This window comes from Spinacia oleracea, chromosome 1 (genome assembly GCF_020520425.1).
Source record: "Spinacia oleracea cultivar Varoflay chromosome 1, BTI_SOV_V1, whole genome shotgun sequence".
Lineage (NCBI taxonomy): Eukaryota > Viridiplantae > Streptophyta > Magnoliopsida > Caryophyllales > Amaranthaceae > Spinacia > Spinacia oleracea.
In genome coordinates, this window is record NC_079487.1 from 18,320,024 (window position 1) to 18,392,112 (window position 72,089).

Sequence of the window (72,089 nt, forward strand, 5' to 3'; positions counted from 1 at the left end):
GATTTTCATAATTAATTGTAATTTAATTAGAAACCTATGATTAAAAACCACCATAAAAAAATTGTAAATTTACGATAAATTTTAAATTTTTATGACCTAGACTTGAATCCATATCAATCGGAAATCAATTGGATAATAAATTTTCGATTTTTCGCCCTAAAATTATGAAATTAATATTATTTATTAATTTGTCATTAATTTTAAATATAAATTTTAAATTTTATGCGATTCGTTCAAATAACTTGCACGCACGAAGCAATGGACGCTTCGTGTTACCCTTAAGGGGTGTTGTATAATGCGGGCATGCGACGACGAGCAAGGGAGCTCGTCGCCCGTGCGGCACGAATGCAATGAGCAAGGGCGTAGTGCACGAGCACAAGGCAGCAGCCCTGCCTTGTGTCGTGTGCCACGAGCAATGAACGGATGGGCATGGGCGAGGGGCGAGCCAAGGCAGTCGCGTGTGGGCAGCAAGCGAGCTGCGCCACAGCGCGCGCTGCCTCGCACAACAGCGCGCAGCCTCGTGCGCAGCGAGCGCAAGCTCGCGTGCCACGAGCGCTGCGCCCAGCATCACTCGCGCGCACCAGCGAGCGATCTCGCGCGCCAGCGCGGGATCTCGCGCGCCAGCGAGCGATGCAGCGCCCCAGCGAGCGATGGCTCGCGCGCACCAGCGAGCGATCTCGCGCGCCAGCGCGCGATCTCGCGCGCCAGCGAGCGATGCAGCGCCCTAGCGAGCGATGGCTCGCGCGCACCAGCGAGCGCGGTAACGCGCGCGCGCTGCGAGCGATAGCTCGCGTGCGGTGGGCGCTGTGCGGAGGCTTGCGTATGGGACAGCAGCAGCTATGCAACGAGCGCATGGGCTGCGCGCACATGGCCAGCAATGGCTGTGTGCGTACAGCCCATGGGCGTGCAACGCGTAGGGTGTTTGCGTTACGATTAGATCGTTTTGAATGTTTAATTTGAAAATTTCAGTTCACGTAATTTTTAATTGATTTTAAAATTAATAATTTGAATTAATTTCTTGGATTTTAATTTTGAATATTATAATTATAATAAATGGCATTTATTCTAATTATTTTACTAAAATTAAAATCATAAATTAATTTAAATGTGACTGAAATTAAAATTAAATTTTTGGATTCAATTATAAATTTATATGAGCTTTAAATTTTAATTAAATTTGTATGTTTCCGGTTAGACTAGAAATACAATTTTATGTTTAAAATTAGTAAAGCATATGAATTTATTGGTTTGAGTGGGAGTGCTTTTAGTCATAAACTCTTGATTAGGTCTACAAATCCTTAAGGTTAAAACAACTCGATTAGAATTAATAAGGACTGAATAATTGGTAGATTATTGGTGCCCTTGATTAATTGCTGCAAATGTTTACGTGATGCATAATGTGTTTAACTAACCAGCTATGTGGGCCATTCATGATAATGAATGGGTGAATGGTATATATTGTATATGTACTGTTTTGCAGGTTATGAAGTGACTAGTATGGCCCAAATAGGATAGAAAATATGGTCTGCGTACCATTAATTTGAATGTAATTGGTCTAAAGTACCAAAGTTGTTTTTCAATTCAAATATGGTCTGCGTACCATCAAATAGTTGTAATTAGTTATAACTTATCCTATTTGAAGAAAATGGTGCCTCCCACGGAGATTTTCAAGACGGACTTTGAAGTCAAAGCTTCAAGATGAAGTCGGGCCATACTAGATCACAAATATCTTATGCATGTTTTAAGTTATTTATTGCTTTAAATATGTCTTAAAATGCATGAGATCAAAAGCTTGATTATGTTGCATGATTAAGGATTTTAGTTCACTTAAAATCTAACCAACATAGTAAGAGCCTTAAGTTCCAAACTTAAAAATTGAGTTAAAAGGTGCCATGCCAAAATATACACTTGCTTGGATATCCTTTACATCAATCTAGTAATAGTTTTCGCTCAGCGAGGTGTTACTTATTGGTCCTAAAGGGGCAAGGTACACAAATAATTGTGAGTACATGTTAGTTTTGGTGAAACTCAACGATATAAGTAAGGAGTCCTTTTATGTCGTGGCAAATTCGATAGGTTTACCTAATAAGTTCTTAGACGTACCTATCAACCAAGAATAGTTTCTAGACTATTAGCAAAAGGCTTTTGCTTACCTAAGATGTTCTAGGATTAAGTCGACAAACTGTGCTTAGTTCTTCAATGATTTTAGGATCTTGGAATCATTTTATTCACACCTGCCGGAACACATAACTTGAATAAAATGCTTAATAAACATTGAATTATGCATGTATGCTAGAATTTAAGTTTATTAAGAGAAACTGTGAATGGTTATTTATTTGTTTATTCTTTTCAATTGTAGTTTTAATATGGCAAACAACAATCAAAACATCATCATGGGTTCTGAGCTTATGGTCAAGCTGAACCTGACAAATTTTCTTGAATGGGAAGCTAAGCTAGTTGAAATAGTCAAACTCAATGGACTTGAGTATGTACTATCACATCCCATGCCAAGCTACTATGCCAGAGACATGACCCCTGAGAGATTTTACGCCTGGGATGCGGATCTCAAAAAGGTTATGAGTCTCATGCTGAACAATATCCCTGATGATTGGGCTAGAAGGTTTGTAGCCTATGAACCTTTTACGCTCATCAAGAATCTGAGGGATATCTGTCGTGGAAGTACGGAGGACAGGGACCTGAACGTCCATGAGTTGATTGAATCAATGTCTGGACTAAAGGTTAGTTCTCCCAACAGGTGTTATAGGATGGAGGTCCAAGAAACACATGTTCAGCTCCTTCGCACTAAACAGAGGGTAGGCGTCCCACTGAGGTTCCATGTGGATCTTATGTGTTCATATTTTGATCGCCTAAGTCTACTAGGAACACCAATAAGCGAAAGGATGGCAGTCTCTGTCTTGCTCAATTCACTACACAGTGGGTTTGGTCGCTTCAAGCAACAATACCTAAGTGAACCAAGAGAAGAAACAGTTGCAGAATTTATTCACCTTGTCAGAAAGGCTGAAATAGTACTGGACTGTGGAGCCAAGGATTTACTCAAGGCTAGAAAGAGACCATTCAAGAAAGGTGGAAAGTCCAAGGGCAATGCTAAATCAAAGCAGGACAAGTCCACATCAAGCTGTCTTTATTGTGATGGAATAGGCCATTACAAAAGAGAATGTCCAAAGCTAAAGGAAGATCAGAAGAACGGAACAGTCGTTCCATCTTCAGGTATTTTCGTTATAGACTGTATACTTGCTAATTCAACTTCTTGGGTATTAGATACAGGTTGTGGCTCACACTTATGTTCCAATCCACAGGGACTAAGAAGAAGTAGAAAGTTAAGCAAGGGTGAAGTCGACCTACGAGTGGGAAATGGAGCACGGATTGCTGCATTAGCTGTAGGAACATACTATTTGTCGTTGCCCTCCGGGCTAGTTTTGGAACTGGAAGAATGTTTCCATGTTCCAAGTCTTACTAAAAACATCATTTCAGTTTCTTGCTTAGATGCTAAGGGATTTTCCTTTATAATAAAAGACAATAGTTGTTCGTTTTATTTTAAAGAGATGTTTTATGGATCTGCTAGATTAGTCAATGGACTTTATTTATTAGATCACGACAAACAAGTATATAACATAAATACCAAAAAGGCCAAAAAGGATGATTCAGATCTCACCTATCTGTGGCATTGTCGATTAGGCCATATAAACTTGAAACGCTTAGAAAGACTTCAAAGGGAAGGAATTCTAGAATCATTTGACTTAGAGGATTATGGTAAATGCGAATCATGTTTACTTGGCAAAATGACAAAGCAACCTTTCTCTAAAGTTGGAGAAAGAGCAAATGAACTATTGGGTTTAATCCATACAGATGTATGTGGACCAATGAGTACAAATGCTAGAGGTGGTTTCAGCTACTTTATCACTTTCACTGATGACTTCAGTAGGTATGGTTATGTCTACCTAATGAAGCATAAGTCTGAATCCTTTGACAAATTCAAGGAATTTCAGAGTGAAGTAGAGAATCAATTAGGCAAGAAGATTAAGGCACTGCGGTCTGATAGAGGCGGTGAATATCTGAGCTATGAATTTGATGACCATCTGAAAGAATGTGGAATTCTATCAGAATTGACTCCTCCTGGAACACCACAATGGAACGGTGTGTCAGAACGGAGGAACAGAACCTTGCTAGACATGGTCAGGTCAATGATGGGTCAGGCCGAACTTCCATTAGAATTTTGGGGACATGCACTAAATACAGCTGCACTCACTATAAACAGAGCTCCGTCTAAAGCTGTCGAAAAGACTCCATACGAATTATGGTTTGGAAAGCCTCCAAATGTGTCTTTTCTTAAGATTTGGGGATGTGAAGTATACGTCAAACGATTAATTTCAGACAAACTTCATCCAAAATCTGACAAATGTATCCTTGTGGGCTATCCAAAGGAAACAAAGGGGTATTACTTCTACAATACATCTGAGAACAAAGTGTTTGTTGCTCGAGATGGTGTCTTTTTGGAGAAAGATCACATTTCCAAAATGACAAGTGGGAGAAAAGTAGACCTCGAAGAAATTCGAGTCGAACAACAAACTCTAGAGAATGCTCAAGATGACATTCAGGATGAAACTCAGAGATCTTTAGAAGAATCTGGTGAGAATCATGGTCAATCTAGAAATGTTACCCCGCGTAGATCGCAAAGATATAGATCTCAACCGGAAAGGTACTTAGGTATTTTGACGAACGAGAGCTATGACGTTCTATTACTTGAAAGTGATGAACCTGCGACTTACAAGCAAGCTATGACGAGCCCTAGCTCCAAGCAATGGCAAGAAGCCATGCAATCTGAATTAGACTCCATGTCTGAAAACCAAGTATGGGATTTGGTCGATTTGCCAGATGGCTACCAAGCCATTGGAAGCAAATGGGTTTTCAAACTGAAAAAGGACAAGGATGGGAAACTTGAAGTTTTCAAAGCTAGATTGGTTGCAAAAGGTTACAGGCAAGTCCACGGTGTGGATTACGATGAAACCTTTTCACCAGTTGCAATGCTGAAGTCTATTCGAATAATGTTAGCAATCGCTGCATATTACGATTACGAAATATGGCAGATGGATGTCAAAACTGCTTTCTTAAACGGCGTTTTAACAGAAACTGTGTTTATGACACAGCCTGAAGGTTTTGAGGATCCAAAGAATGCTAAAAAGGTATGCAAGCTAAAGAAGTCAATCTACGGATTGAAGCAGGCATCCAGGAGCTGGAATATACGTTTTGATGAAGCAGTCAGTGACTTTGGTTTCATCAAGAACGCGGACGAATCTTGTGTATACAAGAAGGTCAGTGGGAGCAAAATTGCTTTCCTAGTATTATATGTCGACGACATATTGCTTATCGGAAATGACATTCCTATGTTGAACTCTGTCAAGATTTGGCTTGGGAAATGTTTTTCGATGAAGGATCTAGGAGAAGCACAGTACATATTGGGCATCAAGATTTACAGAGATAGATCTAAAAAGATGATTGGACTTAGTCAAAGCACTTATATCAATAAGGTGCTTGATAGGTTCAAGATGGCGGACTCCAAGCGAGGCTACCTACCCATGTCTCATGGAATGACTCTAAGCAAGACTCAGTGCCCAAAAACACTTGATGAGCGTAGACGAATGAATGGGATTCCATATGCATCATTGATTGGTTCAATAATGTATGCTATGATATGTACACGCCCGGATGTTGCGTACGCACTCAGTGCTACGAGCAGATACCAGTCAGACCCAGGAGAGGCGCATTGGACTGCTGCCAAGAACATTCTGAAGTACCTGAAAAGGCACAAAGATGACTTCCTGGTCTATGGTGGAGATGATGAATTAATTGTTAAAGGCTATACGGACGCAAGTTTCCAAACCGACAAAGATGATTTCAGATCACAGTCTGGGTTTTGTCTTCTGCCTCAACGGAGGAGCAGTAAGCTGGAAAAGTGCTAAGCAAAGCACCATTGCGGATTCTACAACTGAAGCGGAGTACATTGCTGCACATGAAGCAGCAAAGGAAGCTATATGGCTAAGGAAGTTCATAGGAGAACTTGGTGTAGTCCCCTCCATTAAAGGACCAATAGCCCTGTATTGTGATAATAACGGAGCTATTGCACAGGCAAAAGAGCCTAGACACCACCAGAGAGTCAAGCATGTACTTCGTAGATTTCACCTTCTACGAGAGTTCGTTGAAAGAAAAGAAGTCGAGATAAGCAAAATTGGAACTGATGACAACATATCAGATCCATTAACTAAACCTCTGCCGCAAGCGAAGCACAACTCGCACACTGCAGCTATGGGAATCAAGCATATTGGAGAATGGCTTTGATGTCTCTGTTTAATGTTTTAAAGTTTTAGAGTTTAAATCTTTGTAAAACATTATTGGTTAATCATTCACAATAAATGAAAGAAATTCATTTTTCCATTTAATTTGTGGTTTATTAAATGATGAGTCCCTTCAACTTGACGATATATTCAAGATAGACTGTCAGGACCAGTCCTGTGACTAAGAAATGTCTATCAAGTGAACTTGAATGTCAAAGGTTGAAAATGGTCCCTAATTGGAGTTTTCTATAAAATTGGACGCATAGAAAACGTTAGACGATTAGAGTGCAAGATGACTAGTAGTTCTGTTTCTTGAACTATGTGGACATGGCAATGTCATAATCATTTGCATAGATACTTACTTTGGGAAGACTAGTATCGGACAAGACCTATGAAACTTTACTGTAAGAGATGAAAATCTGTCATAAGTAAATTTCATTAAATTATTAGACACTAAATCCTCAATACCTGAGTGATTTGAGATTACTTGTTTGAGAACTGGTTGCTTTGACGTTGACCAACCGTCGCACCGTAAAAGGAGGCTATAAAGGCAACGCTCAGGTAATCACCTATCAAACGAAGTCTAATCTCAAGATCGCAAGATTGGGATTGTCCTCCCATAAATCGGGATGAGATGCTTAAAAGTTGTACAAGGCCACTCGGAGAGCTAGAAACTGTGAAATGCATGGCCGTGCTCGGATGAATCATAGGCTATGATTATCTGTTTATTTGATCAGTTGAACTCTGAAACCGAGGAACACCTCTGGACATAATAAGGATGACAACTCTTACCTTATGTTCAAGAGCAAGCATCGAGCGACAAAGGAATTAGGAAATGCACACTTGTCCCTAAGGACAAGTGGGAGACTGAAGGAAATAATGCCCTTGGTCCAAGTATGCATTCTATGTTAAGTCTAATAAATGCGGTTCAGTATTAATTAACAAGTTAATAATTCAGTGAGATCAAGTGAGCTGAATGCCTAGCTAGAGGCCGCTTCAGTTCAAGTGGAATTAATGATATTAATCCACAACTTACTCTTGACTGAACCCGTAGGGTCACACAAATAGTACGTAAACGGATCAAGTATTTAATGGCATTAAATACTCCATCTATGAATATTCGGAACCGACGGATCTTGGTTTCAGTTGGAGCTAAGATCGTCACAGGCAAGAAATGAATACTCCGGAAACGATGATATTGCCGGAAACGGAAATATGGATCGTATCGGAAATATGAATATTATCCAAGTCGTAGATGTTGCCGGAAACGGAAACATGGTACGTATCGGAAAATATTGTTGGAAATGGAAATATTACCAGAATCGGAAATATTGCCGGAAACGGAAATATTGTCAGAATCGGAAATATTACCGGAATCGGAAAATAATTCCGGAAACGGAAATATTAAATATTTGTTCGAAACGGAAATTAATTCCGGAATCGGAAATATTGAATATTGTTCGTATCGGAAATAGATTCCGGAAATGGAATTTTAATCGGAAGCGTATCGTACGAATTAGCATCGGACGAGGCCTGCCGGACGAAGGCCCAGCACGAAGCCAGGCCATCGCCCAGCAAGCACGCACGCCACAGCCCAGCGCGCACAAGGCCACGCATGCGTGGGCCGCGCTGCGTGGGCTGCTGCTCGCATGCGTGGGCAGCCCTTGTGGCTGCCGTGTGTGTGTGAGTTTGAGCTCATGCGAGATTCCTGAATCTGCAAGAGTCAGTGTATGATTAAATGTCTATTCCTATTGGATAAATTGATTAAGTAGAATTCATGTAGAATTCTAATTCCAATTAATTCGCATCCTACTAGGATTACGATTCCTTTTCCATAACTCTATAAATAAAGGCCTAGGGGTCATAATTTATACACAAGTTTCAAAGTATTCAAAAGTGAGTTTTTTGAGAGAAAATTCAAACACCCATCTTGCCCCAAAAGTGCCGAATTTTCTGAGTACCTTAAGGGCGATTCTAGTTGGTCAATCTTAAGGCGGATCCGGACGTGCTGTGGACTTTCTACGGAGGGACGACACTTGGAGTCCTAAAAGACTTGTTCTTGTTCGGTTCGGGCGCAGCTAGGAAGGCACGCAACAAAGAGTATGCATCTAAACTATGCTAAATGATTATGTGTAAATAATATGTTTCCTGGGTTAATGGTTGTTTCCGCATGATCTATGTAATGTCATATGTATCATAACCTAACACGGGCATGCGACGACGAGCAAGGGAGCTCGTCGCCCGTGCGGCACGAATGCAATGAGCAGGGGCATGGTACACGAGCACAAGGCAGCAGCCCTGCCTTGTGTCGTGGGCCACGAGCTATGGATGAATGGGCATGGGCGAAGGCAAGGCATGGCATGGCAGTCGCGTGTGGGCAGCAAGCGAGCTGCGCCACAACGCGCACTGCCTCGCGCAAGCGCTCGCAGCCTCGCGCGCAGCGAGCGCAAGCTCGCGTGCCACGAGCGCTGTGCCCAGCGTTGATCGCGCGTAATTGCTTGCGCACAGCGAGCGATGGCTCGCGTGCATCAAGCGCTGGAGCGCGCGCAGCAAGCGCTGGCGAGCGCGCACAGCGAGCGATGGCTCGCGTGCGTCGAGCGCTGGCGCGCGCGCAGCGAGCACCACTTGTGCGATGGCTTGCGATGGAAGATGCAGCAGCTATGCGACGAGCGCATGGGCTGCGCGCACATGGCCAGCGATGGCTGTGTGCGTGTGGCCCATGGGCGTGCGATGCGTAGGGTGTTTGCGTTGCGATTAGATCGTTTTGAATGTTTAATTTGAAATTTTCAGTTCACGTAATTTTAATTAATTTTAAAAATTAATAATTTAAATTATTTTCTTGGATTTTAATTTTGAATATTGTAATTATAATAAATTTTATTTATTCTAATTATTTTACTAAAATTAAAATCATGAATTAATTTAAATACGACTGAAATTAAATTAAACTTTTTGGATTCAATTATAAATTCATATGAGCTTTAAATTTTAATTAAATTTGTATGTTTCCGGTTGGACTAGAAATACATTTTTATGTTTAAAATTAGTAAAGCATACGAATTTATTGGTTTAAGTGGGAGCCCTTTTAGTCATAAACTCTTGATTAGGTCTACAAATCCTTAAGGTTAAAACAACTTGATTAGAATTAATAAGGACTGAATAATTGGTAGATTATTGGTGCCCTTGATTAATTGCTGCAAATGTTTACGTGATGCATAATGTGTTTTACTAACCAGCTATGTGGGCCATTCATGATAATGAATGGGTGAATGGTATATATTGTATATGTACTGTTTTGCAGGTTATGAAGTGACTAGTATGGCCCAAATAGGATAGAAAATATGGTCTGCGCACCATTAATTTGAATGTAATTGGTCTAAAGTACCAAAGTTATTTTTCAATTCAAATATGGTCTGCGTACCATCAAATAGTTGTAATTAGTTATAGCTTATCCTATTTGAAGAAAATGGTGCCTCCCACGGAGATTTTCAAAACGGACTTTGAAGTCAAAGCTTCAAGATGAAGTCGGGCCATACTAGATCACATTTATCTTATGCATGCTTTAAGTTATTTATTGCTTTAAATATGTCTTAATTATGCATGAGATTGTGGCTTGATTATGTTGCATGATTAAGGATTTTAGTTCACTTAAAATCTAACCAACATAGTAAGAGCCTTAAGTTCCAAACTTAAAAATTGAGTTAAAAGGTGCCATGCCAAAGTATACACTTGCTTGGATATCCTTTACATCAATCTAGTAATAGTTTTCGCTCAGCGAGGTGTTACTTATTGGTCCTAAAGGGGCAAGGTACACAAATAATTGTGAGTACATGTTAGTTTTGGTGAAACTCAACGATATAAGTAAGGAGTCCTTTTATGTCGTGGCAAAATCGATAGGTTTACCTAATAAGTTCTTAGACGTACCTATCAACCAAGAATAGTTTCTAGACTATTAGCAAAAGGCTTTTGCTTACCTAAGATGTTTTAGGATTAAGTCGACAAACTGTGCTTAGTTCTTCAATGATTTTAGGATCTTGGAATCATTTTATTCACACCTGCCGGAACACATAACTTGAATAAAATGCTTAATAAACATTGAATTATGCATGTATGCTAGAAATTAAGTTTATTAAGAGAAACTGTGAATGGTTATTTATTTGTTTATTCTTTTCAATTGTAGTTTTTAATATGGCAAACAACAATCAAAACATCATCATGGGTTCTGAGCTTATGGTCAAGCTGAACCTGGCAAATTTTCTTGAATGGGAAGCTAAGCTAGTTGAAATAGTCAAACTCAATGGACTTGAGTATGTACTGTCACATCCCATGCCAAGCTACTATGCCAGAGACATGACCCCTGAGAGATTTTACGCCTGGGATGCGGATCTCAAAAAGGTTATGAGTCTCATGCTGAACAATATCCCTGATGATTGGGCTAAAAGGTTTGTAGCCTATGAACCTTTTACGCTCATCAAGAATCTGAGGGATATCTGTCGTGGAAGCACGGAGGACAGGGACCTGAACGTCCATGAGTTGATTGAATCAATGTCTGGTCTAAAGGTTAGTTCTCCCAACAGGTGTTATAGGATGGAGGTCCAAGAAACACATGTTCAGCTCCTTCGCACTAAACAGAGGGTAGGCGTCCCACTGAGGTTCCATGTGGATCTTATGCGTTCATACTTTGATCGCCTAAGTCTACTAGGAACACCAATAAGCGAAAGGATGGCAGTCTCTATCTTGATCAATTCACTACACAGTGGGTTTGGTCGCTTCAAGCAACTATACCTAAGTGAACCAAGAGAAGAAACAGTTGCAGAATTTGTTCACCTTGTCAGAAAGGCTGAAATAATACTGGACTATGAAGCCAAAGATTTACTCAAGGCTAGAAGAAGACCGTTCAAGAAAAGTGGAAAGTCCAAGGGCAATGCTAAATCAAAGCAGGACAAGTCCACATCAAGCTGTCTTTATTGTGATGGAATAGGCCATTACAAAAGAGAATGTCCAAAGCTAAAGGAAGATCAGAAGAACGGAACAGTCGTTCCATCTTCAGGTATTTTCGTTATAGACTGTATACTTGCTAATTCAACTTCTTGGGTATTAGATACAGGTTGTGGCTCACACTTATGTTCCAATCCACATGGACTAAGAAGAAGTAGAAAGTTAAGCAAGGGTGAAGTCGACCTACGAGTGGGAAATGGAGCACGGATTGCTGCATTAGCTGTAGGAACTTACTATTTGTCGTTGCCCTCCGGGCTAGTTTTGGAACTGGAAGAATGTTTCCATGTTCCAAGTCTTACTAAAAACATCATTTCAGTTTCTTGCTTAGATGCTAAGGGATTTTCCTTTTTAATAAAAGACAATAGTTGTTCGTTTTATTTTAAAGAGATGTTTTATGGATCTGCTAGATTAGTCAATGGACTTTATTTATTAGATCACGACAAACAAGTATATAACATAAATACCAAAAAGGCCAAAAAGGATGATTCAGATCTCACCTATCTTTGGCATTGTCGATTAGGCCATATAAACTTGAAACGCTTAGAAAGACTTCAAAAGGAAGGAATTCTAGAACCATTTGACTTAGAGGATTATGGTAAATGCGAATCATGTTTACTTGGCAAAATGACAAAGCAACCTTTCTCTAAAGTTGGAGAAAGAGCAAATGAACTATTGGGTTTAATCCATACAGATGTATGTGGACCAATGAGTACAAATGCTAGAGGTGGTTTCAGCTACTTTATCACTTTCACTGATGACTTCAGTAGGTATGGTTATGTCTACCTAATGAAGCATAAGTCTGAATCCTTTGACAAATTCAAGGAATTTCAGAGTGAAGTAGAGAATCAATTAGGCAAGAAGATTAAGGCACTGCGGTCTGATAGAGGCGGTGAATATCTGAGCTATGAATTTGATGACCATCTAAAAGAATGTGGAATTCTATCAGAATTGACTCTTCCAGGAACACCACAATGGAACGGTGTGTCGGAACGGAGGAACAGAACCTTGCTAGACATGGTCAGGTCAATAATGGGTCAGGCCGAACTTCCATTAGAATTTAGGGGACATGCACTAAATACAGCTGCACTCACTATAAATAGAGCTCCGTCTAAAGCTGTCGAAAAGACTCCATACGAATTATGGTTTGGAAAGCCTCCAAATGTGTCTTTTCTTAAGATTTGGGGATGTGAAGTATACGTCAAACGATTAATTTCAGACAAACTTCATCCAAAATCTGACAAATGTATCCTTGTGGGCTATCCAAAGGAAACAAAGGGGTATTACTTCTACAATACATCTGAGAACAAGGTGTTTGTTGCTCGAGATGGTGTCTTTTTGGAGAAAGATCACATTTCCAAAATGACAAGTGGGAAAAAAGTAGACCTCGAAGAAATTCGAGTCGAACAACAAACTCTAGAGAATGCTCAAGATGACATTCAGGATGAAACTCAGAGATCTTTAGAAGAATCTGGTGAGAATCATGGTCAATCTAGAAATGTTACCCCGCGTAGATCGCAAAGATATAGATCTCAACCGGAAAGGTACTTAGGTATTTTGACAAACGAGAGCTATGACGTTCTATTACTTGAAAGTGATGAACCTGCGACTTACAAACAAGCTATGACGAGCCCTAGCTCCAAGCAATGGCAAGAAGCCATGCAATCTGAATTAGACTCCATGTCTGAAAACCAAGTATGGGATTTGGTCGATTTGCCAGATGGCTACCAAGCCATTGGAAGCAAATGGGTTTTCAAACTGAAAAAGGACAAGGATGGGAAACTTGAAGTTTTCAAAGCTAGATTGGTTGCAAAAGTTTACAGGCAAGTCCACGGTGTGGATTACGATGAAACCTTTTCACCAGTTGCAATGCTAAAGTCTATTCGGATAATGTTAGCAATCGCTGCATATTACGATTACGAAATATGGCAGATGGATGTCAAAACTGCTTTCTTAAACGGCGTTTTAACAGAAACTGTGTTTATGACACAGCCTGAAGGTTTTGAGGATCCAAAGAATGCTAAAAAGGTATGCAAGGTAAAGAAGTCAATCTACGGATTGAAGCAGGCATCCAGGAGCTGGAATATACGTTTTGATGAAGCAGTCAGTGACTTTGGTTTCATCATGAACGCGGACGAATCTTGTGTATACAAGAAGGTCAGTGGGAGCAAAATTGCTTTCCTAGTATTATATGTCGACGACATATTACTTATCGGAAATGACATTCCTATGTTGAACTCTGTCAAGATTTGGCTTGGGAAATGTTTTTCGATGAAAGATCTAGGAGAAGCACAGTACATATTGGGCATCAAGATTTACAGAGATAGATCTAAAAAGATGATTGGACTTAGTCAAAGCACTTATATCAATAAGGTGCTTGATAGGTTCAAGATGGCAGACTCCAAGCGAGGCTACCTACCCATGTCTCATGGAATGACTCTAAGCAAGACTCAGTTCCCAAAAACACTTGATGAGCGTAGACGAATGAATGGGATTCCATATGCATCATTGGTTGGTTCAATAATGTATGCTATGATATGTACACGCCCGGATGTTGCGTACGCACTCAGTGCTACGAGCAGATACCAGTCAGACCCAGGAGAGGCACATTGGACTGCTGCCAAGAAAATTCTGAAGTACCTGAAAAGGCACAAAGATGACTTCCTGGTCTATGGTGGAGATGATGAATTAATTGTTAAAGGCTATACGGACGCAAGTTTCCAAACCGACAAAGATGATTTCAGATCACAGTCTGGGTTTGTCTTCTGCCTCAACGGAGGAGCAGTAAGCTGGAAAAGTGCTAAACAAAGCACCATTGCGGATTCTACAACTGAAACGGAGTACATTGCTGCACATGAAGCAGCAAAGGAAGCTATATGGCTAAGGAAGTTCATAGGTGAACTTGGTGTAGTCCCCTCCATTAAAGGACCAATAGCCCTGTATTGTGACAATAACGGAGCTATTGCACAGGCAAAGGAGCCTAGACACCACCAGAGAGTCAAGCATGTACTTCGTAGATTTCACCTTCTACGAGAGTTCGTTGAAAGAAAAGAAGTCGAGATAAGCAAAATTGGAACTGATGACAACATATCAGATCCATTGACTAAACCTCTGCCGCAAGCGAAGCACAACTCGCACACTGCAGCTATGGGAATCAAGCATATTGGAGAATGGCTTTGATGTCTCTGTTTAATGTTTTAAAGTTTTAGAGTTTAAATCTTTGTAAAACATTATTGGTTAATCATTCACAATAAATGAAAAGAATTCATTTTTCCATTTAATTTGTGGTTTATTAAATGATGAGTCCCTTCAATTTGACGATATATTCAAGATAGACTGTCAGGACCAGTCCTGTGACTAAGAAATGTCTATCAAGTGAACTTGAATGTCAAAGGTTGAAAATGGTCCCTGGTCGGAGTTTTCTATAAAATTCGACGCATAGAAAACGTTAGACGATTAGAATGCAAGATGACTAGTAGTTCTGTTTCTTGAACTATGTGGACATGGCAATGTCATAATCATTTGCATAGATACTTACTTTGGGAAGACTAGTATCAGACAAGACCTATGAAACTTTACTGTAAGAGATGAAAATCTGTCATAAGTAAATTTCATTAAAATTATTAGACACTAAATCCTCAATACCTGAGTGATTTGAGATTACTTGTTTGAGAACTGGTTGCTTTGACGTTGACCAACCGTCGCACCGTAAAAGGAGGCTATAAAGGCAACGCTCAGGTAATCACCTATCAAACGAAGTCTAATCTCAAGATCACAAGATTGGGATTGTCCTCCCATAAATCGGGATGAGATGCTTAAAAGTTGTACAAGGCCACTCGGAGAGCTAGAAACTGTGAAATGCATGGCCGTGCTCGGATGAATCATAGGCTATGATTATCTGTTTATTTGATCAGTTGAACTCTGAAACCGAGGAACACCTCTGGACATAATAAGGATGACAACTCTTACCTTATGTTCAAGAGCAAGCATCGAGCGACAAAGGAATTAGGAAATGCACACTTGTCCCTAAGGACAAGTGGGAGACTGAAGGAAATAATGCCCTTGGTCCAAGTATGCATTCAATGTTAAGTCTAATAAATGCGGTTCAGTATTAATTAACAAGTTAATAATTCAGTGAGATCAAGTGAGCTGAATGCCTAGCTAGAGGCCGCTTCAGTTCAAGTGGAATTAATGATATTAATCCACAGCTTACTCTTGACTGAACCCGTAGGGTCACACAAATAGTACGTAAACGGATCAAGTATTTAATGGCATTAAATACTCCATCTATGGATATTCGGAATCGACGGATCTTGGTTTCAGTGGGAGCTGAGATCGTCACAGGCAAGAAATGAATACTCCCGAAACGATGATATTGCCGGAAACGGAAATATGGATCGTATCGGAAATATAAATATTATCCAAGTCGTAGATGTTGCCGGAAACGGAAACATGGTACGTATCGGAAAATATTATCGGAAATGGAAATATTGCCGGAATCGGAAATATTGCCGGAAACGGAAATATTGTCAGAATCGGAAATATTATCGGAATCGGAAAATAATTCCGGAAATGGAAATATTAAATATTTGTTCGAAACGGAAATTGATTCCGGAATCGGAAATATTAAATATTGTTTGTATCGGAAATGAATTCCGGAATCGGGAATTTAATCGGAAGCGTATCGTACGAATTAGCATCGGACGAGGCCCGCTAGACGAAGGCCCAGCACGAAGCCAGGCCGTCGCCCAGCGAGCCAACGCACACCAGCGCACGCCAAGCCTCGACCAGGCCCAGCGCAAGGCCAGGCCCAACCAAGGCTTTGGGCGCGCGCGCGCGGAGCACATCAGTGGGCGAGCGCTGTGCGCCTAGCGTGGGCCGCAAGGCTTGCGCGGGTGTACGGTGCTCGTGCAATGCTTGTGCGGGAATCCTGAAGCAATCGGGATTCAAAGTGTGATTAAATCCTAAAACTATTAGATAATGATTATTTAATTAGAGTCCTAGTAGGGTTATAATTAAACAAATTAGTATCCTAATAGGATTCCAAAACCCTTTCCATAACTCTATAAATAGGTGCCTAGGGTCACATATTTTTATAGATTATTCAAGTATTCAAAGTGAGTTTTTGAGAGAAAATTCAGACACATTCCTTGACTATAAGTGCCGAAAATCTTTAGTACCTTAAGGGCGATTCTAGTTGGTCAATCTTAAGGCGGATCCGGACGTGCTGTGGACTATCTACGGAGGGACGACACTTGGAGTCCTTAGGACTTGTTCTTGTTCGGTTCGGGCGCAGCTAGGGAAGGCACGCAACAAAGAGTATGCATCTAAACTATGCTATATGATTATGTGTAAATAATATGTATTCCTGGCTAAATGGTTTTTCCGCATGATTTATGAATTGTCATATGTATCATAACCTAACAGTGGTATCATGAGCCTCTTATTATTTTCATAATCTAAATTGCATGAACATGGTTAAATATTACAAATTTGCAAGAATTAAAAGGGGTGATTAATTTTCGTAATTGTTAATTAATTGCAAATTGCGTTTATTTAATTATACGTACGCAGTTTTTCGGCAGTTTCTTCGTTACTCATCCAAATCGAGTGATTTTTGTGTCAATTCCGCATTTTCATATTCCATTTAATCTTGGTTTAGTATTAAATGATGAGTCCCTTCAATTTGACAAAATATTCAAGATAGACTGTCAGGACCAGTCCTGTGACTAAGAAATGTCTATCAAGTGAACTTGAATGTCAAAGGTTGAAAATGGTCCCTGGTCGGAGTTTTCTATAAAATTGGACGCATAGAAAACGTTAGACGACTGGAATGCAAGATGACTAGTAGTTCTGTTTCTTGAACTATGTGGACATGGCAATGTCATAATCATTTGCATGGATACTTACTTTGGGAAGACTAGTATCAGACAGACCTATGAAACTTTACTGTAAGAGATGAAAAATCTGTCATAAGTAAATTTCATTAAAATTATTAGACACTACATCCTCAATACCTGAGTGATTTGAGATTACTTGTTTGAGAACTGGTTGCTTTGACGTTGACCAACCGTCGCACCGTAAAAGGAGGCTATAAAGGCAACGCTCAGGTAATCACCTATCAAACGAAGTCTAATCTCAAGATCGCAAGATTGGAATTGTCCTCCCATAAATCGGGATGAGATGCTTAAAAGTTGTACAAGGCCACTCGGAGAGCTAGAAACTGTAAAATACATGACAGTGCTCGGATGAATCATAGGCTATGATTATCTGTTTATTTGATCAGTTGAACCTTGAAACCGAGAAACTCCTCTGGACATAATAAGGATGACAACTCTTACCTTATGTTCAAGAGCAAGCATCGAGCGACAAAGGAATTAGGAAATGCACACTTGTCCCTAAGGACAAGTGGGAGACTGAAGGAAATAATGCCCTTGGTCCAAGTATGCATTCAATGTTAAGTCTAATAAATGCGGTTCAGTATTAATTAACAAGTTAATAATTCAGTGAGATCAAGTGAGCTGAATGCCTAGCTAGAGGCCGCTTCAGTTCAAGTGGAATTAATGATATTAATCCACAGCTTACTCTTGACTGAACCCGTAGGGTCACACAAATAGTACGTAAACGGATCAAGTATTTAATGGCATTAAATACTCCATCTATGGATGTTCGGAATCGACGGATCTTGGTTTCAGTGGGAGCTGAGATCGTCACAAGCAAGAAATGAATACTCCGGAAACGATGATATTGCCGGAAACGGAAATATGGATCGTATCGGAAATATAAATATTATCCAAGTCGTACATGTTGCCGGAAATGGAAACATGGTACCTATCGGAAAATATTATCGGAAATGGAAATATTGCTGGAATCGGAAATATTGCCGGAAACGGAAATTTTGTCAGATTCGGAAATATTATCGGAATCGGAAAATAATTCCGGAAACGGAAATATTAAATATTTGTTCGAAACGGAAATTAATTCCGGAATCGGAAATATTAAATATTTTTCGTTTCGGAAATGAATTCCGGAACCGGATATTTAATCAGAAGCGCATCGTACGAATTATCATCGGACGAGGCTTGCTAGAAGAAGGCCCAACACGAAGCCAGGCCCGCGCCCAGCAAGCCGAGCGCCCAACATGGAGCTGCCACGCCTCGCCAGGCCCAGCGCAAGGCCAGGCCCAGCAAGGCCTTGGCGCGCGCACGCTAGGCGTGCTGTTGGGCTGCGAGCAACGGCTGCTCGTGTGGGCCGCAAGGCCTGCACGGGTGGTGCGATGCTCGTGGCCTTACGGTGCTCATGTTCGTTACAAATCCTAATCCTATCGGAATTCGTGTATTGATTAAATCCTAATCCTAATAAGATTATATTTATTATTTAGAGTTCAAGTTGGATTCTAATTAATAAATCCAAATCCTAGTAGGATTATAATTCCTTTTCCATACCTCTATAAATAGGAGCCTAGGGTCATAATTTATAGAGACAATTGAAGTATTCTAAAGGTAAGATTTTGAAGAATCAGCCATACACTTGCACCTAAATAGCCGAAATTCCTAAGCAACCTTAAGGGCGATTCTAGTTGGTCAAGCTTAAGGCGGATCCGGACGTGCTGTGGACTATCTACGGAGGGACGACACTTGGAGTCCTAAAGACTTGTTCTTGTTCGGTTCGGGCGCAGCTAGGGAGGGCACGCAACAAAGTGTATGCATCTGAATTATGTTAAATGATTATGTGTGAATAATATGTTTCCTGGATTTAGGGTTTTTCCGCATGATTTATGTTTTGTCATATGAATCATAACCTAACAGCAGATTCAACCTTGAATACTGCTCGTGGTTTAGTGGGCTTCTTGGAGGGAATTTGGTACTCTATTTAATTGTTTTTCGTATAGATTTGCAACTACTATGGTAGTAGTAGATGATTTTGGTTTTTAATTAAAGTAATAGGATTTTGTTTGTTTATGGATATTTACTTTACTGATTTCATCATCATATTAAATTAGTGGTATTGTCATACATATTGTTCTTCGTTTTCTTAATAACATGTTTCATATAATTTTCATTGTTATTAGTATTTCAACTCTTACTATGCTAGGCTAATTATTCTTAGGGTAGGGAGATAATTATGCATTGGATTATTAGGTTGTGAGAACAGATTTGTTATAATTATTGGGTATTATGTTTATGTTTTGATTGGATTGATAATTTGTTTTTTTGATATGAATTAGTCGAACTATATTTTAGACGGGCCATCTAGAGTATAGTTTCCTAGTTTAATAGCTAGAGTATTAACTTGTGATACGTAATTGTCCTTGTTAATTTTCTCTTGGTAGAAATTAGGTATGTGATTGGTGACTAAAACCTTTTATAATGCCTGAAATTATCAACTCTTTGAGTTGCACGAATCCGAGCTTGTGAGATTTGTGGCTTAAGTTAACTATTTCCTTGTTATTAATGCTGCTAATTAATCGAGTCTAGAGAACTTGTTCTAGGTTGTTAGTTAGTTAGACAATACTCTAAGAGCTTATTTGGCTTATTTGCAATTAAGGGAATTTTTGGATTCTTGTTTGTTTTTCAATGGTTAACGTTAAGATATAAACATGATTTATATAATTCGATGATCAATTTATACACCAATGCTATGATATGTCTCCCGATCCCTATTTCATTTTTCTTTATTTTATCATACCCTATTTTTATTAGTTTATTTTTCTACACTTAATTTGTTTCCCAGTTAGTAGTCTATTTTTAGATCATATTTTCTTTATTCAAAACAGGGGTTTTATAACTTGCACGAGTTATAATTTAATAATCCAATTCCCCGTGGGATCGACTCTAGCTTACCCTACTACATTTTAGGAGGTTTAGTTAGGTTTATTTTTGGTAGACACGCGACAGTCTTACCAGGCGTCATCAAGTTTGATTGACCAATCCTTGCGGTTCTTGGCAACCGACTTCTCCAAGATAGACTTGATCTCCCTATTGGTGACCTCCACTTGGCCGCTAGTTTGAGGGTGATAGCCCACACCAACTTTGTGACGAACACCATACTTCCGCAAGAGAGCCTTGAACTTACCATGGGAAAAATGGGACCCTCCATCACTAATCAAAGCCCTAGGAACCCCAAAACGCGGAAAGATGACCTTCTTGAAGAGGTTGACTACCACTTTATGATCATTAGTGGGAGATGCGATAACTTCCGCCCACTTGGAAACATAATCAACCGCTAAAAGAATGTAGAGGTTGCCATAAGAAGAAGGGAAGGGACCCATGAAGTCGATTTCCCACACATCGAACACCTCCAACTCTAGGATAGGATTTTGTGGCATTTCATGTCTCTTGGAAATATACCCGTTCTTTGACAACGATCACAAGACTTGACAAATGCCCAAGCATCCCTAAAAAGGGTAGGCCACCACAACATGCTTTGAAGAATCTTGGAAGCGGTTCTATCACCTCCCATATGCCCACCACAAGGGGAGGAGTGACACATACGAAGAACACTAGGGAACTCCTCATCCGGAACACACCTCCTTAAAAGGCCATCCGGGCACCGTCTCAACAATGTGGGCTCATCCCAAATATAGCGCCTAGAATCATACTTCAACTTGCGGCGCTCTTGAGTGGTGAGATCTTCCGGGATCGCCCCACAAGCCAAGTAATTCACTATGTCAACAAACCAAGGGAGTTAGGAACTCCCAACCATATACAAAGTATCATCTCTCAAAGCATCCTCGATTGGGACATCATCCGGAGCCACACTCCCAAGTTCTAGCCTAGATAGGTGGTCGGCCACCACATTCTCGGCTCCTTTCTTATCTCTAATCTCAATATCGAATTCTTGAAGGAGTAGAACCCAATGAATGAGTCTCGGTTTGGCCTCCTTTTTCGCCATAAGATAGCGAATAGCCGCATGATCCGTGTACACAATTATCTTTGACCCTACCAAATAGGTCCTAAACTTCTCAAATGCATGCACAATGGCGAGAAATTCTTTCTCAGTCGTGGTGTAGTTGGCTTGAGCTTGATTAAGAGTCTTTGACATATAATAGATCACATGGAGCTTTTTGTCCTTTCGTTGACCAAGAACTCCCCCAACTGAGAAATCACTTGCGTCGCACATCAATTCGAAAGGTAGAGAACAATCCAGAGCTTGAACTATGGGAGTAGAAATAAGGGCACTCTTGATTGTGTTAAAGGCCTTAAGACATGCAGAATCAAAGTGAAAGTCACACTCTTTTTGGAGGAGGTTAGTGAGAGGTCGAGCAATTGAGGAAAAGTCTTTAATGAATCGCCTATAGAATCCGGCATGCCCAAGAAAGGACCGGATCCCCTTAACATTCACCGGGGGAGGAAACTTCTCTATGACTTCGATTTTCGCTCTATCTACCTCGATCCCATGGTGAGAGACCTAGTACCCTAGAACAATCCCTTCCTCCACCATGAAGTGGCATTTTTCCCAATTGAGCACCAAGTTGACTTTCTCACACCTCGCAAGGCACTTCCCAAGATTGATGAGGCATTCATCATAGGTGGATCCTCCCACCGAAAAGTCATCCATGAACACCTCCATTTCTTCTTCGAGCATATCACCAAAAATTCTCATCATGCACCTTTGGAACGTCCCGGGGGCATTGCAAAGCCCAAATGGCATCCTCCTATAGGCAAAAGTCCCATAAGGGCAAGTAAATGTAGTTTTCTCTTGGTCTTCCGGGTTTATGGGGATTTGAAAGAACCCGGAATAACCATCAAGAAAGCTAAAATACTTGTGTTTGGTTAAACGTTCAAGCATTTGATCAATAAATGGTAGAGGAAAATGGTCCTTCTTAGTGGAAAGATTGAGTTGGCGATAGTCAATACACATGCGCCACCCGGTTACCGTCCGGGTGGAAATGAGCTCTCCATGTGAATTCTTGACTACCGTCATCCCACACTTTTTTGGAACCACATGGACCGGGGATACCCATCGACTATTAGAAATAGGATAGATAATCCCGGCCGCCAAAAGCTTCATTATTTCCTTCTTAACCACCTCTCCCATAGGTGGATTAAGTTTTCTTTGCCTCTCACAATGTGGAACGACATTGTCCTCAAGCTCTATATGATGCATGCAAAGGGTTGGGCTAACACCTTTCAAATCACCAATAGTGTAGCGCAAAGCCCTTTGATGACGTTTCAAGACATGAGTGAGCTTGAGCACTTGCTCGTCATCTAAAGAGGAATTGATAATCACGGGGTAAGAAGAGTTTGGTCCGAGAAATGCGTACCTCAAGCTCGAAGGTAGAGGTTTTAGCTCTACCTTGGGAGCGTCCTTACCAATTCGGGCTTCATCCAAAGCTTCTTTCCCATCAAACACAAGCATGCATTGCTCGGGTTGAGCGTAAGGTGGTGGTGCATCTAAGAGCTCCTCGTAGTTAGCCAGTTCGATCCGTAAAGTACCTAAACCATGTCTATTCAAAAGAACAAGCTCAAGTGGATCATTAGTGTTGAGCAAGTGCTCGTGCATGTCATTCACAGTGGGATCAAAAGTGTCAACCAAGAAACATTTCTCATTAGTGGAACTAGGATAACGCATGGCTTTATTCAAGTCAAAAAACAAACTATCATTCCCAACTTTCAAAGTAATGTTCCCTTGCTTGACATCAATAATCGCCCCCGCCGTAGCCAAGAATGGGCGGCCTAGAATAATAGGGACATGCACGTCCTCATCTATGTCTAGGACTACAAAATCGACGGGGATCACTAATCCACCAACCCTCAAGGGTACATCCTCAACCTTGCCAATAGGGTACTTGACCGAACGGTCGAAAAGTTGCAAGGTGATGTTAGTTGGGACAAGATCACCAACTTCAAGCTTGGCGAACACCGAATAAGGCATTAGACTAACGCTAGCACCCAAATCACACAAGGCATTGCTTATTTCAAGCTCCTTAATAGCACAAGGGATAGAAAAACTACCCGGGTCTTTGAGTTTGGGTGGCATTTGGTTGAGAATGATAGCACTACAATTCTTGATGAGGTTCACCGTCTCCTTTATGTCGCAATCTCGCTTCCCACTCAAGATTTCCTTGAGAAACCTTGAGTAGGTAGGCATTTATTTCAATGCTTCCGTAAAGGGGAGAGTGATGTGCAAATTTCGAAGAACGTCAAGGAATTTTGAGAATTGCACATCCAACTTGTGCCTTATGAATCTTTGGGGATAGGGAAGTTTAGGGGTGGGGAGAGGTAGGAGAGTTTCCTCCTTTGGTATAGGAGTTTCACCTTCATCATTGATGGGAGGCTCCTCTTCTACCACATCATTGTCACTAGACTCAATGACTCCCTCTTGATCCTTCCCATTGGGCTTAGAAACCTTACTAGCTCTAGGAACATCATCTAAAATCCTCCCACTCCTTGTCACTATGACATTCATTTGCCTTGGAGCATGACTTTGGGGTGGGAGACTAGCATGCGCATGATGTTCCCTAAATGTATTTGCAAGTTGAGCTAGTTGGGTCTCAATCATCTTCAAGTGAGTGTTGGATTGCTTGAATCCATCCTCAAACTCGACATTCTTCTTGGCTTACGCCCCCACAAACGACTCCATGAGAGCCTCAAGATTAGACTTAAGAGGCGGGAGTGGTGGAGGTGCAACGCCATAACCACTAAGGTTTGCTTGATGTTGGTTGCCAAAGGTCCTCGGTCCATTGAATCCGGGAGGTGGAAATTGAGATGCACCATAAGGACCTCCCGAGTTCAAAGGATAACCCCCACTTGAGGCACCCCTAAATTGCCCATAAGAGTAGTTATAACCCCCTCCACCTTGATGGTTGGGATTATAACTCCCTTGGTTGTATTGGCCTTGATTGCCAAAACCTTGAGATTGACCATAGGGCGCTTGGATTTGATAGCCTTGTGCTCTATAGCCACCTCGACTTTGGCTATCATACCCAGTTCCTTGGCCATAGCCTTCGTGGGGACCATACATGGAGGGCCCTCTAGGTTGCCTAGCAAAATTAGGATTGTTAGGGTTATCATTCCTAGACCTCTCATTTACGGTATTAGCATACTCTACATCAAACTCGCCTTCATACGAAGGGCCATAATCCACAAATGACAAGTTATGAACTAAGGGGCATGCATCGGGGGAATGACTATAGTCTTGGAAATTTTCGCAAAAGGAGGTGCCCAGAGGCATTGATCCATAAGAACTAACCTTGCTCTTCCCCTTAGAGAGAAGAGTGGCCGAGGGAGGAGGGATTGTAGATGGTGATGGCGGTTGGCTCGAAGCTCTCCCCGCGAATGGTGTGTTTTCAAGCTTCTCCAAGCGTGAGGTAAGCTTCTCTATCATCCGTGCTTGCTCTATGGCGTACACCGAACCCTTACCATCTTCACTCCTACATTTCCCATCATAATTCCTTGTGCCTACATGCCAAGATTGGTAGTTTTGAACTACATCCTCAATGATTTCCTCTATTTGATCCTCAGTTTTGTTCATGATGGGGCCTCCCGCGCCCGCATCAAGACTTGTCTTCGAACTTGGACTCAACCCCAAGTAGAATGTTTGAAGCAACAACCATTTAGGGATCCCATGGTGAGGGAATTCCCTTTGGTACTCCTTAAAACGATCCCAAGCTTTGAAGAGTGATTCATCTCGCTTTTGCTCAAAGGATTGAATCTTGTGGCGACACTCCGCCGTCTTCCCATGCGAATATAACTTGTTTAAGAATGCACTCGTCACCTCGGTCCAAGTGCAAATTTAGTTGGGCTTGACCTCCTTGTCAAGCCAATCACTTGCTCGCCCAAGTAGAGAGAACCGAAACAATGTCAACCTCACATAATCCGATGTGACACCATTGTGCTTGATTGTGTCACAATAGTGCTCGAATTGTTTGAGATGTTCGTGAGGTGATTCATTACTCTTCCCACAAAAGGGGTGGCTTTCGACCAAATTGATCAAGGCGGGGTTGATCTCAAAGTTGTTGGCACCCGTTGTTGAGGCTTGAATACCACATGTAGCTTCGAATGCCTCCGGTATTCCCAAGTTCTAAACCGGGAGCGCCATGTTCTCAAAAACTTGCTCACTCTCTTGTTGTTCCTCACCAACACTCAACGATGCGAATCTGTTATTGCTTAATGAGCTAGACCGTACACGCCTTTGTCTCCTAAGTGTCCTCTCCAATTCGAGGTCAAGAGGATGGAGGGTCCTTTGACGAGCACGCTGTAGGGGAATACAGTTAAACATAATAACATGTGCGGAACAATCCCCAAAGCCAGGAAACATGTATAAAGCACAGATTAAGCATACTTACATTCGAAGCGTGTTTTCCACAATAATCCGTCAACGAACACGAACAAAGAACTCCAATTGTCGTTCCTCTACTTGGTTCACCGACACGATCAGATCCGTCTTGATAATCGTAGCTTAGACAATTAATCAAGATACTTTGCCTTTTGGGAAGAACTCACTTTGGAGGCACAGAGAGAATTAGGGTTCTCTGTGTCTCTAGGGTTTTGAGTAATCTGAATTGTGATTGCAGTAAGTTAAAATTTTAGGTCATAAGGTTATTTACATAACCTTACTAACCGACCAAGCCCGGAGGCAAGGCCGGCCAGCAAGCCACGCGTGAGACAAGCACAGCGCCCTGGGCCATGGGCCTCGGTGCTGTGGCTGTGTCGCTGCACAGGCCCGCGCGCACACGCGCAGCTCTGCTCGGCCATGGGCCAGCGCTGCCATGTTGCCTTGGCCTTTTCTTGCTCGCCTAGCGCGCGCCCATGGTCCTCGAGTGCTTCGTGCACTCGGCTCGTGGGCCGCTCTCCGTATTCGCGTTTAATATATTTCCGATATGTTATTTATCGTTTCGTATACGACGAATCACCGTCGTACGATACGATTTATTCGTTTCGCCTAGCTTACGAATATTCGCGATACGATATACGATTCCGATGCAAGGTCGTATCGTATAATACGTTTCCAACTTAAATCCCGAAAAGCTATTAAATGAATTTCCGATTCATTTAATCCGGTGATCTGTTACGTGTCATTGGTGTGACCTTGTAGGTTCAGTCAAGAGTAAGTTGTGAGTTCAATATCCATTAGAACTCACTGATCGGAAGCATTGCTCCAGCTAGCTGTTCCGTGTTAGGTTATGATACATATGACAATTCATAAATCATGCGGAAAAACCATAAACCCAGGAAAACATATTATTTACACATAATCATTTAGCATAGATTAGATGCATACTCTTTGTTGCGTGCCTTCCCTAGCTGCGCCCGAACCGAACAAGAACAAGTCTTTAGGACTCCAAGTGTCGTCCCTCCGTAGATAGTCCACAGCACGTCCGGATCCGCCTTAAGATTGACCAACTAGAATCGCCCTTAAGGTACTATTATTTTCGGTACTTTATAGGCAAATGTGTGACTGAATTTTTCTCTCAAAAACTCACTTTGAATACTTTGAAACTTGTGTTATAAATTGTGAGCCCTAGCCTCATATTTATAGCGGTATGGAAAGGGAATCGAAATCCTATTCAGATACAAATTAATTAAACCTTGAATCCTACAAGAACTCTAATTTAATTAATTTATCAAATAGAATTAGGAATTTAATCATTAACCGAACTCTGCATGTTTTAGGAAACGTGCACGAACACAAACACTTGCACACACACGCACGGCAGCCACGATGGGCCCCATGCGTGCGCGCGAGCAGCAGCCCACTCAGCGCCCGCGCGCGCTGCGCGCTGCGCGTGCTGTGCGCGCTGCGCGCTGCGCGCAGCCTGCTGGGCCTGGCCTTGCGCTGGGCCTGGCGTGGCTGTTTGTGCGGCGCGCTTGGCTTGCTGGGCGATGGCCTGGCTTCGTGCTGGGCCTCGTCCGGCAGGCCTCGTCCGATGCTTATTCGTACGATGCGCTTCCGATTAAATTTTCCGATTCCGGAATTCATTTCCGATACGAACAATATTTAATATTTCCGATTCCGGAATTAATTTCCGTTTCGAACAAATATTTAATATTTCCGTTTCCGGAATTATTTTCCGATTCCGGTCATATTTCCGATTCTGACAATATTTCCGTTTCCGGCAATATTTCCGATTCTGGCAATATTTCCATTTCCGATAATATTTTCCGACACGTACCATGTTTCCGTTTCCGGCAACATCTACGACTTGGATAATATTTATATTTCCGATACGATCCATATTTCCGTTTCCGGCAATATCATCGTTTCCGGAGTATTCATTCCTTGCCTGTGACGATCTTAGCTCCCACTGAAACCAAGATCCGTCGGTTCCGAATATTCATAGATGGAGTATTTAATGCTATTAAATACTTGATCCGTTTACGTACTATTTGTGTGACCCTACGGGTTCAGTCAAGAGTAAGCTGTGGATTAATATCATTAATTCCACTTGAACTAATGCGGCCTCTAGCTAGGCATTCAGCTCACTTGATCTCACTGAATTATTAACTTGTTAATTAATACTGAACCGCATTTATTAGACTTAACATAGAATGCATACTTGGACCAAGGGCATTATTTCCTTCAGTCTCCCACTTGTCCTTAGGGACAAGTGTGCATTTCCTAATTCCTTTGTCGCTCGATGCTTGCTCTTGAACATAAGGTAAGAGTTGTCATCCTTATTATGTCCAGAGGTGTTCCTCGGTTTCAGAGTTCAACTGATCAAATAAACAGATAATCATAGCCTATGATTCATCCGAGCACGGCCATGCATTTCACAGTTTCTAGCTCTCCGAGTGGCCTTGTACAACTTTTAAGCATCTCATCCCGATTTATGGGAGGACAATCCCAATCTTGCGATCTTGAGATTAGACTTCGTTTGATAGGTGATTACCTGAGCGTTGCCTTTATAGCCTCCTTTTACGGTGCGACGGTTGGTCAACGTCAAAGCAACCAGTTCTCAAACAAGTAATCTCAAATCACTCAGGTATTGAGGATTTAGTGTCTAATAATTTAATGAAATTTACTTATGACAGATTTTCATCTCTTACAGTAAAGTTTCATAGGTCTTGTCCGATACTAGTCTTCCCAAAGTAAGTATCTATGCAAATGATTATGACATTGCCATGTCCACATAGTTCAAGAAACAGAACTACTAGTCATCTTGCATTCTAATCGTCTAACGTTTTCTATGCGTCCAATTTTATAGAAAACTCCGATTAGGGACCATTTTCAACCTTTGACATTCAAGTTCACTTGATAGACATTTCTTAGTCACAGGACTGGTCCTGACAGTCTATCTTGAATATATCGTCAAATTGAAGGGACTCATCATTTAATAACTCACAAATTAAATGGAAAAATGAATTCATTTCATTTATTGTGAATGATTAACCAATAATGTTTTACAAAGATTTAAACTCTAAAACTTTAAAACATTAAACAGAGACATCAAAGCCATTCTCCAATATGCTTGATTCCCATAGCTGCAGTGTGCGAGTTGTGCTTCGCCTGCGGCAGAGGTTTAGTTAATGGATCTGATATGTTGTCATCAGTTCCAATTTTGCTTATCTCGACTTCTTTTCTTTCAACGAACTGTCGTAGAAGGTGAAATCTACGAAGTACATGCTTGACTCTCTGGTGGTGTCTAGGCTCTTTTGCCTGTGCAATAGCTCCGTTATTATCACAATACAGGGCTATTGGTCCTTTAATGGAGGGGACTACACCAAGTTCTCCTATGAACTTCCTTAGCCATATAGCTTCCTTTGCTGCTTCATGTGCAGCAATGTACTCCGCTTCAGTTGTAGAATCCGCAATGGTGCTTTGCTTAGCACTTTTCCAGCTTACTGCTCCTCCGTTGAGGCAGAAGACAAACCCAGACTGTGATCTGAAATCATCTTTGTCGGTTTGGAAACTTGCGTCCGTATAGCCTTTAACAATTAATTCATCATCTCTACCATAGACCAGGAAGTCATCTTTGCGCCTTTTCAGGTACTTCAGAATATTCTTGGCAGCAGTCCAATGCGCCTCTCCTGGGTCTGACTGGTATCTGCTCGTAGCACTGAGTGCGTACGCAACATCCGGGCGTGTACATATCATAGCATACATTATTGAACCAATCAATGATGCATATGGAATCCCATTCATTCGTCTACGCTCATCAAGTGTTTTTGGGCACTGAGTCTTGCTTAGAGTCATTCCATGAGACATGGGTAGGTAGCCTCGCTTGGAGTCCGCCATCTTGAACCTATCAAGCACCTTATTGATATAAGTGCTTTGACTAAGTCCAATCATCTTTTTAGATCTATCTCTGTAAATCTTGATGCCCAATATGTACTGTGCTTCTCCTAGATCCTTCATCGAAAAACATTTCCCAAGCCAAATCTTGACAGAGTTCAACATAGGAATGTCATTTCCGATAAGCAATATGTCGTCGACATATAATACTAGGAAAGCAATTTTGCTCCCACTGAACTTCTTGTATACACAAGATTCGTCCGCGTTCTTGATGAAACCAAAGTCACTGACTGCTTCATCAAAACGTATATTCCAGCTCCTGGATGCCTGCTTCAATCCGTAGATTGACTTCTTTAGCTTGCATACCTTTTTAGCATTCTTTGGATCCTCAAAACCTTCAGGCTGTGTCATAAACACAGTTTCTGTTAAAACGCCGTTTAAGAAAGCAGTTTTGACATCCATCTGCCATATTTCGTAATCGTAATATGCAGCGATTGCTAACATTATTCGAATAGACTTTAGCATTGCAACTGGTGAAAAGGTTTCATCGTAATCCACACCGTGGACTTGCCTGTAACCTTTTGCAACCAATCTAGCTTTGAAAACTTCAAGTTTCCCATCCTTGTCCTTTTTCAGTTTGAAAACCCATTTGCTTCCAATGGCTTGGTAGCCATCTGGCAAATCGACCAAATCCCATACTTGGTTTTCAGACATGGAGTCTAATTCAGATTGCATGGCTTCTTGCCATTGCTTGGAGCTAGGGCTCGTCATAGCTTGCTTGTAAGTCGCAGGTTCATCACTTTCAAGTAATAGAACGTCATAGCTCTCGTTCGTCAAAATACCTAAGTACCTTTCCGGTTGAGATCTATATCTTTGCGATCTACGCGGGGTAACATTTCTAGATTGACCATGATTCTCACCAGATTCTTCTAAAGATCTCTGAGTTTCATCCTGAATGTCATCTTGAGCATTCTCTAGAGTTTGTTGTTCGACTCGAATTTCTTCGAGGTCTACTTTTCTCCCACTTGTCATTTTGGAAATGTGATCCTTCTCCAAAAAGACACCATCTCGAGCAACAAACACTTTGTTCTCAGATGTATTGTAGAAGTAATACCCCTTTGTTTCCTTTGGATAGCCCACAAGGATACATTTGTCAGATTTTGGATGAAGTTTGTCTGAAATTAATCGTTTGACGTATACTTCACATCCCCAAATCTTAAGAAAAGACACATTTGGAGGCTTTCCAAACCATAATTCGTATGGAGTCTTTTCGACAGCTTTAGACGGAGCTCTATTTATAGTGAGTGCAGCTGTATTTAGTGCATGTCCCCAAAATTCTAATGGAAGTTCGGCCTGACCCATCATTGACCTGACCATGTCTAGCAAGGTTCTGTTCCTCCGTTCTGACACACCGTTCCATTGTGGTGTTCCAGGAGGAGTCAATTCTGATAGAATTCCACATTCTTTCAGATGGTCATCAAATTCATAGCTCAGATATTCACCGCCTCTATCAGACCGCAGTGCCTTAATCTTCTTGCCTAATTGATTCTCTACTTCACTCTGAAATTCCTTGAATTTGTCAAAGGATTCAGACTTATGCTTCATTAGGTAGACATAACCATACCTACTGAAGTCATCAGTGAAAGTGATAAAGTAGCTGAAACCACCTCTAGCATTTGTACTCATTGGTCCACATACATCTGTATGGATTAAACCCAATAGTTCATTTGCTCTTTCTCCAACTTTAGAGAAAGGTTGCTTTGTCATTTTGCCAAGTAAACATGATTCGCATTTACCATAATCCTCTAAGTCAAATGGTTCTAGAATTCCTTCTCTTTGAAGTCTTTCTAAGCGTTTCAAGTTTATATGGCCTAATCGACAATGCCACAGATAGGTGAGATCTGAATCATCCTTTTTGGCATTTTTGGTATTTATGTTATATACTTGTTTGTCGTGATCTAATAAATAAAGTCCATTGACTAATCTAGCAGATCCATAAAACATCTCTTTAAAATAAAACGAACAACTATTGTCTTTTATTATAAAGGAAAATCCCTTAGCATCTAAGCAAGAAACTGAAATGATGTTTTTAGTAAGACTTGGAACATGGAAACATTCTTCCAGTTCCAAAACTAGCCCGGAGGGCAACGACAAATAGTAAGTTCCTACAGCTAATGCAGCAATCCGTGCTCCATTTCCCACTCGTAGGTCGACTTCACCCTTGCTTAACTTTCTACTTCTTCTTAGTCCCTGTGGATTGGAACATAAGTGTGAGCCACAACCTGTATCTAATACCCAAGAAGTTGAATTAGCAAGTATACAGTCTATAACGAAAATACCTGAAGATGGAACGACTGTTCCGTTCTTCTGATCTTCCTTTAGGTTTGGACATTCTCTTTTGTAATGGCCTATTCCATCACAATAAAGACAGCTTGATGTGGACTTGTCCTGCTTTGATTTAGCATTGCCCTTGGACTTTCCACCTTTCTTGAATGGTCTCTTTCTAGCCTTGAGTAAATCTTTGGCTTCACAGTCCAGTACTATTTCAGCCTTTCTGACAAGGTGAATAAATTCTGCAACTGTTTCTTCTCTTGGTTCACTTAGGTATAGTTGCTTGAAGCGACCAAACCCACTGTGTAGTGAATTGAGCAAGACAGAGACTGCCATCCTTTCGCTTATTGGTGTTCCTAGTAGACTTAGGCGATCAAAATATGAACACATAAGATCCACATGGAACCTCAGTGGGACGCCTACCCTTTGTTTAGTGCGAAGGAGCTGAACATGTGTTTCTTGGACCTCCATCCTATAACACCTGTTGGGAGAACTAACCTTTAGACCAGACATTGATTCAATCAACTCATGGACGTTCAGGTCCCTGTCCTCCGTACTTCCACGACAGATATCCCTCAGATTCTTGATGAGCGTAAAAGGTTCATAGGCTACAAACCTTCTAGCCCAATCATCAGGGATATTGTTCAGCATGAGACTCATAACCTTTTTGAGATCCGCATCCCAGGCGTAAAATCTCTCAGGGGTCATGTCTCTGGCATAGTAGCTTGGCATGGGATGTGACAGTACATACTCAAGTCCATTGAGTTTGACTATTTCAACTAGCTTAGCTTCCCATTCAAGAAAATTTGTCAGGTTCAGCTTGACCATAAGCTCAGAACCCATGATGATGTTTTGATTGTTGTTTGCCATATTAAAACTACAATTGAAAAGAATAAACAAATAAATAACCATTCACAGTTTCTCTTAATAAACTTAAATTCTAGCATACATGCATAATTCAATGTTTATTAAGCATTTTATTCAAATTATGTGTTCCGGCAGGTGTGAATAAAATGATTCCAAGATCCTAAAATCATTGAAGAACTAAGCACAGTTTGTCGACTTAATCCTAGAACATCTTAGGTAAGCAAAAGCCTTTTGCTAATAGTCTAGAAACTATTCTTGGTTGATAGGTACGTCTAAGAACTTATTAGGTAAACCTATCGAATTTGCCACGACATAAAAGGACTCCTTACTTATATCGTTGAGTTTCACCAAAACTAACATGTACTCACAATTATTTGTGTACCTTGCCCCTTTAGGACCAATAAGTAACACCTCGCTGAGCGAAAACTATTACTAGATTGATGTAAAGGATATCCAAGCAAGTGTATATTTTGGCATGGCACCTTTTAACTCAATTTTTAAGTTTGGAACTTAAGGCTCTTACTATGTTGGTTAGATTTTAAGTGAACTAAAATCCTTAATCATGCAACATAATCAAGCTTTTGATCTCATGCATTTTAAGACATATTTAAAACAATAAATAACTTAAAACATGCATAAGATATTTGTGATCTAGTATGGCCCGACTTCATCTTGAAGCTTTGACTTCAAAGTCCGTCTTGAAAATCTCCGTGGGAGGCACCATTTTCTTCAAATAGGATAAGCTATAACTAATTACAACTATTTGATGGTTCGCAGACCATATTTGAATTGAAAAATAACTTTGGTACTTTAGACCAATTACATTCAAATTAATGGTACGCAGACCATATTTTCTATCCTATTTGGGCCATACTAGTCACTTCATAACCTGCAAAACAGTACATATACAATATATACCATTCACCCATTCATTATCATGAATGGCCCACATAGCTGGTTAGTAAAACACATTATGCATCACGTAAACATTTGCAGCAATTAATCAAGGGCACCAATAATCTACCAATTATTCAGTCCTTATTAATTCTAATCAAGTTGTTTTAACCTTAAGGATTTGTAGACCTAATCAAGAGTTTATGACTAAAAAGCGCTCCCACTTAAACCAATAAATTCATATGCTTTACCAATTTTAAACATAAAAATGTATTTCTAGTCTAACCGGAAACATACAAATTTAATTAAAATTTAAAGCTCATATAAATTTATAATTGAATCCAAAAAGTTTAATTTAATTTCAGTCGCATTTAAATTAATTCATGATTTTAATTTTAGTAAAATAATTAGAATAAATAACATTTATTATAATTATAATATTCAAAATTAAAATCCAAGAAAATAATTTAAATTATTAATTTTAAAATTAATTAAAATTACGTGAACTGAAATTTTCAAATTAAACATTCAAAACGATCTAATCGTAACGCAAACACCCTACGCGTAGCACGCCCATGGGCCGCACGCACACAGCCATTGCTGGCCATGTGCGCGCAGCCCATGCGCTCGTCGCATAGCTGCTGCATCCCTATCGCAAGCCTCCGCACGCATTGGTGCTCGCTGCGCGCGCCAGCGCTCATCGCACGCGGGCTATCGCTCGCAGTGCGCGCGCGACATCGCTCGCTGGGCGCGCGACATCGCTCGCTGAGCGCGCGAGCCATCGCTCGCTGGGCGCGCGACATCGCTCGCTGGGCGGGCGACATCGCTCGCTGTGCGCGCGAGCAATGCTAGGCGCAGCGCTCGTGGCACGCGAGCTTGCGCTCGCTGCGCGCGAGGCTGCGTGTCTTGTGCGAGGCAGCGCGCGTTGTGGCGCAGCTCGCTTGCTGCCCACACGCGACTGCCTTGGCTCGCCCTATGCCCATGCCCATTCGTCCATTGGTCGTGGCACACGACACAAGGCAGGGCTGCTGCCTTGTGCTCGTGCACTACGCCCTTGCTCATTGCATTCGTGCCGCATGGGCGACGAGCTCCCTTGCTCGTCGTCGCATGCCCGCATTATACAACACCCCTTAAGGGTAACACGAAGCGTCCATTGCTTCGTGCGTGCAAGTTATATGAACGAATCGCATAAAATTTTAAAATTTATATTTAAAATTAATGACAAATTAATAAATAATATTAATTTCATAATTTTAGGGCGAAAAATCGAAAATTTATTATCCAATTGATTTCCGATTGTTATGGATTCAAGTCTAGGTCATAAAAATTTAAAATTTATCGTAAATTTACAATTTTTATGGTGGTTTTTAATCATAGGTTTCTAATTAAATTACAATTAATTATGAAAATCAAATTAATTCTAAATTATTCTAATTTTCAACAAATTAATCATAATTACAAATTAGATTGCATAATTAACAAGACTAGGCATTCAAACTTGTTAAACATATGCAGTAGGTCAATCAAAAATTCAAGATTTATCAACAAGAATCGCAAATATTTAATTTAACATCTTAAATTTACGAAATTTTGCATTCGAAAAACTAAAACCTTCGAAAAGTCATAGTTAGGCTTCGAATTTGAGAATTCTGGGTTCGGCAGAAAAATACTAGTTTTGTCAAAATTTTAGAATGCCTTTTACATGCGGAATTGAAACAAAAATCACTCAATTCGGATGAGTAACGAAGAAACTGCCGAAAAACTGCGTACGTATAATTAAATAAACGCAATTTGCAATTAATTAACAATTACGAAAAATAATCACCCCTTTTAATTCTTGCAAATTTGTAATATTTAACCATGTTCATGCAATCTAGATTATGAAAATAATAAGGGGCTCGTGATACCACTGTTAGGTTATGATACATATGACAATTCATAAATCATGCGGAAAAACCATAAACCCAGGAAAACATATTATTTACACATAATCATTTAGCATAGATTAGATGCATACTCTTTGTTGCGTGCCTTCTCTAGCTGCGCCCGAACCGAACAAGAACAAGTCTTTAGGACTCCAAGTGTCGTCCCTCCGTAGATAGTCCACAGCACGTCCGGATCCGCCTTAAGATTGACCAACTAGAATCGCCCTTAAGGTACTATTATTTTCGGTACTTTATAGGCAAATGTGTGACTGAATTTTTCTCTCAAAAACTCACTTTGAATACTTTGAAACTTGTGTTATAAATTGTGAGCCCTAGCCTCATATTTATAGCGGTATGGAAAGGGAATCGAAATCCTATTCAGATACAAATTAATTAAACCTAGAATCCTACAAGAACTCTAATTTAATTAATTTATCAAATAGAATTAGGAATTTAATCATTAACCGAACTCTGCATGTTTTAGGAAACGTGCACGAACACAAACACTTGCACACACACGCACGGCAGCCACGATGGGCCCCATGCGTGCGCGCGAGCAGCAGCCCACTCAGCGCCCGCGCGCGCTGCGCGCTGCGCGTGCTGTGCGCGCTGTGCGCGCTGTGCGCGCTGTGCGCGCTGTGCGCGCTGCGCGCTGCGCGCAGCCTGCTGGGCCTGGCCTTGCGCTGGGCCTGGCGTGGCTGTTTGTGCGGCGCGCTTGGCTTGCTGGGCGATGGCCTGGCTTCGTGCTGGGCCTCGTCCGGCAGGCCTCGTCCGATGCTTATTCGTACGATGCGCTTCCGATTAAATTTTCCGATTCCGGAATTCATTTCCGATACGAACAATATTTAATATTTCCGATTCCGGAATTAATTTCCGTTTCGAACAAATATTTAATATTTCCGTTTCCGGAATTATTTTCCGATTCCGGTAATATTTCCGATTCTGACAATATTTCCGTTTCCGGCAATATTTCCGATTCTGGCAATATTTCCATTTCCGATAATATTTTCCGACACGTACCATGTTTCCGTTTCCGGCAACATCTACGACTTGGATAATATTTATATTTCCGATACGATCCATATTTCCGTTTCCGGCAATATCATCGTTTCCGGAGTATTCATTCCTTGCCTGTGACGATCTTAGCTCCCACTGAAACCAAGATCCGTCGGTTCCGAATATTCATAGATGGAGTATTTAATGCTATTAAATACTTGATCCGTTTACGTACTATTTGTGTGACCCTACGGGTTCAGTCAAGAGTAAGCTGTGGATTAATATCATTAATTCCACTTGAACTAAAGCGGCCTCTAGCTAGGCATTCAGCTCACTTGATCTCACTGAATTATTAACTTGTTAATTAATACTGAACCGCATTTATTAGACTTAACATAGAATGCATACTTGGACCAAGGGCATTATTTCCTTCATTCCGATCACTTGATCTCACTGAATTAATTGTTCGCAATTAATCTGAACCTTGGTATTAGACTTAATGCACCTTGGGTGAAGGACATATTTCCTTCAATCTCCCACTTGTCATTCAGACAAGTGTGCATCCACATTCCTTTGTCGCTTAGTGTTACTTACTGAACATAAGGTAAGATCCAAGCCATCCTTATTAGGTTCAAAAGTGTTTCTCGGATTACAGAGTTCAACTGTCAAACTTTTGTAGAAGGTTAAGCCTAACCATTCTGAGCACGGCCATGCATTTTATAGTATCTAACTCTTCGAGAGGCCTTGTTACACAACAACACCATATCCTATCAAAGATAGGAGGACAATCCATTCTTGCAATCTATGAACACTCACTTTGATTCATAGTACGCCCAATAACTGCTTTTATAGCCTCCTTTTACGGTGCGACGTTTAGCTAGTATCAAAGCGAACTAATTCTCAAACGAGCAGACATAATCGCTCATGTTCTGAGGAACGGTTTCTAATCACCATTAATGAGAACTACCTATGACATGACTTTAATCTCTTAAAGCGTTCTCATGGTCAATCCGATACAAGATCCAATAAGTATCTATGCAAAAGATTCTGACATCTAGTCACTCTAGTTCAAGAAACAGAACTAAGTAATCTACTTGCAATCTAATCTTCATTAGTCATTGGTCGTCCACCTTTCAATGACCTGGATTAAGGATCCTTTGTGACTTCAATATTCAAGTTCACTTATGGGTGTTTCTTTTCCAAAGAATCCATCTTGACATCCCATTTGAATAATTTGAATCACATGGACTTATCATTTAATTCTAAACCACAATTAAATGAATATGAAATAATAAATTTCATAAATATGAAATGGTTAAACCAATTGTTTTAAACATAGATCTAACAGATGTTCTAAAACAATACTTAGAAAATCAAAGCCATTCTCCAACATGCTTGATTCCCATGGTTGCTACATGTGTGTTGTGTTTTACTTGTGGCAACGGTTTAGTCAATGGATCCGTGACGTTGTCGTCAGTTACAACCTTGCAAATCTCGATTTCCTTTCTTTCAACGATCTCTCGAAGTATATGAAATCGCCGCAGTACGTGCTTGGACTTCTGGTGGCTCCTAGGCTCCTTTGCCTGGGCAATGGCTCCCCTATTGTCACAATACAAAGCCACTGGTCCTTTAATGGAGGGGACAACACCAAGTTCTTCGATGAACTTCCGAATCCAAACAGCTTCCTTTGCTGCTTCTGAGGCATCAATGTACTCGGCTTCAGTTGTAGAATCCGCAATAGTGCTTTGCTTAGCACTTTTCCAGCTTACTGCTCCGCCGTTGAGGCAGAACACAAACCCAGACTGTGATCTGAAATCATCTCTGTCGGTTTGAATGCTTGCGTCCGTATAGCCCTTAACAATCAACTCATCTGTACCACCATAAACCAGAAACTGATCCTTAGTCCTTTTCAGGTACTTAAGGATGTTCTTGGCAGCAGTCCAATGCGCCTCACCTGGTTCTGACTGGTACCTGCTCGTTGCACTGAGTGCGAACGAAACATCCGACCTTGTACAAATCATAGCATACATGATGGATCCAATATCCGAAGCGTATGGAATTCCACTCATCTTTCTATGCTCATCAGATCTTTTGGGACACTGATTCTTGCTTAGATATATGCCATGTGACATGGGTAGATGGCCTCTCCTGGCTTCCATCATATTGAACCTAGCTAGCACTTTGTCAATGTAAGTGCTTTGGCTTAGTCCAATCATCCTTTTAGATCTATCCCTATAGATCTTGATGCCCAATATGTACTGTGCCTCTCCTAAGTCCTTCATTGAGAAACACTTCCCGAGCCAAGTCTTTACAGACTCCAACATAGGAATGTCGTTTCCAATAAGAAGTATGTCGTCAACATACAAGACTAGGAATGCAATTTTACTCCCACTGACCTTCTTGTATACACAAGATTCGTCCTGATTCTTGATGAAGCCAAACTTATTGACTTCTTCATCAAATCGTTTATTCCAACTCCTTGATGCCTGCTTTAGGCCGTAGATGGACTTCTTAAGCTTGCATACCTTTCCTTGGTTCTTTTGATCGACAAAACCCTCCGGCTGCGTCATGAACACAGTCTCTTCAAGAACACCGTTCAAGAAGGCAGTTTTGACATCCATTTGCCATATTTCATAGTCATGAAAAGCGGCAATCGCAAGGATTATCCGAATAGACTTAAGCATCGCGACTGGAGAAAAGGTTTCATCGTAGTCAACACCGTGAACTTGCCTGTAACCTTTTGCTACCAATCTAGCCTTGTATATGTATACAATTCCATCTTTGTCTTTCTTCAATTTGAAGACCCATTTGCATCCGATAGGTGTGAACCAATCCGGCAAATCAACCAAATCCCAGACTTGATTTTCAGACATGGAGTCTATTTCAGATTGCATGGCCTCTAACCATTTTGTGGAGCTTGTGCTTGTCATAGCTTGTGTAAGTCAAAGGTTCATCACTATCCAATATGAGAACGTCTAAGTTTTCAGTCAAGAGGACGCCTGTCCATCTGTCCGGCTGAAAAATAGTTCTATTTGACCTACGAGGGGCAACACCGTTTTGAGGAACTACTCCCACTGGCTCTTCTAAAGACCTTGGAGGTTCATCAACTTGAACTGCTTCTAAAGAGTTCTGAGTTCGTTGTTCGTCTCGAATCTCTTCGAGGTCTATTATTCTCCAACTTGTCAATTTGGAAATATGATTTCTTTCCAAAAAGACACCGTCACGAGCAACGAATACCTTGTTGTCTGACTTGTTGTAGAAGTAATACCCCATAGTTTCCTTTGGATACCCAACGAAGAAAAACATTTGTCAGATTTAGGTTGTAGCTTGTCCGAAATTAATCGCTTGACATATGCTTCGCAACCCCAAATCTTCAGAAAAGACAACTTTGGAAGTTTCCCAGTCCATAATTCGTATGGAGTCTTTTCAACAGCTTTTGACGGAGCACGATTCAGTGTGAGTGTTGCAGTTTGCAACGCATGTCCCCAGAACTGTAAAGGAAGTTCGGCCTGACCCATCATTGACCTGACCATATCGAGTAAGGTCCTGTTTCTCCGTTCCGACACTCCATTCCATTGAGGTGTCCCCGGAGCAGTCAATTCAGAAAGAATACTGCATTCTTTTAGATGGTCATCAAACTCATGGCTAAGATATTCACCTCCTCAATCCGATCTTAGAGCTTTGATTTTCTTGCCATGTTGATTCCCTACTTCATTTTGAAATTCTCGGAATTTCTCAAACGATTCAGACTTGTGCTTCATTAAGTAAATATAGCCATATCTACTGAAGTCGTCCGTAAACGTTATGAAATAGCTGAACTCACCTCTAGCTTTCGTACTCATAGGCCCACATACGTCCGTATGTATTAGCCCTAGTAGTTCGCTTGCTCTTTCTCCCACCTTTGAGAAAGGTTGCTTTGTCATTTTTCCAAGTAAACAAGATTTGCATTGATCAATCTTCTCTAAGTCGAATGATTCTAGAATTCCTTTCCGTTGAAGTAATTCCATGCGCTTTATGTTTATATGACCTAATCGACAATGCCACAGAAATGTCAGATTCGAATCACCAGTTTTAGCCTTTTGGTATTAATGTTATAAATGTGTTTGCTCGTATCTAGCACGTAAAGACCGTTTTCTTGTTGTGCTGAACCATAAAACATTCCATTCAAAGCAAAAGAACAACTATTGTCTTTAAATTCAAAACTAAAACCTTTAGAATCCGAACTTGAAACGGAAATGATGTTTCTGGTGATACTATGAACATAGTAACAGTTTTCTAGTTCCAAAACAAACCCACTAGGCAAAGAAATAAAATAAGATCCTACGGCTAATGCAGCAATCCGTGCTCCATTTCCCACGCGTAGATCCATCTCGCCTTTATCAAGCTTTCTACTTCTCCTTAGTCCTTGTGGATTGGAACATAAGTGTGAGCCACAACCAGTATCTAATACCCAAGAAGTAGAATTAGCTAGATTACCATGTATAACATACATACCTGAAGGAGAAGCAACGTTCCCGTTCTTCTCATCTTCCTTCTTCTTCAAGCAATCCCTCTTCCAATGCCCCTTCTTCTTGCAGTAGAAGCATTCAGAGTCGGCAGGAGAACGAGTCGCCCTTTTCTGTTTACCAGAACCGGCGCCATTGGACTTGGATGAGGGCGAAGCCTTGCCCTTACCCTTCTTGCCCTTGTTCTTGCCTGATTTCTTGAAGTTCTTGCCCTTACGCACCATAAGCATGTCATGCTTATTATCTTGCTTGAGCGTCTTTTCAGCGGTTTTCAGCATACCGTGAAGCTCAGTAAGAGATTTCTCCATGTTGTTCATGTTGTAATTCAACTTGAACTGATCATAGCCATTATGAAGCGAATGGAGAATGATGTCAATAGTCATTTCATTTGAGACGTCAGAATCTAGAGCTCTCATGTTCTCAAAGAGTCCAATCATTTTAAGAACATGTGGGCTCACCGGTTCTTCTTTCTTGAGCTTAGTCTCAAGGATCAACCTCTGAGTCTCGAATCTTTCGATTCTGGCTTGGTCCTGAAACATGTTCTTTAACTCCAAGGTGATTTGGTAAGCATCCGAGTTAATGAATGTTTTCTGAAGTTCAGGACTCATGGATGCAAGCATCACACATTTGACATCCCTGTTGGCCTGAATCCAACGATTAAGGGCAGCTTGAGTTACCTCCGGCCCAGCCTCTTCCGATAACTCTTCCTCAAGGACATATTCTTTTTCCTCATACATAAGAACTATTTGTAAGTTCCTTTTCCAGTCGAGGAAATTGTTGCCATTTAACTTCTCTTTGTCGAGAATTGAACGCAGGTTGAAAGTGTTATTGTTTGCGGCCATTTTTGATTACTACAATCGAAAAGAATTTGCAATATATAACCATTCATACAATTCAATAACTTTGCAATAAAAGCAAAACATGCAATCATTAAAGCTATTAAAACATTTCATTCATGCAAAAAGCAAAAACATGGTCCGAAATGAATGAAACGTTTCCAAGACCCCAAAAGTCCTAAATCCTTAAGCAGCTTTAGCATGTCTTAAGTAGTTTAAGATTTTAGGTAAGCAAAACCTATTGCTAGTAATTTCCAAATTACTCTTGGTTAATAAATTAATTCCATAATTTATCCCATTGCCATAACTTAATGCCATTGTTGTTTGAGTTGTAACCACAATCAACGTGCTCCTTTAGGACGCCTTACCACCTAAGTCAACTAAAATAGCACCTCGCTTTAGCGTAAACCTACTATCTTAGATCCCTAGATTTTTGTAAGTGTTGATTTGGAAGGAATTTTTTTTTAAAACTCAATATTACTTGGACCTAGTTGTTTCTATGCTGGTTCGATTATTTAGTGAACTTAAAACTAATCGATTCATAGGAAACAACCTGTTCATGCAAAGCATACATACATTCATACATTCACGCATAATATATATATTAAATTGCATAAATAATTGGTGATCTAGTATGGCCCAAAACTTCTTGTCTTGAAGCATCCAATCTTCATCACCTCCTTGTTAGCTTGGCATGGTCTTGAATCTTCGTTCAAATGCTAACTTAAAGTTCTAAACTAGAAATACTTGAAAATAATAAATTACATCAAAATTTTCATGGTACGCAGACCATATTTAAAACTTTACATTCAAAGATAGAACGGTGCGCAGTATTTAACTATCCTAAATTTGGTCATACTAGTCACTTGGAGTACCTGCATTGCATAAAATATATATTCTACGCATTCACCCATTCTTATGCTAAAACGAATGGCCCATGTTAATATGCAAGTATTTACGTGAATTAATTAAAATTCACGTTCACATAAACGCGTCCTAAAAGATAAATCAATTTCCAAATTATTAATCCTTAGACTTTATTCTAATTAAAATTGAATATAATTAAAATAATGCGACCTACGAAACAATTAAAATAATTATTTCATTTTAATTTCATTTAGTGGCTCCCACTCAAACCAATAATTATTCCGGATAATTAATTATGAAATATTAAAATAAAACTCGCGGCCCGGCCCAAGCAAATAAAATATTAAATTAAATATCCCGTTAGCCCAAATTAATGCAAATATACGAAGCCCAACTAATTAAACGATTCAAAAAAAAAAGTTCAATTAAACGGCCTAGGCTTGCGCCCAGCCCGTCGTGCGAGAGGCCCAAGAGCACACATGCACTGCGCGCGCGCCCCAGCCCATCGTGCGAGAGGCCCAGGAGCACACGAGCACTGCCCGCGCGCCCCGCACCATCGCTCGCGCCCCATCGCTCGCGCGCCATCGCTCGCGCGCACGCATCGCGTACCCGCAGCCTAGCTGCCCCTGCGCAGCGTGTGTGTTGTGCGTCGAGTGTGCTGGACGTCGCAAGCCTTGTGCTTGCTTCGTCGCAGCCCCGCAAGCAACATGTCTGCCCCTTCCTTGCCTAGCGCTCACGAGGCACGCAGCCTTGTGCTGCTGCCCGTGTCGCATGGCGCGGCGAGCATAATGGCCTCGTGTGGCTCGACGAGCCATACTTCCATCATGCCCATGTTCGTGTTTTTGGTTCGTAAAACGGACTAACTTAATTAAAATTTAATTTAATTCACGAACTTGCATTAATTTTATTTTTCAAAAAGGTTACGATATAATTTTTGAAAAACAACGATTTTTAACGATTTAATAAACTTTAACGACAATCCAATTTCTTAAAGTTAATAAATCAAGAGCTAACAATATTCAAACTTTTAAGAACGATCGAATCAACTTTAAAGTTTGAACTTTTAATTAGTAAAATCCGAAACTTTATATCGTTCATAAACAATTAAATTTCAGATTATTAATAATTTGGTTTAAGTGCGATTAAAATTAACGAAATCATTCAAAATTTTAATCCAATAATTTTTAAAATTAGCCACTGACCCATGAAATTATATCCCCTTCCCCAATTAACCGAATTATTAATCCAAAATTAATTAAAATTCAATTAGGGTTGTAAATTTTACGAATTGGGGAAAGGCAAAATTAGGGTTTATACTTATCGGAAAAATCTGAAACAATTACCATAGATCACGCATGTACCCAGCAACATTTTGTCAAAATTTCAAGCAATTCCGAGAATTTTAGGTCGACCTTTTAATTGAATTACTTTCCGACACATTTAATTTTTAATGAAAAATTAACAAAAACGCCCAAAACACGATAATTCGAGGCATGTTTTCGCAATTCTATTCTCATGAGTTGATCTTAGAAAATCGTTTTCCATCATATTAGGGTTTTAAAAATCGAAAAGGCGAATATTTTTTATTTCGGAACTGCCAATTTCGCAATTAATCCCATAATTCGAAAAAATTCCGAAAAATCAACAAAAATTCCAAAAATTTCGACAATGCAAAAACAATAATAATCATGCTAATTCATGCTTTGAATACATAAGGCTCATGATACCACTGTAGGGGAATACAGTTAAACATAATAACATGTGCGGAACAATCCCCAAAGCCAGGAAACATGTATAAAGCACAGATTAAGCATACTTACATTCGAAGCGTGTTTTCCACAATAATCCGTCAACGAACACGAACAAAGAACTCCAATTGTCGTTCCACTACTTGGTTCATCGACACGATCAGATCCGTCTTGATAATCGTAGCTTAGACAATTAATCAAGATACTTTGCCTTTTGGGAAGAACTCACTTTGGAGGCACAGAGAGAATTAGGGTTCTCTGTGTCTCTAGGGTTTTGAGTAATCTGAATTGTGATTGCAGTAAGTTGGAATTTTAGGTCATAAGGTTATTTACATAACCTTACTAAGCGACCAAGCCCGGAGGCAAGGCCGGCCAGCAAGCCACGCGTGGGACAAGCACAGCGCGCTGGGCCATGGGCCTCGCTGCTGTGGCTGTGTCGCTGCACAGGCCCGCGCGCACACGCGCAGCTCTGCTCGACCATGGGCCAGCACTGCCGTGTTGCCTTGGCCTTTGCTTACTCGCCTAGCGCGCGCCCATGGTCCTCGAGTGCTTCGTGCACTCGGCTCGTGGGCCGCTCTTCGTATTCGCGTTTAATATATTTCCGATATATTATTTATCGTTTCGTATACGACGAATCACCGTCGTACGATACGATTTATTCGTTTCGCCTAGCTTACGAATATTCGCGATACGATATACGATTCCGATGCAAGGTCGTATCGTATAATACGTTTCCAACTTAAATCCCGAAAAGCTATTAAATGAATTTCCGATTCATTTAATCCGGTGATCTGTTACGTGTCATTGGTGTGACCTTGTAGGTTCAGTCAAGAGTAAGTTGTGAGTTCAATATCCATTAGAACTCAATGATCGGAAGCATTGCTCCAGCTAGCTGTTCCGATCACTTGATCTCACTGAATTAATTGTTCGCAATTAATCTGAACCTTGGTATTAGACTTAATGCACCTTGGGTGAAGGACATATTTCCTTCACACGCCCCCTAACAAGCATACAAACTCAAGAAAAACCGTGAGCAATGCCAAGGAAAAAGAAAGCTAAGCGAAATTGCAATGTTTTTGTATTTTCTAATAATGAATTAGTCTCAACTTAAACTCAAAAACAACAACCGTTCCCCGGCAAGGGCGCCATTTTGATAGGCGTTTTTCCGTCGTTGAAAGATCAACGCCACAATCAAACAAAATTTATAAACCACTAAACTAACCAACTATATGAGTTATAGTGGCAAGTAAAGGGATCGTCCCAAAGAAACGATGGTTCTTGAGTTTAAATGTTAAGCTAATTCGAACAAGAGGTTTAATTTGAATTATCACTAAGATGCTAAACTAACAATTAAACTAGATTGAATCAAGGAGGATAAACGTTAGGGAGTTGGGGATAGTCTAGGGAAATCGCGGGAAATGACCTACCATATAGTAATCATGAATGATGCACTGAAATAGCACATGGGGGAATGAAAACTAAACGTACTCGCCACATCTCTGATAGAGCACGCGAAGCAACCTAGCCTATGGAAAGCTTTCGCATAGTCCTAAGCTAGATTAGCTAGCATATAATAGGTGCTATCATTCACTTGCATGAACTACGCTCACAATGTCTTGCCAAACCTAAATCATACATTCCAATCTAACTAAATCAACTAGCATTTGCAACTACTACTCAATTGATCATGGAAAATCCTAGCACTAAATCAATTTAATCACATCAATCATTAATCAATTAAATCATCAAATTCCCCTAATTAAGCCCCTAGATTCTCCCCTTTCCATAACCTAAATCTACTCACTAGCCATTCTAGAAATCAAGAAATCCATTAATTCTACACTAGCAAGCATGAAATTGAAGGATTAGGAAGAGAGAATCAAAGACTAGAATAATCAATTGAACAATCAACAAGAGAATTAAAGATCAAAGTAACTAAAGTAAAATCAAGAAGAATTCAAGAATTGAAGGAATTATAGAACAATCAACAATCACAACAAAAGCAAGAATTAAGAAATTGAATTGAATTGCACAAAATTAGAAAAAGAGTTTAGAGAATTACAAATTGATGCTTCAATGGAGAAGAGTTTCTCTCTCTTGAAATGCTGAAAAACTAACTTTGAGAATCTAAAATTATCAACTAAAATTCTACACTTAACAAAATAATCGAAAATTCTATTTATAAGTTTCCCCAAATAGAAGCCAAAATTCGAATAAGAGCAGCCCGCGCAGCCACTCGGTCGCACACACCATTTGTGCGACCGAACGTAAATGAGTCATTCGAGCAAATACTGGGTCCTGTGCGAGCGAAGGCAGCGAAGAACATTTCCTTCGTCATGCGCGACCGAACGAAGAACCCTGTTCGGTCGAATGGGGTTCCTTTGGCTCATAATTCCTCTGCAGCACGATTCGCTCGAACGAAATGCCTTGTGTGGGCGCAAAACTCTTGTGCGGTCGAGTAGAGAGTCTTGTGCAGTCGCATCCCAAATTAGGGACATTCTGCCTCCAAAAACCAAACCTGTGCGACCGAACAACATACCACGTTCGGTCACACAAAACTTGTGTTGTCGAATAGAAGGCTCTGCGATCGCATCCCAAATTAGAGACCTTCTGACTCCAAAAATCAATCATGTGCGACCGAACATCAGAGCACGTTCGATCGCACAGAACTGGATATTCCTTGTACTCATTTGCACTCCTCTGTTCGGGCGCACAAACCATCACTCGATCGCACAAGCCCTGTTTTGGCTTGATTCTACTTGTTTTCCATCACTTTTCATCATAATCACCTATAAAGCACAAGATGGAACGAAACTTATAAAATTCACACAAAAAGCTATTAAAAAGTATAAAAAAAGTATTAAAACAAACATAAAATCCTAAGCTAAGAGCGACATAAATGTCTCTCATCATTAAATTTTATAAATTTGCAAGGAATTAAAAGGGGTGATTAATTTTCGTAATTGTAAATAATTGCAAATTTGCGTTTATTTAATTATATGTCCGAAGTTTTTCGGCAGTTTCTTCGTTACTAACTATGACTTTTTCGGCATTTGTGTCAATTCCGCATGTAAAAGGCATTCTAAAATTTTGACAAAATTTCTATTTTTCGGCCGAATCCAGAATTCCCAAATTCGAAGCCTAACTATGACTTTTCGGAGGTTTTAGTTTTTCGAATGCAAAGTTTGTAATTTTAAGATGTTAAATTTTGTGAGGGGGTCGAAAAAGCACGAGGCTAATGCGTGACCTCGTCCCTCGTGGGTGTGACGATTCTTTTTATTCAATCAAGTGTAATTGAATTTCCTGTGAGTTTACACCCAATTGACTAGTAATATAGGAGTCGCCATTCAGTTTTTAACGACAAAGAGAAAAACTGACAAAACCCGGTTATCGTGACATAAAGGGAGTGCAATTATGTTTCACCACGACGGCCGTAGGTTCCCTTGTGATCCCTGGTGTGGGGATCTCTCAACATACACCCGCAAGGTAGAGATTGAGGGTTTGGGGGACTGTAACTACCGAGAGGAGTACTCGCTCGTCGATAACTCCAGAGGCAGGATATCCTTACTAGCTCAGCATAAATAATTGAAGGGACATGCGTTAATTATTAAACTAATCTGAGTTGATTTTAACAATATGCAACATATAATACTAGTTCGATCGCGATTATCTGATTTAAATAGCATTAAGGGACCTAGCATGATAATCCAATTTCCCAAAAATATTATATTTGTTAGGCGTGGTAGAACAATCAGATTTAGTTAGTTTAACAGTTCATAAAAAGGGCGAGGAAAGCAATTAAATCATCGAAAAGGGACACATTAAGACGCACCCTTGAGAGGTGCGTCACGGTTCTTAGAAAACTAACCACTTTGACTTTGCTATTTCTCCTTTTTATTTAACTAATCTCAAATTATGGGACAGGATACATTCTTTTCGATTTATGGATCGATTGCGACAGAACGCGTGAACAATTTTGCAGCGTGAGGCTTAGGCTAAGGGTTGGAGTCAATACTCAGAATATGATTGTGTGTGTTATTTCACGTCGAACTCGGGCTATATTTATAGAAAAGAGTTTGTGGAAAGATAGAATTGCAGAGCTCTAATCCCCAAAGAATTAGGAAAAAACACGTACCCAGGTATTTTAAGCGCCAGGCGTTGAAAATAGGGTCTTGGCTGTTTTCTTAGTCAGATCCGGATTCCTGAAATCCGTAGTGTTTGAGACTTAATCGAGTCTTTTAGTGCGTATCAATTTCATAACGGAATGCGTCTGGGCCCGTTACGAACTCTAGGCTCGTTAGGATTTTAATTAATACGTAACTCTTATTTCCGAATCATATTAGGAACAGGATTCTCGCAGTTTTCTATCTCATTTAGATTTATTTTGGAGTGCAACACCTAATTCTGACAGGTTTCTATCTTTTATGACTTGCCACTTTTAGAAGCTACCCTTTACGGCAGTAACTATTTTTAGCAGGTTTCCATAAATAGCAGGTTTCTATAAATAGCAGGTTTCGGGTGAAACGAGAAGGGTGATTGAGATTCGTTATTTTATAGGAGATGCGTTGTCAAGTGGAGATTTATGTTTTCATCATCGAACCTTTCCCTTTCGGGAATGGGGACAAAAGTAGGTGTCTACAGTTAGCCCCCACTTTGACTGAGTCTTGGAGTAAGACGATGGTCAAAGTATTAGACGGAGTGCGTCACACAAGCCATGGTGACCTGTTTTTGCGAGGGTCTCACGAGCCCCCGAGTGATAACATTTGACTTAAGGGTCATCACTTTGAAGTGTCGACATATCCCTCACGTGTCATTGGGATTTGTCAACTGATAGTATAGAAACTTCCTCACTTTGTCATTGGAAGGATCTAAAGGTGCGTAGAAACTCCCTCACTTTGTCATTGGGAGTAGCTACAGATGTTTTCGAAATCAAAGCTGTAAAGTGTAATTGGGCCTGGCCAAGCCCAATCACGAGGTGAAAATGTTTTTTAAAGATTCTCATTTTTAGGGTTAGCTAAACGAGAAAACCCCCTTGTTTTTATGGGACGTAAAACGAAGGAAAATCCAGCACATCGTTCTTTTTTGGAAAAACGGAAAACCAATCTTTTAAATTTTGGAAAAAAGGGAAAACTACTCACATCGCTTTTTTGGAAAAAACGGAAAACCAAAAGCTACTCACATCGTTTTTGGGAAAAACGGAAAACCAAAGGCTATTCACATCGTTTTTTGGGAAAAAACGGAAAACCAAAGGCTACTCACATCGTTTTTGGGAAAAACGGAAAACCAAAGGCTACTCACATCGTTTTTGGGAAAAACGGAAAACCAAAAACGTTATCGCTGCAGCGACTAAGGACCTGCGCGGTTAGTGACGCAGACCCCGCCGGCTAAAGATGGCCCAGCCTGTCCGCTAAGGGTGGACACCCCGTCCGGTAGAAGTGGACGAATCTGTTTTGAGATTTGTTCGTGTTTATTATTTTGGAAAATAAGGACCTACACGGTTTGCGCCGTAGACCCCGCCGGCTGAAGATGGCGAGCCTATTTCATTTTGTTTTTGAAGATTCTATTTTTCGAAAACTGAGGACCTGCGCGACTAGTGACGCAGACCCCGCCCGCTGTGGGTGGGCGAGCCCTGTCCGCTGAGGGAGGACGCCCCTGAATTCGTTTTTCAATTTGGGACTCGCGTGGTTCGTGACGCGTTCCTGCCCACTAAGATGGGCAAGTTTCCTACTTTTTTCATCGTGATTTCTTTTTGAGAATTTCTTTTATTCATTCTTGCAAGAGCGAATTCTTTTGAGGGATGCTCGGATTTAGTTGTAACCTGAACGTGGGTTGACAACGGGTTTAGACGGACCTTTGTCTTGCGACCGTCTGCTCTCGTGGTTTTGAGCCAGTCTTTACGGCTCGATTTTTGCCACTACTTGGTCTTTGATCAGAGGACCATGCATAAGTGTCAATGACGACCTTTGTCTTGAGGCCGTACCTGTTTTTTTTTTTTAGATATCCGGACATGAGATGGTGTACGGCGTAGTCCGGGAATGTGATTTTGATCGTGCGCTCCTTGTTGGAGTATATTTTTTCGCGAGCCCCCAAGCACTGGGGCTCGTCGGTCGTTTTTTGCATCTTGTAATCATGTTTGGGGTCATGCTCGTATGTGCGAGTGACCTTTTATAGTAGTGTGCTACTTTAGCGAAGCCGTGGAGTGCGACTTCAGTTTTCGGGCGACATCCAGTTTTAGCTTGGCCCGGATTAATCCTTTGACGGACAAACAATTTTTATTTGGGAGACCAACGACTTAACGACACACATTTTTGGTGTTTCGAAGAATGACCATGATATTTATTTTGATTTGAAAAGTGTACAAAAGCATTTTCTGAGACATGTCTAAGTTTCGACCAAGTTTTAATGTTTATATTTGCTTATTTGGGAGCTAAAGGTGCTTTGGGCTTGATCCTACTTGCGATAGGGCCTCGTGTTAAGCAACACGGTCTTAAGTCCTTTCCTGTTCCGCGTTTTGTGAAATCTGGGCCTTGGGATGCATTTCCGGCGCCCAAGGCTAGGCGTTAAACATTTCGGCGCCCAGCCATGGGCGCTGGAAGTGTTTTCCTGGTGATATTTGACTTTCGGATATCCTAACACGTTTTCGAATGGGATCAGGATGTCACTGGATGCGTTCAGCTATATATAGGGGCTAGATACGTCCCTATTTTCCACCACTCTTAATTTATTTCTCTCTTTTTTGCTGTGTTTTAATTACTCATTGCTTTTGCCATGTCGATCCCTACTTTCTCATTCCAACGGACTATTAGGCGTTGGCTACGGGCCCTTAATCCTACAGAAAAGGCTTTGTTGAAAGAATACCACTTAGAGGCACTTTTAGGCTTACAACAAATTAACATTGACTATAATTTTCTGCACGCAGCCCTAAGCTTTTGGGACTCCAATCATCATGTTTTTGCCTTTCGGGGCAACGAAATATGTCCTTTTCCAGATGAATTTGCTGCGATCCTTGGTTATCCTACTAATGCTGCTTCTGCTACCCCTGGCACTATTGAAGAGGGTAAAACAACCATAGGGGCTTTCCTAGGACTAGATGATAACATGTTTGCTGAAATTGTTGTAGGTGATGAGGTCAATTTGGCAAAACTTGTAAAACATCACTTTAGGCCTAGTAAGAATAGGACCGAACAGAAATTGAATATTCGAGCCCTTGTATTCTGCTTGTTGAATCACTATTTGCTGTCGAATGACAATGGTGCGTTCGGTGACATAAGGTTGATCCCCTTGATTAGCCAGATGGAAAGTTGCTATTCTATTATGCCGTTGGTTGTTGCCGAGACTTTGTTGAGTGCGGATGAGCTGAAGAAGGATGCCAAATCTGAACATTTTAAGGGAAGCCCCCTATTACTGCAGGTAATCGATTTTTCCTTGCGCACGTATACACGTTTTTTTTTTTTTTTTTTTTTTTTTGCGTACACAATGAGTTTCAGCGCCCAGGGCTGGGCGCCGTAATTTTTGGCGCCTGGTCCTGGGCGTTAAAACTGCGCACCAGGAACCGTTTTCTTTTACTATTTTTTGATCGTGCTGGCTTTTTGCAGATTTGGCTCGTGGAACGGCTTAGACTTTTGGAAGCTCCTGCCGATCCTAAACATTATCGCCCTATAGCCTTGGGTAACCGAAAATACTTGCACCAAGGCCAGGACGAGGCCGAATGGACCTCCTTTTTTACTTATGGCATTTGTTCTATTAAGTGGGTGGTACCATGGTGGGGTTTGACTACTATGACAGGGGGTTCTGATGTATCGGTTTATGTTTCTTTGTTGGGGCTATCTCGTCCCATTTATATTTTCCCTTACCGAGTCATGCGTCAATATGGTTTAAGGCAGACTATCCCTTTTTCTAATACGATACCACCTTAGGTAGCGGCCTTTTCACAAGTACGGGTTCTAGCGTGGGCTAAGTATTATGATGGTCTCCCGCGTTGGGCCGTAGCTACAAATGGCTTTGTGGGTCTTTCTGAAAACTACAAGTTGTGGATGAGCTCCGATGATAAAGATGTGAGGACCGAGGCTCGAAATGGGGAGCCGGATGAGCTTTTGGTACCTCGTATTCATGTTAAGTATGAGGGTCCTGATTCTGCCAAACCTCGTACCTATAGTATTAAGACTGTGAAAGCTCGTCCTGATCGAAAGCGAAAGGAAGTTCCTCCCCTTTCCAGTTTCAGGCCTAAAAAGATGCCTAACATGAAGGGGCCTGCTGTTGTTAAAAGAAATGCAAGCTCTCGCGGAGATCGTCGCCGGAACAATGTATGGGTTAGGAAGGCTCAGCCGCCTGTAGAAACAGTGGCTAGTCTAGTTGATGATAATAATCCTTCTCCCACCATTGTCTATGCCCTTGAGGCTAAGAGGGCTATAACTGAGAATGTTTCTGAAGCCTTAGCATCTTTGGAAGTTAGTGCCCAGGAGCCGGTTCTTATGGAGATTGATATTGGGGCAGCGCAGAAGACTGTGGGGGTGGATTCTGCGAACATTGCCCTCTACAAGACTTTATTTGATGATCCGGAAGAACTAGAGTAGTGTAGTTCTTGTTAGGGTGTAGGTGCCCTTTATTTATTTCAGTTGTGTTTGTTTTTATTCTTAGCACTTTGTTTTCCTTCTTATTATTTTTTCAATAAAGGCGTATTTTTATTTTTATTTTTCATTTTCATTTTCATTTATTTTTTTTTCTCCTCTTTTTTATGTTTTTATGTGTCTAACACTTTGCACAAAGAATATGTGTTTTTTTTTATCGGACCGAATCCTTGGTAAGGATTGCCTACGTATCTTGTCAGAATCAGGTCGCGCGTAGTTCTAGCTTAGAATAAGTTCTAGTATGCCGGATTTCAGTAGATATGCCCTGAGGTGGAAGCATATTACTTAATTGGTCAAATAAGTGAAGTATTATCATTATTTTCGTCTGCCGTTTTTTGCCATAAGTCGCGTAAAAATGAAATTCGACTAATTTGTATGGCTATATTTTGGTAAGCCTATTTGGATACGTACTGTACCCCCCAAGTGTTCGTTATTTTTCCGTTGTGTGCGGATAAAATGACGAGCACTTCAGAAAAGAAAATTTTTGGTAGGCAGAGAGTTTCAACGCCCAGGCTGGGGCGTTAGAAATTTCGGCGCCCAGCCCTGGGCGCTGAAAATGATTTCTGGCGGTCATTTTTGACGCTTTGCTTCACATGTTCTTGCATTTATTTCTTTTTTGTGCTTTTGATTTTTACTCGTATTTAAAGTAAATTTTGAGGCTATCTTGGAGGCTTTTTTGACTGTTAGCGTGAAATGCATTTTTGTCCGGATTAATTTTTTCTATTCGTGACTCAAAATAGTTTTGAAAATGGAGTTAGGGTGCGGAACTTATGAAGATCTTTATGTAGGCTTTTGAGGTGGGTTGAGGTGCGTATCGTTTTTGAAGGATTGGTGGGGGTTATATTTTATTAATTCCCCTTTTAAGCAACATTTGCTTTCGTTTTGGATTTTGATTTCCTTTGACTTCTCTGGGTCGTATGGGTTGATTTTTATGGTTACACTGGTTGACTTTTATGTTTTGGGGATATGAATGGGATGGTGCGGTTTATTTTGTGGGTTTCGGGAATTGGCTCCCATGGCACTATTTCAAAATCGAGTGGGCTTTGTTTGTTGGGCCTAGAGTGCGCCGCCTCTTTATTTTGTATTTTGCAAGTACATTTGGTGCTTATTTAGTGTTAGAATAAAATTTTTAGGAGAAATATTACGCCTTTATTGATTCGGAAAGTAAGGAAAACACACTGAAATAAAACTGACCTATATTCTAAAGGGCCTTAGGACCATCTAAAGTCTCTATATTTTTTTACCAATCTAAAGAACTACTAGGCGCTTTTTACTAATGGTGCTCTATGTGGCTCAAGCCTGGGGTTTAGTCTCATAAAACTTCGGTCCTTCACCGGTACTCATCTTGAATTCTATTCCTTTTGCATTGACCCACTGATATGTCTTCACCCATCCGTTCTCGATCTCTACTAGTGTTGATGCAGGAGAGATTAACCGGGTTGGATCAAAACCTTCATCTTGTAAAGCTAGGGTAGTCATCACAGTCTCGTCCTCTATAGGCCTCGATTCGTTAAACAATGTCCATAGAGCCTGGTTGTCCAATATTTCAGCTGTTTTAGTCTTGGTGAGGTGGGGTGCCTCATCCAAGGTGTGGCAGTCATGGAAAATTTCAAATCCGGGTTTTAGCAAGCCATCCTGAACGAAGAGTTCAGGGAAATCGCAGCATGGGTGTTCTTCTCCTTCCCGAATGAACATCCCGTTAAGGGTTCTTTGATACGGGGGAAGGAGGGTGGTTTGTTTGGCTTTCTTAAGGCGTAGCCCAGACAGGCGGTCAGCAATATCTTCCTCCGTTGGTTCATAGCCTAAGCCAAAGGGAGTAGATTTGTTGGGTAAAGGATGGAATGTGCATTCCTTCTTCCTTATGCCCAATGGGGTTCCTGGGAAATAACCTTGAGCTAGCAGCATTCTAGGGATGACCCGGGATGCATGCGGGTCTAGGAATGCTGGATCATAGTCTTCAATGAACTGGATTGCTTCTTCCATTTGAAACCCATAAAGGTCGTCTGCAGTTTCTGCCGTTCCAACCATAGTACAACTGATGTCGAGAGGAGGGGCGCGGATTTCTAGTATTACCCCGTTATGGTTAAGTTTAACCATTTGGTGCAGGGTAGAAGCCACACCTCCTAAGTCATGGAGCCAAGGTCGCCCCAATAGGAGGTTGAAAGTGGGCGTGATGTCGATTATATGAAACTCCGTGGTGCGTGCCACAGGCCCGGTTTGTATGGTAAGGTTGATTTTTCCAACACAGGCCTTCGGGAGTTATCATAGGCTCGTACCCCTTGTGTGGTGGTTTGGAAGTCATCGCTTCCTAGTCCCAAGCAATGGGCGGTTCGCAACGGGAAAACGTTAACCGCCGAACCGTTATCTACGAGCGCTAGAGGGATGTTTTGCCCTTTGCATCCAACTACTAGATAGAGGGCTTTGTTATGGGCACCCCCGTCTCTGGGTAAATCTTTGTCAGTGAAAACTATGGCCTTTTCTCCAGCATATCTCATGACGTGGTTAACCAATGAGTCAGGTGTGATATCAGTAGGCACTGAGATGAGGTCAAGTGAGCGAATAAGCTTTACGCGATGTTCTTTTGAGGTACACATGAGATCCAAGATGGTAATTTCTGCCTTGGTTCTTTTCAACTGTTTCAAAAGAGGATTTTCAATGACTTCTGCGACGGTTGTGTGCCGTCCATTCTCAGGAGCTTGCCTGACTGGGATATCGTCCATAGGAGGTGGGCTAATGTCAGGCTGGTATATTCTTCCTGATCTGGTGAGGTTGTCGACTTCGGGTTCTTGAGTGGTGGTGTCGATGAGAGCATACCCGGGCCAAGTTTCAGTAAAGAGGTCCTGACCCGACACTTGAGATAGGTAAATATCTTCAGCATCATCATCCCACACACCACACACTTCTCTCTCGATTCGATCCATAGGGACCACAACGAGTGGTGCACCTTGAGGTGTAATGTACACCGTAGGGTCGAAGTTCTCATTTTCGGGTTGGTCGAGAGAGATGTGACAAGAGCCGAGTGGGTTCTTGTTGTTGTTGGGTTTGCTAACGTTAGGGAGAGGTATCACTTCATCCTCTATCATGTCCTGAATGGTATTCTTTAGGTTCCAGCAGTTTTCAGTGTCATGCCCATTTCCTGATGGAATTTGCAGTAAGTACCTTCGACCCAATATTTGCTTTTGACCGGAGGGTCACGGGTGGGGCTATAGGTCTCAACTTTCCTTGATTGGTTAATCTTTCAAAGGCTTGTACCAAAGTCGACCCGAGTGGGGCAAACTTTCGGTCTCGGACCCATCTTCCAGGGCTTCTTCGGGCGGAAGTCTCTTCTACAACATGGACTTCTTGGGCTTGGGATGTGTTACCCTGATTATAGGTGTTGTTTTTATATGTGGGTTTGCTTTGTATGGTTTTGGCGAGGTCGTCCTCGATCTTTATTCCCACATCATAAACTCTTTTGAACGTGTCAAGTCCAAGGTACCTAAGGTGTTGTCTGTAAGCCGGGTCCAGGTTGTCAATGAATTTTTGGACCAATTCTGTTTCGGGAGGCCTATTGATTAGCTGGGCCGCCTGGTGTAGACACCTACTTTTGTCCCCGTTCCCGAAAGGGAAAGGTTCGATGATGAAAGCATAAATCTCCACTTGACAACGCATCTCCTATAAAATAAACGAATCTCGATTCCCCATTTCATTTCACCCGAAACCTGCTTATTATGGAAACCTGCTAAAAATAGTAACTGCCGTAAAAGGTAGCTTCTAAAAGTGGCAAGTCATAAAAGATAGAAACCTGTCAGAATTAGGTGTTGCACTCCAACATAAATCCTAAATGAGATAGAAAACTGCAAGAATCCTATTCCTAATAAGATTCGGAAATAAGAGTTACGTATTAATTAAAATCCTAACGTGCCTAGAGTTCGTACCGGGCCCAGACGCATTCCGTCATAAAATTGATACGCGCTAAAAGACTCGAATTAATCTCAAACTCTACGGATTTCAGGAATCCGAATCTGACTAAAGAAAACAGCCCAGACCCTATTTTCAACGCCTGGCTCTGGGCGCCGAAATCTTCGGCGCCCAGGCCTGGGCGCTGAAAATACCTGGGTACGTGTTTTTTCCTAATTCTTTGTGGATTAGAACTCTGCAATTCTATCTTTCCACGAACTTTTCCCTATAAATAGACCCCTAAATTCGACGTGAAAAGAACACACAACACACAATTATATTCTGAGTATTGACTCCAACCCTTAGCCTAAGCCTCACGCTGCGTAACTGTTCACGCGTTCTGTCGCAATCGATCCATAAATCGAACAGAACGTATCATGTCCCATAATTGAGATTCGTTAAATAAAAAGGAGAAATAGAAAAGTCAAAGTGGTTAGTTTTCTAAGAACCGTGACGCACCTCTCAAGGGTGCGTCGTAATATGTCCCATTTCGATGATTTAATTGCTTTCCTCGCCCTTTTTATGAACTGTTAAACTAACTAAATCTGATTGTTCTATCACGCCTAACAAATATAATATTTTTCGGAAATTGGATTATCATGCTAGGTCCCTTAATACTATTTAAATCAGATAATCACGATCGATCTAGTATTATATGTTGCATATTGCTAAAATCAAGTCAGATTAGTTTAATAGTTAACGCATGTCCCTTCAATTATTTATGCTGAGCTAGTAAGGATATCCTGCCTCTGGAGTTATCGACGAGCGAAGTACTCCTCTCGGTAGTTATAGTCCCCCGAACCCTCGATCTCTACCTTGCGGGTGTATGTTGAGAGATCCCCACACCAGGGATCACAAGGGAACCTACGACCGTCGTGGTCAAACATAATTGCACTCCCTTTATGTCACGATAACCGGGTTTTGTCAGTTTTTCTCATTGTCGTTAAAAACTGAATGGTGACTCCTATATTACTAGTCAATTGGGTGTATACTCACAGGAAATCCAATTACACTTGATTGAATAAAAGAATCGTCACACCCACGAGGGACAAGGTCACGCATTAGCCTCGTGCTTTTTCGACCCCCTCACAGTGGCGACTCCGCTGGGGATAGTGAAGGAAATACTCGTGCTTGTAGGTAATCAAAATAGCCGAAGGGTGAAACGAGCCTACCCCACGTTTATTTCCCCATCAAGTTGGGACGACCTGAAAATCAGCATTTTAATGTGAACGGGCAGAACCTCATAACGAATCTCGGGTACCTCGGGAGTTGAGACTAAGGATACCTCTTTTTCGCCAATAGGGGGGTGCTTACGCCGCACATGTCGCCCACTCGGTACTTGTGCAGGTAGTACACCTATCCCGAACCCAATCGCTCGCTCATCAGGTCCCTCTCGCCTGCATGCCCCCTTGGCTTGCACTTGCGGGTTGGCCTCTTGGGCGAAATTCGTCTGTTGAAGACACTACCTCGACCGGGGCATGTGTTGGATCTACGATAGAAGCGGTACCAAGCCAGGCGCAAATAAACTACCCATAGAAGCCTATCATAAACTACGTGGCATATTTAATTTTCAAATTCCTGTTTGTAATGTAGTTATGTGTTGCGAAATATGTGATTGTGTGTGACAAACTATCCTAGAAAACCAACGACCTTAAAAATTGCCCAAACATTCATAGACTAATTTGCCAAAGAGTTATACCGAAACACGTGTTCCGCAAGCCCGAATGATCGCCACAAAAATAAGCGACGCTCGGGACGGCCTGTAACGAATCCCACAAACGCTGTTACGCGTAAAGGACGTTATTAGGCAAGCACGCAAATCGAAGTCGCATAAACAGAAGACAGAAAACGAGAACCAGCCAGGGACGCATTTTCAACGCCCCTCGCTGGGCGCCAGAATTTCTCACGCCCCTAGCTGGGCGCTGGAGTTGCTGCTTGGCCTTCTGGTCAGGCGCAGCAGCCTCGGTGCCCGCGCGAAAGAAAAATACGTAGCGCAAAAAAAAATGTTCATAAAAAGAATTCCTACGAGGGCGTAAGAAAAACACTCAATTTCAAAAGCGACTCGTAAAAAAATATAAAAAAATAAATTAATAACTCTTTGCGTCATTGTTAGGCTTCCTACGACGACAATGCTCGGCACTAAAAAACCGAACATGCTAACAACTATGAATGTCACACGGGCAAGTGTTTCGAAAATCCAAAGAATGACCAAAAGAAAAAAAAACCAAAAAGTGTACCAACAAAAGAAAGAGTGAAAAACCAATAGAGAGAGTCGAAGTCTAAACTAAGTAATGCTTGAAACTTTGGGAACCTAAAACTTTAGCTTATCTTATGCCTAGGACCGGTCCTGCCACTTGGTGTCGATCAGGGAATCAACGGTTAGTGCGTCTCGAAGATACATCGCCAACACCAGGTTTAGTGACTCCAAGCTCCGTCCGTCGTCCCTCATTTCAAGGATCTCCGCTTCCCCAACCTCGATTCGCACCTTCAAACATGTCCATCGAAGATTTGCGAGACCAGATGGTCCAAATGACCCAACTTATGGGCCAACTGAAAATGGAAAATGAAGCTTTAGCGGCTGCGCAAGCCAAAAATGACCTCGATAACGAGAAGAGGATTGAAAAAATGGTCCTACAGCAAACCATGGGGAGCAAATACTTCTCCCTCGATCCTGAACCTTTTCCTGGAAAACTACCAGAAAAGTTTAGTTCATCTGACTTACCAAAGTTCAAGGCCACGGATAACCCCCGTGATCATCTACTGAGCTTTGTGAATACCATGAACTTGAAAGGCGTGGACAAGTCCATGTATTTACCTGCCTTTCCTTTGTCCTTGGAACCTGTGCCGCTCAAATGGTACTATCACCAGGACCCTAAGCTCTTCCCCACGTGGGAAGACTTTGTCAATGTCTTCATCAAGCAATACTCGTCGAACATGGATTTCCAAGTCACCATGCGCGAGCTGGAAGTTCTCTTCCAAAAGAAAAATGAGGGTTTCACAACCTACTTTGCTAGATGGAGGGACCGGGCGCCCCAGCTAATCAATAGGCCTCCCGAAACAGAATTGGTCCAAAAATTTATTGACAACCTGGACCCGGCTTACAGACAACACCTTAGGTACCTAGGACTTGACACTTTCAAAAGAGTTTATGATGTGGGAATAAAGATCGAGGACGACCTCGCCAAAACCATACAGAGAAAACCCACATATAAGACCAACACCTATAATCGGGGTAACACATCCCAAGCCCAAGAAGTCCATGTTGTAGAAGAGATTCCCGCCCGAAGAAACCCTGGAAGATGGGTCCGAGACCGAAAGTTTGCCCCACTCGGGTCGACTTTGGTACAAGCCTTTGAAAGACTAACCAATCAAGGAAAGTTGAGACCTATAGGCCCCACCCGTGACCCTCCTGTCAAAAGCAAATATTGGGTCGAAGGTACTTACTGCAAATTCCATCAAGGAAATGGGCATGACACTGAAAACTGCTGGAATCTGAAACATACGATCCAGGACATGATAGAGGATGAAGTGATACCTCTCCCTAACGTTGGAAAACCCAACAATAACAAGAGCCCACTCGGCTCTTGTCACATCTCTCTCGACCAACCAGAGAATTTCGACCCCACGGTGTATATTACACCTCAAGGTGCACCACTCGCTGTGGTCCCTATGGATCGAATCGAGAGGGAAGTGTGCGGTGTGTGGAATGATGTTGCTGAAGATATTTACCTATCTCAAGTCTCGGGCCAGGACCTCTTCACTGAAACTTGGCCCGGGTATGCTCTCATTGACACCACCCCTCAGGAGCCCGAGGTCGACAACCTCACCCGATCCGGAAGAATATACCAACCGGATATTCACCCACCTCCTATGGACAACATCCCGGTTAGGCAAACTCCTGAGAATGGACGGCACGCCACCGTCGCGGAAGTCATTGAAAATCCTCTCCTGAAACAACTAAAAAGAACCAAGGCCGAGATTACCATCTGGGATCTTATGTGTACTTCAAAGGAACATCGCGAAAAGCTTATTCGCTCACTTGACCTCATCTCAGTGCCTACAGATATCACACCTGACTCATTGGTTAGCCATGTCACGAGAGATGCCGGAGAAAAGGCCATAGTTTTCACTGATAAAGACTTACCCAAAGAGGGGGGTGCTCACAATAAAGTCCTTTACCTAGTGGTTGGATGCAAAGGACAAAACATCCCCCTAGCGCTCGTAGATAATGGTTCGGCGGTTAATGTCTGCCCATCGCGAACCGCCCATTGCTTGGGGCTAGGAAACGGTGACTTCCAAACCTCCACGCAAGGGGTACGAGCTTATGATAACTCCCGAAGGCCTGTATTGGGAAAAATCAACCTTACCATACAAACCGGGCCTGTGGCACGCACCACGGAGTTTCAAATAATCAACATCAAGCCCACTTTCAACCTCCTCTTGGGGCGACCTTGGCTCCATGACTTAGGAGGTGTGGCTTCTACCTTGCACCAAATGGTTAAACTTAACCATAACGGGGTAATACTAGAAATCCGCGCCCCTCCTCTCGACGTCAGTTGCACTATGGTTAGAACGGCCGAAACTGCAGACGACCTTTACGGGTTTCAAATGGAAGAAACAATCCAGTTCATCGAAGATTATGACCCAGCATTCCTAGACCCACATGCATCCCGAGTCATCCCTAGAGTGCTGTTAGCTCAAGGTTATTTCCCAGGAACCCCATTGGGCATAAGGAAGAAGGAATACACATTCCATCCTTTTCCCGACAAATCTACTCCCTTTGGCTTAGGTTATGAACCAACGGAGGAAGATATTGCTGACCGCCTGTCTAGGCTACGCCTTAACAAAGCCAAACAAACCACCCTCCTTCCCCCATATCAAAGGACCCTTAACGGGATGTTCGTTCGGGAAGGAGAAGAACACCCATGCTGTGATTTCCCTGAACCCTTCGTTCAGGATGGCTTGCTGAAACCCGGATTTGAAATTTTCCATGACTGCCACACCTTGGATGAGGCACCCCACCTCACCAAGACTAAAACAGCTGAAATATTGGACAACCAGGCTCTATGGACATTGTTTAACGAATCGAGGCCTATGGAGAACAAGACTGTGATGACTACCCTAGCTTTACTAGATGAAGGTTTCGATCCAACCCGGTTAATCTCTCCTGCATCAACACTAGATGAGGTCGAGAACGGATGGGTGAAGACATATCACTGGGTCAATGCAAAAGGAATGGAATTCAAGATGAGTACCAGTGAAGGACCGAAGTTTTATGAGACTAAACCCCAGGCTTGAGCCACATAGAGCACCATTAGTAAAAAGCGCCTAGTAGTTCTTTAGATTGATAGAAAAAATAATAGAGACTTTAGATGGTCCTAAGGCCCCTTAGAATATAGGTCAGTTTTATTTCAGTGTGTTTTCCTTACTTTCCGAATCAATAAAGGCGTAATATTTCTCCTAAAATTTTATTCTAACACCAAATAAACACCAAATGTACTTGCAAAATACAAAAATAAAGAGGCGGCCCATTCCAGGCCCAACAAACAAAACCCACTCGGTTTTGAAATAGTGCCATCGGAACCAATTCCCGAAACCCACAAAATAAACCACACTATCCCATTCATACCCCCAAAACCTAAAAAGACAAACCAGTGTCATCATAAGAATCAATCCATGCAATCCAGAATCAAAGGAAATCAAAATCCAAAACAATGCAAATGCTACCAAAAAACAGATTCATAAAACATAGATTCCATCATACCCTTCACTAACAACCCACCTCCAAAGCCTACACAAAGGTCTTCATAACTTCCGCACCCTAACTCCATTTTCAAAACTGTTTCGAGTCACCAATTGAAAAAATCAATCCGGACAAAAATGCATTTCACGCCAACAGTCAAAAAAGCCTCCAAAATAGCCTCAAAATTAACTTTAAATACGAGCAAAATATCAAGGCACAAAAAAAAAGAAATAGAAATAAACACAAGAACATGTGAAGCAAAGCGTCAAAAATTGACCGCCCAAGTCATTTTCAGTGCCCAGGGCTGGGCGCCGAAATTTCTGACGCCCCAGCCTGGGCGTTGAAACTCTCTGCCTGCCAAAAGTTTCCTTTTCGAAAGTGCTCGTCATTTTATCCGCACACGACGGGAAAATAACGAACACTTGGGGGGTACAGTACGTATCCAAATAGGTTTACCAAGAATATAGCTATACAAATTAATCGAATTTTACGCGACCTATGGCAAAAAAGAGAACGGCAGATGAAAATAAAGATAATACTTCACTCATTTGACCGATCAAGAAATATGTTCCACCTCAGGGCATATCTACCGAAATCCGGCATACTAGAACTTATTCTAAAAGCTAGAACTACGCGCGACCTGATTCTGACAAGATACGTAGGCAATCCTTACCAAGGATTCGGTCCAAATAAAAAATATATATTCTTTGTGCAAAAAGTGTTAGACATATAGAATACATAGAAAAGAGGAGAAATAAAAATAAATGAAAATGAAAAATAAAAATACGCCTTTATTGAGAAATAATAAGAAGGAAAACAAAGTGCTAAGAATAAAAACAAACGCAACTGAAATAAATAAAGGGCACCTACACCCTAGCAAGAACTACACTACTCTAGTTCTTCCGGATCATCAAATAAAGTCTTGTAGAGAGCAATGTTCGCAGGATCCACCCCCACAGTCTTCTGCGCTGCCCCAATATCAATCTCCATAAGAACCGGCTCCTGGACACTAACTTCCAAAGATGCCAAGGCATCAGAAACATTCGCAGTTATAGCCCGCTCAGCCTCGAGGGCATAGGCAATGGTGGGAGAAGGATTATTATCATCAACTAGACTAGCCACTGTTTCTACAGGCGGCTAAGCCTTCCTAACCCATACATTGTTCCGGCGACGATCTCTGCGAGAGCTTGCGTTTCTTTTAACAACAGCAGGCCCCTTCATGTTAGGCATCTTTTTAGGCCTGAAACTGGAACGGGGAGGAACTTCCTTTCGCTTTCGATCAGGACGAGCTTTCACAGTCTTAACACTATAGGTACGAGGTTTGGCAGAATCAGGACCCTCATACTTAACACGAATACGAGGTATCAAAAGCTCAGCCGGCTCCCCATTACGAGCCTCGGTCCTCACATCTTTTTCATCGGACCTCATCCACAACTTGTAGTTTTCAGAAAGACCCACAAAGCCATTTGTAGCTACGGCCCAACGCGGGAGACCATCATAATACTTAGCCCACGCTAAGACCCGTGTTTGTGAAAAGGCCGCTACCTTAGGTGGTACCGTATCAGAAAAGGGGATAGTCTGCCTTAAACCATATTGACGCATGACTCGGTAAGGGAAAATATAAATGGGGCGAGATAGCCCCAACAAAGAAACATAAACCGATACATCAGAACCCCCTGTCATAGTAGTCAAACCCCACCATGGTACCACCCACTTAATAGAACAAATGCCATAAGTAAAAAAGGAGGTCCATTCGGCCTCGTCCTGGCCTTGGTGCAAGTATTTTCGGTTACCCAAAGCTATAGGGCGATAATGTTTAGAATCGGCAGGAGCTTCCAAAAGTCTAAGCCGTTCCGCAAGCCAAATCTGCAAAAACATGTATGATCGAATCAAAAGAATGGAAAGAAAGAAAAAAACGGTTCCTGGGGCGCAGTTTCAACGCCCAGGACCAGGCGCCGAAAATTCCAGCGCCCAGCCCTGGGCGCTGAAACTCAGCGCCAGGCAAAAAGAAATATATGCAAAAGGGACGTGTATGCGCGCAAAGGAAAAATCGATTACCTGCAGTAATAGGGGGTTCCCTTAAAATGTTCAGATTTGGCATCCTTCCTCAACTCATCCGCACTCAGCAAAGTCTCGGCAACAACCAACGGCATAATAGAATAGCAACTTTCCATCTGGCTAATCAAGGGGATCAACCTTATGTCACCGAACTCACCATTGTTATTCGATAGCAAATAATGATTCAACAAGCAAAATACAAGGGCTCGAATATTCAATTTCTGTTCGGTCATATTCTTACTAGGCCTAAAGTGATGTTTTACAAGTTTTGCCAAGTTAACCTTATCATCTACAACAATTTCAGCAAACATGTTATCATCTAGCCCTAGGAAAGCCCTTATGGTTGTTTTACCCTCTTCAATAGTGCCAGGGGTAACAGGAGTAGCATTAGTAGGATAACCAAGGATCGCAGCAAATTCATCGGGCAAAGGACATATTACATTGCCCCGAAAGGCAAAAACATGATGATCGGAGTCCCAAAAGCTTAGGGCAGCATGCAGAAAGTTATAATCAATATTAATTTGTTGTAAGCCTAAAAGTGCCTCTAAGTGGTATTCTTTTAACAAAGCTTTTTCTGTGGGAGTAAGGGCCCGTAGCCAACGCCTAACAGTCCGTTGGAGTGAGAAAGTAGGGATCGACATGGCAAAAGCAATGAATAATTAAAGCACAACAAAAGGAAAAGAAAGAATTTGAGAGTAGTAGAAAATAGGGACGTATCTAGCCCCTATATATAGCTGAACGCACCCAATGACATCCTGATCCCATTCGGAAACGTGTTAGGAAATCCGAAAGTCAAATATTACTAGGAAAGGACTTTCAGCGCCCACGGCTGGGCGCCGAAATGTTTAACGCCTGGCCTTGGGCGCTGAAAATGCAGCCCAAGGCCCAGATTTCACAAAACACGGAACAGGAAAGGACTTAAGACCGTGTTGCTAAACACGAGGCCCTATTGCAAGTAGGATCAAGCCCAAAGCACCTTTAGCTCCCAAATAAGCAAGAAAAAAAAATATGACATTAAAACTTGGTCGAAACATAAACTCGTCTCCGAAAATGCTTGTGTACACTTTTCAAAAAAAAAACAAGTTAAATATCATGGTCATTCTTCGAAACACCAAAAATATGTGTCGTCAAGTCATTGGTTTTCCAAATAAAAAATGTTTGTCTGCCAAGCTAAAACCGGATGTCGCCTGAAAACTAAGGTCGCACTCCACGGCTTTGCCAAAGTAGCACACTACTATAAAAGGTCGCTCGCACATACGAGCATGACCCCAAACATGATTACAAGATGCGAAAAACAAACCGACGAGCCCCAGTGCTTGGGGGCTCGCAAAAAAATAGACTCCAACAAGGAGCGCGCAATCAAAATCACATTCCCGGACTACGCCATACACCCTATCATGTTTGGGTATCTCAAAAGAGAACAACAACAGGTTCGACCTCATCGAAAGGACGTCACTGACACTTATGCACGGTCCTCTGATCAAAGACCAAGTCGAGCCGTAAAGACTAGCTCAAAATCACGAAAGCAGACGGTCGCAAGACAAAGATCCGTCTGAACACGTTGTCAGCCCACGTTCAGGTTACAACTAAATTCGAGCATCCCTCGAAAGAATTCGCTCTTGCAAGAATGAATAAAAAGAAATTCTCAAAAGAAATCACAAAGAACCAAAGAAATAGGAACTTGCCCATCTTCAGTCGGCAAGATCGCGTCACCAACTGCGCGAGTTCCCAATCCAAAAAAAAAAAACGAATTCAGGGACGTCCACCCTTAGCGGACAGGGCTCGCCCACCCTCAGCAGGCGGGGTCTGCGTCACTAGCCGCGCAGGTCCTCAGTTTTCGGAAAAATAAAATCTTCAAATTTAAAATAGGCTCGCCATCTTTAGCCGACGGGGTCTACGTCACAAACCACGTAGGTCCTTATTTTCAAAAAAGCAAAACAAATTTCAAAATAGATTCGTCCACTTCTATCGCACGGGGTGTCCACCCTTAGCGGACAAGGCTCGCCACTTTAGCCGGCGGGGTCTGCGCCATTAAACCGCGCAGGTCCTTAGTCGCTGCAGCGATAACTTTAGCTGGATTTTCCTTCGTTTTACGTCCTATAAAAATAAGGGTGCTGGATTTTCCTTCGTTTTACGTCCTATAAAAACAAGGGTGCGGGATTTTCCTTCGTTTTACGTCCCATAAAAACAAGGGGGTTTTCTCGTTTAGCTAGCCCTGAAAATGAGAATCTTTAAAAAAAAATTTACCTCGTGATTGGGCTTGGCCAGGCCCAATTACACTTTATAGCTTTAATTTCGAAAACATCTGTAGCTACTCCCAATGACAAAGTGAGGGAGTTTCTACGCACCTTTAGATCCTTCCAATGACAAAGTGAGGAAGTTTCTATACTATCAGTTGACAAATCCCAATGACACGTGAGGGATATGTCGACACTTCAAGTGATGACCCTTAAGTCAAATGTTATCACTCAGGGGCTCGTGAGACCCTCGCAAAACAGGTCACGTACACCATGGCTTGTGTGACGCACTCCGTCCAATACTTTGACCATCGTCTTACTCCAAGACTCAGTCAAAGTGGGGGCTAACTGTAGACACCTACTTTTGTCCCCGTTCCCGAAAGGGAAAGGTTCGATGATGAAAGCATAAATCTCCGCTTGACAACGCATCTCCTATAAAATAAACGAATCTCGATTCCCCATTTCATTTCACCCGAAACCTGCTATTTATGGAAACCTGCTAAAAATAGTAACTGCCGTAAAAGGTAGCTTCTAAAAGTGGCAAGTCATAAAAGATAGAAACCTGTCAGAATTAGGTGTTGCACTCCAACATAAATCCTAAATGAGATAGAAAACTGCAAGAATCCTATTCCTAATAAGATTCGGAAATAAGAGTTACGTATTAATTAAAATCCTAACGAGCCTAGAGTTTATACCGGGCCCAGACGCATTCCGTCATAAAATTGATACGCGCTAAAAGACTCGAATTAATCTCAAAATCTACGGATTTCAGGAATCCGAATTTGACTAACGAAAACAGCCCAGACCCTATTTTCAACGCCTGGCTCTGGGCGCCGAAATCTTCGGCGCCCAGGCCTGGGCGCTGAAAATACCTGGGTACGTGTTTTTTCCTAATTCTTTGTGGATTAGAACTCTGCAATTCTATCTTTCCACGAACTCTTCCCTATAAATAGACCCCTAAATTCGACGTGAAAAGAACACACAACACACAATTATATTCTGAGTATTGACTCCAACCCTTAGCCTAAGCCTCACGCTGCGAAACTGTTCACGCGTTCTGTCGCAATCGATCCATAAATCGAACAGAACGTATCCTGTCCCATAATTGAGGTTCATTAAATAAAAAGGAGAAATAGCAAAGTCAAAGTGGTTAGTTTTCTGAGAACCGTGACGCACCTCTCAAGGGTGCGTCGTAATGTGTCCATTTTCGATGATTTAATTGCTTTCCTCGCCCTTTTTATGAACTGCTAAACTAACTAAATCTGATTGTTCTATCACGCCTAACAAATATAATATTTTTGGGAAATTGGATTATCATGCTAGGTCCCTTAATACTATTTAAATCAGATAATCACGATCGATCTAGTATTATATGTTGCATATTGCTAAAATCAACTCAGATTAGTTTAATAGTTAACGCATGTCCCTTCAATTATTTATGCTGAGCTAGTAAGGATATCCTGCCTCTGGAGTTATCGACGAGCGAAGTACTCCTCTCGGTAGTTACAGTCCCTCGAACCCTCAATCTCTACCTTGCGGGTGTATGGTGAGAGATCCCCACACCAGGGATCACAAGGGAACCTACGGCCGTCGTGGTCAAACATAATTGCACTCCCTTTATGTCACGATAACCGGGTTTTGTCAGTTTTTCTCATTGTCGTTAAAAACTGAATGGCGACTCCTATATTACTAGTCAATTGGGTGTATACTCACAGCAAATCCAATTACACTTGATTGAATAAAAGAATCGTCACACCCACGAGGGACGAGGTCACGCATTAGCCTCGTGCTTTTTCGACCCCCTCACACCCGGTCCCTCCATCTAGCAAAGTAGGTTGTGAAACCCTCATTTTTCTTTTGGAAGAGAACTTCCAGCTCGCGCATGGTGACTTGGAAAACCATGTTCGACGAGTATTGCTTGACGAAGACATTGACAAAGTCTTCCCAAGTGGGGAAGAGCTTAGGGTCCTGGTGATAGTACCATTTGAGCGGCACAGGTTCCAAGGACAAAGGAAAGGCAGGTAAATACATGGACTTGTCCACGCCTTTCAAGTTCATGGCATTCACAAAGCTCAGTAGATGATCACGGGGATTGTCCGTAGCCTTGAACTTTGGTAAGTCAGATGAACTGAACTTTTCTGGTAGTTTGCCAGGAAAAGGTTCAGGATCGAGGAAGAAGTATTTGCTCCCCATGGTTTGCTGTAGGACCATTTTTTCAATCCTCTTCTCGTTATCGAGGTCATTTTTGGCTTGTGCAGCCGCTAAAGCTTCATTTTCCATTTTCAATTGGCCCATAAGTTGGGTCATTTGGACCATCTGGTCTCGCAAATCTTCGATGGACATGTTTGAAGGTGCAAATCGAGGTTGGGGAAGCGGAGATCCTTGAAATAAGGGATGACGGACGGAGCTTGGAGTCACTAAACCTGATGTTGGCGATGTATCTTCGAGACGCACTAACCGTTGATTCCCTGATCGGCACCAAGTGGTAGGACCAGTCCTAGGCATAAGATAAGCTAAAGTTTAGGTTCCCAAAGTTTCAAGCATTACTTAGTCTAGACTTCGACTCTCTCTATTGTTTTTTTTTTTTGCTCTTTCTTTTATTAGTACACTTTTAGATTTTTTTTTTGTCATTCTTTGAATTTTCGAAACAATTGCCCGTGTGACATTCACAGTTATTAGCGTGTTCGGTTTCGGTGCCGAACATTGTCGTCGTAGGAGGCCTATCAACGACACAAAGAGTTATTTATTATTTGTTTTTTTTGAGTCGCCTCTAGAATCGAGTGCTTTTTCTTACGCCTTCGTAGCAATTCTTTTTTACGAACGTTTTTTTTTTGTGCTACGTGTTTTTTCTTTTGCTCGGGCACCGAGGCTGCTGCGCCTGACCAGAAGGCCAAGCAGCAACTTCAGCGCCCAGCGTCGGGCGTGAGAAATTCTGGCGCCCAGCCAGGGGCGTTGAAAATGCGTCCCTGGCTGATTCTCGTTTTCTGTTTGCGTCTACTTTTGTTTATGCGACTTCGATTTGCGTGCTTGCCTAATAACGTCCTTTACGCGTTGTGCAGCGTTTGTGGGATTCGTTACAGGCCATCCCGAGCGTCGCTTATTTTGTGGCGATCATTCGGGTTTGCGGAACACATATTTCGGTATAACTCTTTGGCAAATTAGTCTATGAATGTTTGGGAAATTTTTAAGGTCGTTGGTTTTCTAGGATAGTTTGTCACACACAATCATATATTTCGCTACACATAACTAACATTCCATCATGAGGAAATAATAATATGTCATGTAGTTTATGATAGGCTTCTATGGGTAGTTATTTGCGCCTGGCTTGGTACCGCTTCTATCGTAGATCCAACACATGCCCCGGTCGAGGTAGTGTCTTCAGCAGACGAATTTCGCTCAAGAGGCCAACCCGCAAGTGCAAGCCAATGGGGCATGCAAGCGAGAGGGACCTAATGAGCGAGCGATTGGGTTCGGGATAGGTGTACTACCTGCACAAGTACCGAGTGGGCAACATGCGCGGCGTATGCACCCCCCTATTGGCGAAAAAAGGTATCCTTAGTCCCAACTCCCGAGGGAGTCGAGATTCGTTATGCTGTTCTGCCCGTTCACATTAATATGCTGATTTTCAGGTCGTCCCAACTTGATGGGGAAATAAACGCGGGGTAGGATCGTTTCACCCTTCGGCTATTTTGATTACCTACAAGCACGAGTATTTCCTTCACTATACCCAGTGGAGTCGCCACTGTGAGGGGGTCGAAAAAGCACGAGGCTAATGCGTGACCTCGTCCCTCGTGGGTGTGACGATTCTTTTTTTTCAATCAAGTGTAATTGGATTTCCTGTGAGTTTACACCCAATTGACTAGTAATATAGGAGTCGCCATTCAGTTTTTAACGACAATGAGAAAAACTGACAAAACCCAGTTATCGTGACATAAAGTGAGTGCAATTATGTTTGACCACGACGGCCGTAGGTTGCCTTGTGATCCCTGGTGTGGGGATCTCTCAACATACACCCGCAAGGTAGAGATTGAGGGTTCGGGGGACTGTAACTACCGAGAGGAGTACTCGCTCGTCGATAACTCCAGAGGCAGGATATCCTTACTAACTCAGCATAAATAATTGAAGGGACATGCGTTAACTATTAAACTAATCTGAGTTGATTTTAACAATATGCAACATATAATACTAGATCGATCGCGATTATCTGATTTAAATAGCATTAAGAGACCTAGCATGATAATCCAATTTCCCAAAAATATTATATTTGTTAGGCGTGGTAGAACAATCAGATTTAGTTAGTTTAACAGTTCATAAAAAGGGCGAGGAAATCAATTAAATCATCGAAAAGGGACACATTACGCACGCGAAGCAAGGGAGCTGGGCGTGTGTGGCTCGATGGGCGATGGGGCGAAGGGCAATGCGGGTGCCAGGCGAGCAGTTGCATGTGGGCAGCGAGCGTGCTGCGCCACAGCGAGCGTGCTGCGCCACAACGAGCGTGCTGCGCCACAGCGAGCGTGCTGCGGCACAGCGAGCGTGCTGCGCCACAGCGCGCGCTGCTTCGTGCAGCGAGCAGGGAAGTGGCCTTGTGCAATGCGGGCTGCGCGCAGTGTGGCCTCGCATGGCTGCGATGCGTGTGGCCTGCCCATACGTGCCTAGCGATCAGTCGATGGGGCGCGCATGCCTCACGACTCGATGGGGCTTGGGCGCAAGCCCAAGTGCCTCGTCGTGTTACGATTGATGCGTTTTGAATTTAATTTTGAATTTTCAGTTCGGAAACGATTATAATTAATTTTAAAATTCGTAATTTAAATTGTTTTCTCGGAATTTAATTTTGAAAAATCTAAGTATTATAAATTCTAATTTATACTAATTATTTTACTAAAATTAAAACCTTGAATTAATTTAAATTTATTTAATTAATTCAATTGAAAATCAATTAAAAGGATTCAATTATAAATTTATATGAGCTTTAAATTTTAATTAAATTTGTATGT

General features: G+C 41.7%; 1 pseudogene; it reads left to right on the forward strand.

The window, feature by feature from the left end:
• The first annotated feature begins 24,909 nt into the window (after nucleotides 1–24,909).
• LOC130466583 (uncharacterized) lies at nucleotides 24,910–25,010 on the forward strand (annotated as a pseudogene).
• The last annotated feature ends 47,079 nt before the right edge of the window (nucleotides 25,011–72,089 follow it).